At 62.2% G+C, this 65,812-nt stretch overlaps 6 protein-coding genes and 1 long non-coding RNA gene across 8 annotated transcripts; 3 read left to right on the forward strand and 4 right to left on the reverse strand.

The window, feature by feature from the left end:
- Positions 1 to 6,854: 6,854 nt before the first annotated feature.
- Positions 6,855 to 14,699, reverse strand: JRK (Jrk helix-turn-helix protein). The gene is made up of 2 exons (XM_030875944.2): positions 14,641 to 14,699; positions 6,855 to 11,711 (listed from the first exon to the last, which is right to left on the reverse strand). Exon 2 carries the CDS (start codon positions 11,349 to 11,351, stop codon positions 9,765 to 9,767), a length of 1,587 nt encoding a protein of 528 aa, XP_030731804.1. The 5' UTR covers positions 11,352 to 11,711; positions 14,641 to 14,699; the 3' UTR covers positions 6,855 to 9,764.
- Positions 14,700 to 19,483: 4,784 nt separating this feature from the next.
- PSCA (prostate stem cell antigen) lies at positions 19,484 to 26,067 on the forward strand. The gene is made up of 3 exons (XM_030875959.3): positions 19,484 to 21,061; positions 22,113 to 22,220; positions 22,497 to 26,067. The coding sequence occupies exons 1-3, from the start codon at positions 21,010 to 21,012 to the stop codon at positions 22,709 to 22,711; spliced, it is 375 nt and encodes a 124-aa protein (XP_030731819.1). The 5' UTR covers positions 19,484 to 21,009; the 3' UTR covers positions 22,712 to 26,067.
- A 2,481-nt stretch (positions 26,068 to 28,548) lies between these two features.
- On the forward strand, positions 28,549 to 32,609 carry THEM6 (thioesterase superfamily member 6). Its single transcript, XM_030875949.2, has 2 exons — positions 28,549 to 29,187; positions 31,332 to 32,609. The coding sequence occupies exons 1-2, from the start codon at positions 28,675 to 28,677 to the stop codon at positions 31,443 to 31,445; spliced, it is 627 nt and encodes a 208-aa protein (XP_030731809.1). The 5' UTR covers positions 28,549 to 28,674; the 3' UTR covers positions 31,446 to 32,609.
- A 3,267-nt stretch (positions 32,610 to 35,876) lies between these two features.
- On the reverse strand, positions 35,877 to 46,216 carry SLURP1 (secreted LY6/PLAUR domain containing 1). The gene is made up of 6 exons (XM_070043990.1): positions 46,165 to 46,216; positions 41,221 to 41,242; positions 40,805 to 40,890; positions 36,296 to 36,415; positions 36,202 to 36,212; positions 35,877 to 36,050 (listed from the first exon to the last, which is right to left on the reverse strand). Exons 1-6 carry the CDS (start codon positions 46,214 to 46,216, stop codon positions 35,877 to 35,879), a joined length of 465 nt encoding a protein of 154 aa, XP_069900091.1.
- Positions 46,217 to 47,425: 1,209 nt separating this feature from the next.
- Positions 47,426 to 53,664, reverse strand: LYNX1 (Ly6/neurotoxin 1). Of its 2 annotated transcripts, none has more exons than XM_060287197.1 (4): positions 53,576 to 53,664; positions 52,014 to 52,215; positions 51,698 to 51,799; positions 47,426 to 51,494 (listed from the first exon to the last, which is right to left on the reverse strand). In XM_060287197.1, exons 2-4 carry the CDS (start codon positions 52,063 to 52,065, stop codon positions 51,304 to 51,306), a joined length of 345 nt encoding a protein of 114 aa, XP_060143180.1. In that variant the 5' UTR covers positions 52,066 to 52,215; positions 53,576 to 53,664; the 3' UTR covers positions 47,426 to 51,303. The 2 variants fall into 2 exon arrangements, with proteins under 2 accessions (XP_060143180.1, XP_030731816.1); XM_030875956.2 differs by lacking the exon at positions 53,576 to 53,664 and adding an exon at positions 53,241 to 53,363.
- Positions 53,665 to 58,735: 5,071 nt separating this feature from the next.
- LY6D (lymphocyte antigen 6 family member D) lies at positions 58,736 to 60,118 on the reverse strand. Its single transcript, XM_030875955.2, has 3 exons — positions 60,067 to 60,118; positions 59,187 to 59,285; positions 58,736 to 58,971 (listed from the first exon to the last, which is right to left on the reverse strand). The coding sequence occupies exons 1-3, from the start codon at positions 60,116 to 60,118 to the stop codon at positions 58,736 to 58,738; spliced, it is 387 nt and encodes a 128-aa protein (XP_030731815.1).
- Positions 60,119 to 63,147: 3,029 nt separating this feature from the next.
- On the forward strand, positions 63,148 to 64,881 carry LOC132593739 (uncharacterized). The gene is made up of 3 exons (XR_009559534.1): positions 63,148 to 63,263; positions 63,470 to 63,542; positions 64,765 to 64,881. It is a non-coding gene; the product is annotated as an uncharacterized lncRNA (long non-coding RNA).
- The last annotated feature ends 931 nt before the right edge of the window (positions 64,882 to 65,812 follow it).

Here is a 65,812-nt window from a genome sequence, read left to right on the forward strand (position 1 = left end):
GCCGGGGGGGCTCGCGAACAACAGAAACTGACTTCGCACCGTCCTGGAGGCTGGAAATCCAAGGTCAGGGTGCCAGGGTGGTAGGGTTCTGGTGAAAGCCCTCTTCTTGGTTGTGGACTGCAGACCTCACTGTGTCCTCAGGTGACGGAAGGGGCGAGGGGGCTCTCTGGGGTCTCTTTTTTAAGGGCATTAACCCAAAGCAAGGCTCCACCCTCATAACCTGACCACCTCTCAAAGCCCCACCTCCAAGTACCATCACCTTAGGGCTTAGGATTTCAGCAGTTAAACGAACATCCAGACCATAGCACCCCCATCGCCAGCATCCTCGTCCTCATCCACTATTACTGTCACCTCTACCACACCCCCCATCATAACCGTGACCTCCACCATCAACCGTCCCCAGCCCCACCGTCCTCTCCACCCCCCATCACTCCTGTCACCACCGTCAAAGCCACCACCTCCACTGCGCACAGTACATACAACCATCACCACTGTCACCGTGTCCCACCATCTCCTCTCCACCCTCCGTAACCACCGCACCCCACCGTCATTCCCAGCACAGCCATCAACATCACTATCACCACCTTCACCATCCACACGACCACCCTGACCCGCCTGCCCTCTGGCTGGCGGTGCACTTCACTGATGAAGAGTGAGGGCCTTGAGGGAGGCAGATCTGGGCTCAAGTTCCAGTCGTGCTCTTGTGGCCACGCACTTGAACCCACCTTCCTAATTGGAGAAAAGGAGTTCACCATCCAACTCCAGACCGTTGCTTCCTATAAGGACAACTTTGCCCTCTGGGGGCAGTGGGCGGCTGTCTGTCCAGGTGGCCCCATCTCCAGCCCCCCAGAAGGGTCTCCAAGAGGTGTCTGAATCATGGGATGACAGCTGTGACCCAGTGGTCGGATGAGGCCCTGTCGTCAAGTGTCTGGAAGATTCCGCTTTGTTGGACAGATCAGATGCAACTGCAGCGTGGGCCGCGCATGGACCCGGGGCAGGGCGCGGGGAGCACTGTGCTTGTCCTCAACAGAGCGTGGCTTCCAGCCCCCGTTCTTGCAAACAAGCTGGGAGGACCTTTCTGTCACTAAAGAAGAAAGTCCCTTCCTGTGAGAACCAGAGCTGAGGTGGGTGGTGAACTTCGAAGCGTTTGCGGAAATACCCATTTTGTGTTCTGACGTCCGACCTTCAGTCCTCTCAGTGACAAACCACTGAACGAGGACCAGTGCTGCTTGGGGTGGAGGCGACAGCAGGGCTGCGGGAGGCAAGGAGACGGGCACTGAACCGGGCCAGCCGGCGCCGCAAGCTCTCACCCTTAGCTGCCACCCCATGGTCTCATCCAGGTCTCCAGCTGGGGTGTAGCAGCAGCTGCCCACCCCCGGCCCAGGCTGCTTTGCCAGCCTGGTGCCCAGCAGTATCTCTCTGGAGGCCCAGGACCACCAGGCCTGAGCCTCAATGCCGAGGTCACCGCGCCTGCTGGCTGGGCCCCCCTTCTAGGATGGCGGGGCAGCCCAGACGCCCGCGTCTAGTGGACGGCGGCAACTCAAGGCCTCGTGGAATCCGCTGCAGAGCCTCCCGAGGACACCTAGACTCCTTTTTCGCAATTAGGAAGAATCGGTCAGTGGAGTGGCTGGCTCACGGAGAGCCCAGTGACATCACTGTTCTGCGTTATTAATAAAATGAGGGAACAGATGCCCACTCGCTGGAAACCGCAGCTGAGCCCCCTTCTCAGAGGAGCATCCTGGGGCCCAAGCTGCTTCCTAAGCTAACAGATCCCTCCTTAGACCCCTCTTCCGGCTGCCCCCTACCCCCCACCCTCTCTCGCCCTCCTGTTCCGTTTCTCCGTCTGCTGCCAGTGGGGCCTCAGCCTCCCATAGCTGTTGGCCAGGCTGCGGGTACGCTGCTTGTGGCGGAGAGATGGAGAGCGAGCCTGGTGGATACAGGGTCGGGACCTGGACCCAGGGCCACCTCACCCTTGCTCCGTGGGGTCCTGATCTGGAAGTGGGGAGCAGGGCCACCTCCAGGCCTTGTTGGGGAACTGCAGGGATGCGGGAAGGCCGGGCACAGGCCCCCGCTCATGCCAGGTCCAGACATAAAAGCCGGTGTCCATCTTCTCCACTGCAGTGAGGCCCCGCCCACTCTCGTGGTGGCCAGTGTCTCGGTGTCTGGAGGCCTGAGCTCACACCGAAGCCTTGGGGAACAAGGGCGCAGGGCCTGCCCATCACCCGCTCCCCAGCCCCTCACTCTTCACACCTCTGTCCCCCAATCCCCACCTTCAGAGGTTCCCCACTGCAGTCGGGACACCACAGCCTGGCAGAGGGGCCCCCAACAGGAAGGTCCCACCCCCTCCAGGACACTGGCCTTTTGCTCTCACAGGCCTCTTCTGGCCTCCCACTGTCCCCCTGGGAAGCTCTCTCAGCCTGTGACTCCCAGCCCCTGGGCTCCACCGGTGTCTGTCTGCGGGCCTGTGGAGGTGGGACCTGTGTCTGAGTGAGCACAGGGCCAGGCTGGACAGAGAAGGAGGTTCCCCGCCCCTGCAGGATGCCCCCGGCGGGCTCTCTGGGGCCCTCCCCACTGCAAAGCCTACAGCCTGACTTCTGCAGCCAGAGGCCACTGGCCCCAGTTCGTGACTGGGAGGGGCCAGAGCCCAGGTCCCTGGAGAGGGAGGGGCAGAGGCAGGGCAGCTGGCTGCTGGGCCCCCAAGCCCCATGGTCTCTGCGAATGGGGCTGGCTGGAAGGGTCTCGGCTCTGGGCCCTGTGTGCGCCTGCCCACCCGATGACCAGGGCCTGGCGCAGCCCTGATGCTCCCGCAGGAGCCGCCTGGACCAGCTGGGGTCTGCGTTTGGGCGAGCCCAGCTCTGACGCTCACACCTCCCCCGCCGTGCAGTGAGTCAGCTTCACAGTCACTCTCCACCCCCGGGACACTGTCACCCAGGGCCTGGAACCGCACTGCACCTGGAGTTGGGGCGGAGGCGGAGGAGGGGGAGTGTTGTGACCACAGAGAGCACTGAGTCACATGTGGGGGAGGAGGGAGGAGGTCAGCAAAGGCTCTTGCCTTCCCCCAGGAGAGGAGTGAAACCTACACAGGGCTCCAGGCTCCCTGGTTTTGCCCTCCTTATGAGCTAAGGGAACATGGGGGCCAGGCTGAGGGCTCAGCGTGGGACCAGGGCCAGGGCCAGGGCTCAGTGTGGGACCAGGGTCAGGGCTCAGCGTGGGACCAGGGTCAGGGCTCAGAGTGGGACCAGGGCCAGGGCTGAGCGTGTGACCAGGACCAGGGCTCAGTTTGGGACCAGGGTCAGGGCTCAGCGTGGGACCAGGACCAGGGCCAGGGCTCAGCGTGGGACCAGGGCCAGGCTCAGCGTGGGACCGGGGCCAGGCTCAGCGTGCGACCGGGGCCAGGCTCAGCGTGGGACCGGGGCCAGGCTCAGCGTGGGACCAGGGTCAGGGTTCACCCAGGCCAAGCACAGCAGATCCCTGAGTCCTGGCTGATCAGGAACCTTCCAGCTCCTTCAAGCCTCTAGGCTGGGGCCACCTACACTCCCTCATGAGCCCAGCAGAGGGCACTGTGCAGACCCTGAAGACAGAACAAAGGGCTCAGCGTGTGACCAGGCCCCTGGTCTGGAAGGGTCTGTGAGGGTGCCACAACCCCCTGCAGTTTCCACATCCACACACTCCTTGGCCCCAGGCTGGAAGACCGTCCCTGGAGAGGCTGTGTCAGAGGGGTGACAACCACACCTCACAGCCTGGCTTCTGCCAGGGGCTGGGGGCAGCCAGTAAAACCCAGACCCCAGGAGCTACGCTGGGGCCCCCACCCCGCTGGGCCTCTGGCTCCTCTTCTCACTGGGGCTGCTCATGACAAGAAGCAGGACTCGCTTCCAGAGCCCAGTTCCTGGGCCCTGGCCAGCGTGATGGGCTTTTTTTTTTTTTTTTTTTTTTGCTGTACGCGGGCCTCTCACTGCTGTGGCCTCTCCCGTTGCAGAGCACGGGCTCCGGACGTGCAGGCTCAGTGGCCATGGCTCACGGGCCCAGCCGCTCCGCGGCATGTGGGATCCTCCCGGACCGGGGCACGAACCCGTGTCCCCTGCATCGGCAGGCGGACTCCCAACCACTGCGCCACCAGGGAAGCCCAATTATTTTTGCCTGATTGTTTCTTGCCTTTTTTTTTTTTTTGCGGTAGCGATGGGCTTTTTGTGCCTGCGCACGTGTCAGAGGGATGTGGCCATTCCCCCACTGAGCCTGGGGTATCCAGCCCACCCTTCCGGCACTGCCCAAGAATCCCCTCCTGCCCAAAGTCCACAGCGGTGGCCACACTGACCGGGCGTCACACAGCAGGAAGTCTGCGGTCTGGGGCAGGCCTCAGGACCCCTCCGTGAAATGGGGCCGTCACAGGGACAGGCCCCACGTCCACCCGCGAAGGCCTGTGCCCCCCGTAGGCCCGGTTGGGTAGGAGAGGCGGCAGGCAGCAGCGGTGGCTCGGGAGGGCTGAGGTCCCAGCGGCACGACCTCCAACCACGACGGAGGACCAGGCTGCTACTCCCGCCTCGGTCTTCCTTTCTGGGCAGTGGGTGAGACTGTCCCACGTGGCTCTGAGACCATCCATCTTCTTCGTTCTTTCCATCCTGTTCTTTGAATGGAATAATCTATCAATCTCGAGCGCTATCAAGATCGCTAATTCTTCTGTTAGTTCACATCTACTGTACAGCCCTTCCAGTGAATTTTTCATCTGTTGTACTTTTCAACTCTGGAATTTCCATGGTTTTTTTTTTTTTTTTTAAGAGGAATGGTTTTTTTTTGTTTTTTTTTTAATACTTGTATTAAGGTGTCGTCTGTCTATTCTTAATTAAGATAGCTGAGTTTCCTTTAAGATGGTCACAGAAGGACTTCCCTGGTGGCGCAGTGGTTGGGAGTCTGCCTGCTGATGCAGGGGACACAGGTTCGTGCCCTGGTCCAGGAAGATCCCATATGCCGCGGAGCGCCTGGGCCCGTGAGCCATGGCCGCTGAGCCTGCGCGTCCAGAGCCTGTGCTCCGCAACGGTAGAGGCCACAACAGTGAGAGGCCCGCGTACTGCAAAAAAATAAAAATAAGATGGTCACAGAAGCAGGGCGTGTTTGTTTTTTGACCACGCCCCGCGGCATGTGGGATCTTAGCTCCCCGACCAAGGATCGAACCCATGCCCCCTGCAGTGGAAGCGTGGAGTCCTAACCACTGGACCGTCAGGGAAGTCCCTCCAGGTTTTTTAAAGTAACTTTTTGTTTATAATCTTTTTATAGATACTCTCTACTTGATACCTTCCTTTCTTTTTTCCCCCTTTACTTCTTTAATCATGGTTTCCTTTTGTTCTCTGACCACATTTGTAAAGGCCAATTGGAAGTCTTTTCCTGTTAAATCCAACATCTCACTCCCTGAGGCAGTGTCCGTTGCCTGCTTTTTGGTAACAATATGGTATGTGGCCGTATTTTCCTGTTTCTTTGCATGTTCATAATGTTTGGTTGGAAACGGATACTTTTAGGACATATATCTACCAGCTCCGGGTACTGGTCACCCCAAACTGGGACTTGTGATCTGTTTGGCTGGCTGGGTCACCTCAGTGCCTCCCCTGCAGCCCCTGACGGAGCCCCCATGCTCCTTCTCAGGGGTGCGGCCTCCAGCAGGCCCCCACTCCGCCCACCTCCCACCCCATGGCAGTGGTTTTGCCAAAGCTGTGTGTGGCCCCTGCCCACAGCCAGCTGTTAAGTTCCACTCACAGCTGGCCGGCTGCTCTGTTGTTTTTAACAACGCCCTGGGTGTACGCTGCCTCTCAGACCAGTCCAGTCAAATCTGGCTCCTTTGAAGGAATCGATACTGAGCTCAGTGCTTGAGATTTTTCCCCTGACCCACAGACAGCCTACAGTTTAGCCTGCATCACCAGTACATCTATCAACCTCCTCCCACTGGCCTTTCTCCACGACGTCCGGTTTCTGAGAGCAGCCTCAGGCTTGCACTTCTCCACACTCTGCAGCAAACCAAGTCAGCTCCTTAGCAGAGGGGCCAGGAGCTCTGTCCCACGGTCCGCTCCTCCCCGGGAAGAACCTCTGCGCACAGTTCTGGGGCTGGGGGTGAGTGACAGCCCTGCTTCCGGAGCTGAGTGGTAGGTGGAAGGGGCAGCAATCCAGGCCTCCCGGGCCTGCCACGCAGGTGAAGCACCCTCACACACAACCTGGGCTCCCCTCAGCAACGTGCCCCGCGTCCTCACGGACACGGCGGCTGCAACCCGGGAAAGCAACTGCCGGACGGGGCGGCCGCCCCCGCAGCCCTTCTCGGGAGACCTGTGTTCCCTGGAAGCAGGACAGGGACTTTGTCTGACCACCCTCTGGCCTCAAGCTGAGCCCAATGCCCAGCACGCAGCAGGCGCTGAGCAACGCTACACGTGGATGAGACAGAAGCACGTTTATGAACCAAGAAAACCCACTGACGCTGGTGCCTGCGGATGCCTCCTTCCTGGGGCTGCCCAGGCAGGGCCTGTCTGCCCAAAATGCTGCTGCCCCTGTGCCACAGCCTCCCAGGAACAGAAGCAGTGTGTGTCCCTGCCGCCGACCTCCATCCCTCCAGAAACATCTGGCTACGGTGGCCCCGAGCTGCCTCCAAAGGGCTCTGCCTTCCGACCTGGGTAATCCTGGCCCAAAAAGGTCCAAGCAGAGGCTGCAACTGCCTGCCTTCCTTTCTTCATTCATCTGCCCTCCACCCACCCACCCTCCAATCCCCCCTACCCCACCACCTGGCTCACCAGAGGTGTGAGTGCTACCACGTGGACACGCCCAGGGCAGGGCCTCAGCTGCCTCCCCCCGCAACCCCCCCCCGCCCGCAGGAAACACTGGTGAGGCGCGGCAGTTCACCCCAGACCCCTACGCAGGCTCAGCCTTCCCCAACTGGAGGACCTCCAGGACCTCCCACACCGTGGGTCTAACCTGGGGCGCCTGCAGACCCCCCAGCACTGGGGAGCAGGCACTGCAGGCAGCGGATCCAAAGCAAAAGAGACTGTGAAGGACCACCGACCCACCCAGCCCCTGGCAGATGCCTGAATTCCATCTACAACCTGCGAGTCCAGCCTTTGCTCGGCCAGGCTCAGGCAAGGGGCAACCCCGGCGGAGGCTGCCTGTCCTGAGTCGGGGGCCCCAGGCCTCCCAGCAGACTCTGGTCTCCTCTCCCTGGATCCCGGCACTGCGGGCAGTGCCCAGGAACGGTCCCTTATCCACCACAGGCAGGGGTGGCACCTGCTGCCCGTCCAGCTCCGGGGACGCCCCGATTCCTCCCGCAGAGGGCTGAGGACACGGTGCGGCCGCAGGCAGCTTCCTCCCAGCTCGGGGTCTGCCAAGTCGTTTTGACCACCGAGAAGGGGGAAGGTCAAGGTGGGCAAACAGACCGGAAGGGGCCCGCCGAGTCCCGACAGGGACGACTCCTGGGCTTATCCCAGGGCACCGGTGCTGCCTGCCTGAGGTGGGAGGAGTGTGCACCACTCCCGCTGTGCCTGAGCTCGCTGCCCCTGCAGGGTGAGCAGGGGGCCTGGAAGAGGCTCTACCAGCAGGACGGAGACCCCACTGCCCCCGGGGGCTTCAGGAGAGGAGACAGAGGGGCCGATGCACGGCAGATGAGGAGGCCTTCCCACCCGGCTCCGATTTCGCACCCAGTCCAGTGGGGCCCCCTAAGACTGTTTAGGAAAGATTCTGAGACCAGAACATTCTGACCCCTTGAGGCTCTCAGAAACTGGATGGTGAGTGAAGAGCAAAGCCCCAGGGGTGGGCACTCAGGGGCGGGGCAGAGGCGGGGGCACCCATGGGTAGCTGGGCGCCGCCGGGCTCCGGTCCTCCCCGGGCACGTGCACCTCACGCTGCACCTCAGTCTGCACCCCGAGAAACCTCGCACCGCCCAGGATCTCCAGCACTGAGGCCATGAGGAGGGGGCGTGCCGGCTCGTTAGGGGAGAGGGAAGCAGGCAGGGCCGAGTCCTGCCCCTGAAGAACAACGCAGCACAGGGGGTGTGTCTGGTCCTGGAAGGAGAACAGACTCCCTCAGCCGGTCCGTGACGAGTGCTCATTGATCGGCCACAACACAGCCAGGACGGGGGCAGGTTGTGACGGCAGGACAGGAGTCTGGCCTGGGGTCTACAGTCTGGTGGGGACAGAGCACCCACGGGGGGCCGTCCCCCCCCCAGCACAGTCCCGCTACTCCAGAACCACTGGGCTGGGGTCGAGGGGCTGACAGTGGGGAGGGAGCTTCTCCGCGTGTCTGTCCATCTCCACGCTGCCGCCCCTGACATCTAACCCTGTCAACACCTCAAGCAGCTGCAATTCAACCGCACAGGGGACACACAGGAGTCCAAAAGTGGCACAGAAGTACATGGTGCACAGATGTCGCCCCAAACACGGGAAGGAAACCTATGTGACAACACAGCAGGAGGCAATCTGGCCCAAAGAATCAGCAACGACACTGTGAAAACGATCTGTGCTTGTTTCACAATCTTCATACCCGCATTTGAAGCAGGAAACGCACGGTCCACAGAGCAGCGCCGGGCCGGCCGTGACTGCCACCGCACTAGAGCAGCGCCGGGCCGGCCGTGACTGCCACCGCACTGCTGGGAAAGATGTAGAAACACCAGAGAGCCGACTGCGAAGCAAGCCCTCAGCTCTCCTCGGCTCTCACGGAGGGCTCTCGGCACGCAACAAACACAGGAATGAAAACTATGTGCCGATTCAGCTACCCAAGAAGGGGATGCAACTGAAGGCGAAGCAGTGAAAAGAGCACAGAAAAGCTCACCCATTTCACGTACATTCGAAGAGGGCGACCACGGCCGATAAGGGGCTCTGTCCTACGGCTGTGCTGATGAACGACATGGCAGAACGTGGGAATCAGCTGCAACACAGGAAACACAGCCGCGCCATCCCGCGACCGGCCTTTGTGAGACCACCAGCACAGCCAGCTTTCCACAGCTGAAAACAGGAGTTCAAATCCTGCTAGACAGCTCAGCTGCGAGCTTTACTGTTTTCGTTATATCGCCTAAGGCTAATTTCTGAACACCTGGTCAAAGTTTATTAATGCAGGGGCTGTAAAGGTGAAATTATGGGGGATGAGGCCTGTAGGTTGGACTCGGAGCCAAGATGCTCGACACACTGGCAGTGCCCTGTGGCCCCACGTTGGGGTGACGGGCCCAGCCGCCCGCTCCTGCTGGCTTTAACGGAGCACTTCTACCACATCAAGTAGGCGCGCAGCCTGCTGCATCTTGGGGTCTGGGCCTGAGAGGCGGGATGTGCTGGCAGCATGGAGAAACTCGTGCTGCTACGTGAGCTCACGACTGAAGGGGGACGTGTGGCCTGCAGAGCCACAGGCAGGGCCCACACCGACTCTTATTCTATTGAGTCCCGCCCTCAGTGAACTGCCCGACTCAGGGCCGGCCCCCAGACCAGCAGACTGAGTCCTGGAGAAGGGGAGCGGTGGGCCACAGGAAGTACCAGCCCAGTCAAGTGGCAGCGGGTACCGCCACTGGTCGGCTGAAGGCGGCTCTTCCCCACCTGGACAGAGAGACATCTCCACCCTCGGACACAGCAAGGCTCAGCCAGAAAACACGAGGCTGGCTTCCGGCCACCGGAGGCTCCGGTACGTTTTGGGTCTGGGTGGGCCCTTCAGGAAGACCCACTGGCACCCATGTGGCACGACAGGCCACACGGCAAAACCCGGACGGGGCGGGCCGTCCTGAGGGACGTGACCCCTGAGACCGCAGGTCGGGCCCCGCTGCCTCAGGCCTCACCCGCTGTGGACGAGCCGGGCAGAGGGGAGCGAGGCGGGGCGCCGCGAGGCCCAGCGTGCTCCCAGGGCGCCTCGAGCTTGACTGCGGCCCTGAGGGCCCTGCACCGCTGCGCCTGCTGCCGCCTGCCGAACACGGAGCGCAGCGCGCGCAGCTGGCCCACCTCCTGGGCCGAGAAGCAGGGCTGCCCCTCCGCAAAGCGCACCACGGCGTCGAAGGATGCAGCCGCCTGCTCCCAGGCCGCCTCGTCACCCACCCCCACCTCGGCCAGCTCGGGACTCCCCGTGGCCGCGCTCCCAAGGCGGGCCGGGGCGCCTCCCCCGAGCCCGGGGATGTGCACGAAGGTCTGGTCGGGAGGCTTCGTCCTGAGGCGCTCGGGCTCCTCCTCTGAAGACGAGCCTTCGACGAGCGTGACCTCGGGCCACAGCTTCCTCCAGGCCCGGCTAAAGACGGCACCCGGCACCGCGTTCCAGGCGCAGGCCACGTCGAGCACGGCATCGTGCACGCTGCATCGGGGGGTGAAGGCCTGCAGCGTGCCGCGAGGGGTGACGAAGTTCCTCATGAAATCCCTGCGAATGCCCTGGTCCATGGGCTGGATCAGGGAGGTGACGCTGGCGGGCAGGAAGATGGTGAAAATGTTCTCCGAAACTAAGTCGGCCTCCCGCGGGTGGGCGCGGGAGCCGTCCAGCAGGAGGATGGCCTTGCTGTCTTCGGGCAGAGCCACGGCTCGGAAGTGCTCCTTCACCGCGGGCACAAAGATGTGATGGAACCAGTCAGTAAAAATCTCCTTGTCCACCCACGCGTTACCTTGGGCCTTGTACGCGACAGGCAGGTGCTGGATGCCCTGGACCGCCTTGGGGCCGCCGCATTTCCCGACCACCAAGGGTTTGATCCTGTGGGAGCCTGTGGCGTTGGCGCACATGAGGACGCTCAGCCTGTCCTTGTTCTGCTTGGGGCCGGGCACCGCCCCGCCCTCCGGGCTGGGACTGGGCGAGCTGCGCCAGAAGAGGCCGGTCTCATCGGCGTTGTACACCTGCTCGGGGGACAGGCCGTGCTCGGCGGTTAAGCTCCGGAAGAAGCCACAGAACTGCTCTGCAGCCTGGTGGTCGGCCGCCTGTTTCTCGCTGGACGCGTCCAGCTTCTTGATGCCGTGTCTGGCCTTAAAACGCCAGAGCCAGCCGCCAGAAAACACGCAGGGCTCGGTCAGCTGCATCTGCTCGTAGAAGTCCTTGGCCTTTTCAATGAGCATGGGGCCCGAGACGGGCACGCCCTCGGCGCGCTTCACCAGGAACCACTCGTACAGCACGCGGTCCAGGTGCTCCAGCTTGGGCGTGTGCAGCGTGCGCCGGTGCGCCAGGGCCTTGTCCGAGTCGGAGTTGGCGAAGAAGCGGAGCAGCTGGGCCTTGTGGGCCCTGATGTCGTACAGGGTGGACATGCCCACGTTGTACTCCTGCATCAGCGCCTTCCTGCTCTCCCCCTTCTCCAGGCGCCGGCAGATGTCCATCTTCTCCTTCAGGGTCAGCACCACCCTCTTGCGCTTCTCCCCCGGGGTCCTCCCGGCAGCCGGCTTGGAGGCCATGAGGAGGGGGCTCGTCCCGGCCGGCAGGGGTCGCACCTGAGCCAGTACTGGAGGCCTTTCCAAGCCTCCCTCCCCTCCCACCTCCCTCGCCCACTGGCGTCCTGCTGATGCGGGCCGCCACGAGCCAAGGCCCCTTCTCGGCTCGGGCAGCTTCCCGGCCCTCTCTGCAGGGGGGACGAGTGTCAGCCGCCCGAGGCTTCCACGGTTGGAACCTCCAGCCTTCTCTGCAGGGACGGTGGCAGCTTCTCCCCTCAAACACGGACCGGAAGGTAAAGGGGCCCCGGGAGCTGGTTTCCGGCAAATCGAGATTTCACCGTCTGAGCCGTGGGTGCCTCTCTCACGCACATCGTGCTTTAGCAGCTGGAAAGCAAAAGGGGGAAGAAAGAAAAACGTTACGGAGCCCGTGCCTCGACCACCGTAGGCACATCCGCTACTTTTGACGTGCTGGGGAGCGGCAGGGGGCGGTGTCGTGGAGGCGATGAACACGCGAGCTGGCCGGCAGGTGGCACAGGGAAGAGGCCTGCCCGGCGGAGGGGGGCTGCCTGGCGCGCTGGGCACACTGGCACTTCTCAGCTTCCACAGTGACCTCTGAGTCGCTCGCTACGGCTCCAAATTGAAAGTGGCTCTCTTGGAAGCAACCTGGCCTCCCGGGAAAACGCCAAGGGCGATGCCACTGGACGAAGCAAGGAAGCCATAGGCGCTGGGCGACCTCAGAGCCACGTCCCACCTCCAGAACCAACCTTCCCGCTGTAGCTGCTCTCGGCCCACCTGACCTATCCACCTTCACAAAGCCCTTGATCCTTTGAGGGCGGCCAAGGCAGGGGATGGAGGTGCTGCAGGGGGCAGGGATTCCTCTAGACTTCCGGGGCTGAGGAACCTGCAAACCTCTTCTGAAACAAGGTCCCCTCAAACCCTCTCTTTGACAGCAGGCCCCAAACTGCTTCTAGAAAACCAGGCCTTGGTAGGCCTCGGGCTCCTCCCAGAGGGGCTGCCAGTCTCTCAGCTACTGGTCCCCACAGCGACATGCTCAGACGCCAAGGATGCCTCTGGACGCACAGTCACACGTGAGCGTGCAAACAACACTCACACGCACCCTCCCTCCCTTACACACACACAGGACACTGGAAAGGGCCAGGTCAGAGCAGGCTTCCTGAATACTCGTTGATCAAGAACACTCTATGAATAAATTACTAATTCATGCTGGAAACAAAAATACGAGAACTGTCTTTTGGCCCCGCTGGGAGCAGGGTGGTCTTCCTGCATCAGTTATGTAACCTTGTAAGGAGTAAACTTCGTGTTTAAGTTGACATACACGTCTTTGGTTAAAGCTAGTAAGAGAACATAAAGAAAAGTGCCTTATATAAACCCCACAGCTCTGGTCTAACTTGTCTTTCATCATCACCTACCTTTCATCCCCATAAAGATCTGGGTCATTACGGTCCCTTCCAGCTGGTCATGTCCATCCCTTTATGACGACTTCCCCAAACGCCCCCCACCCCTCCCTGCTCCGTGGAGCAGACATGTAGGACTTAGCAGATGGTCCTGGCTGACCTAGGCAGCCTGTGAGAATCACAGCCCTGTCACGTGTCACCTGGTAAAATGCCAACTTCTTCCAGCCCCTGAGGAGTGAAGAGCTGTTATCCCCACACTGACCAGCCCTGGCTGGTCTGCTCGGGCCGTGTGGCGTGTCTGTCACGAGTCCTGTCTTCTCCCTCCCGGCCAGCTGTGTCCCCTGGCTTCCCTCTCACCCGGTCACCGAGGCAGCACCACAGGCAGCTGACAGCATCCGTCGCCAGGTCCCAGCGTGGAAAGGCAGCAACTCCCACCTCACCTCCCTCCCAAACCCTCACACTCGGCTCTGTCCAACTTCACGCCACGGGTGAGGCCACAGGACTACTCACGTGTGCAACATAAAATGGTAGCCCCTTGAGACCACAGCTCAACAGAAATGAAGTTTATTCAGATGTAGCAAGAGTCCCAAAGACAAATCCTAGGCATGTCAGCAGCCAGCCCAAGGTACGTCCTTTAACCCTTCTGAGTCAGTCTCCTGGTCTGCAAAGTGCGGGTGCCGAGCCTGCTGGGACCTATTTTCATTCTATTGGGTTGGCTATAAAGTTTGTTCAGGCTTTTCCATAAGATGCTAGGGAAAATCCCGAACGACCTTTTCAGCTAACGCAATATTTACTGGGGGACAGTGTGATTGTGCACTGCTTGGCCCTGTGGAGAGCAGAGGGAACTAAAGGCCATAATCCATCCTTAAGGAAACATTTAATATAAAACCACCATAAAAACCAGGAGGAAATAGGGGACCCCCGGTCACTTGCGAGGGACTGACTCCAAGCACAAAAGGCAGGAGGAAGGACCAGACGTGGCACCGGGAGGAGGCTCAGCGCCAGACACGGGCTCACTGTGGACGCTTCCTCACGTCTGAGCCTGATACAAGGGAGATGGAAACACTGGTCCCGCTGGAGAGACAAAAACTTCCTTTAAAAGTGAAATTCAGATATTGCTTCTGAAACAATTTCTTAAACCAAAAGGAAACAACACGGCCAAAAAATTAAAACGGTTTGAAGCCTTGCCACTGATACCCTCTTGGGCCACAGGGGCAGAGTTGGGGCAGGAGAGAGAAGAGTGGGGCACCACCTGCATTCTACCCCTTCCTGTAGGCGGGGAGACGCTCTTCCTTAGAGGAGAGCTTGAGGAATTTAGCAGGAGGATGTGAGAAACCACGTTTCCTCGGCAGTAGCCAGTAGTGTGCAAGGGCGTGTGTGGGGAGCGGGGCGACTATCAGAAAAATACTCCGGACACAAGTGTTCCGGCCCGAGGAAGGGCTGGATTAAGTCTTGAGGGGCAAGAGGGTATGGGGAGGGGTCCTGGGTCAGGGGCGGACATGGGGGTGCGCACCCTGCAGAGACAGGAGGCGGGCAGTTAGTTACCCACGCAGACCCCTCCTTCGTGGGCGCAGGTGCGGGGCCGTGGGCAGCCCGAAGCAGGGGGACGGCTCGGGTTAGGGGAGAGGCTTGTTTTGACAGAGTTTCTAACGCCGGAGGCCACGTTTGGGGCAGAAAGGCAAAAACCAAAAAGAAAAGAAAACAGCCAGGTCTCAGGCCGGCTCCTTCCTGGCGAAGGGACCTCGAGGGCTGGTCCTTCCTCGGGGGGAAGCCCCGGCCAGGCTCGGAGGGAGGCTGCGGAGAGACCAGCTCGATTTCGGGGGCCCGGGGGAGGCTCCGCACCAGCAGCTCGGCCCCGGGCCCCGCCCGGCACCCCCGCAAGCCTGAACGCCACTCACCTGCGAAGCCTGATCGCCACTCACGTGCGGACCCCGAGCCGCCACCGCCGGCCGGAAGCGCCCCGCCCCCCGCCGGTCCGCGCCGCTCCGCCTTCCCCCAGCCACTTCCGGGACGCTCTAGGCGGCCCGGGGGACTCGGCGTTTCTGTGTCTCCGCGGGTAGCGGCGGGCGCGCGGTGACCGTAGGCTCGGATTCGGAGATGGGTGCATCTCTGGGCCGAAAAGGCGGGGCCTCTTGTCCTGGGCAGGGGTGGCAGCAGGGCAGGGTGGGCCCGGCGCCCCCAGCCGGGAGGCCTCGAGTCGGGACGTTTCTGATGAAGGAGGGCAGTGCTTGAGCCCCTCCCTTTGCGAAGTCCACTGGCCAACGCTGTTTTCCTCCTCTCTGGCCTCATCCACCCCTAATTTAGATGATTTGGATGATGAGATTTGAAATTTCTGAGCTGGGGAGACTTGGATGACATTCAGACTTGAGTTGATGCTGTAATGAGTTGAGATTTGGGGGACCTTCGGATGGGGTGAATGTATTTTGCATGGGGGGGCAGAGGACGTCCAAGCTCGAATCCCCAGAACCGGTGACTGGGTCACCTCACATGGCATCAGGGACTTTGCAGATGCAATTGCGTTACGATTTTTGAGATGGGAGATTATCCCGATTATGAGGATGGGCCCGGTGTCATCACAGGGTCCTCATAAGAGGGAGGAAGGAGGCACAGAGCCGGAGAAGGATGTGAGGATGCAGGCAGAGGGAGAAAAAGAGATGTGACAGCAGCCGCAGGATGGAGTGTGCGCCTAGAAGATGGAGGAAGGGGCCACCAGCCAAGGAATGCAGGGCCTGCAGGAGACGGAAAAGAGCCTGCAGAAGGAAAAGAGCCTGCAGAAGGAACCAGCTCTGTGGACACCTTGATTTTTAGCTCCGTAAGGCTCGCGTCAGACTTCTGACCTCCAGAACTGTAAGATGATAAATGTGTGGGGGTTTTGGGGGTTTTTTTGCGATACGGGGGCCTCTCACTGTTGTGGCCTCTCCCGATGCGGAGCACAGGCTCCGGACGCGCAGGCTCAGCGGCCATGGCTCACGCGCCCAGCCGCTCCGCGGCATGTGGGATCTTCCCGGACCGGGGCACGAACCCGTGTCCCCTGCATCGGCAGGCGGACTCTCAACCACTGCGCCACCAGGGAAGCCCTGTGTGTTGTTTTAAGCCCAGTTTATGGTCATGTGTAGCAGCAGCAACAGGGAGCTAGGATAGATTTGAATAGTTCTCTCCCTCTTCGTTCACTTCTTCCCTTGGCTCCCAGGACGCGACCACCCCTGGCCCTCCTTCCTCACCCTCCCCTGCTGATTCCCAACGGGCCAGCTTCACCCCTCGGCTCTCTCCTCTCTGTCCACGCCCCCTCCTGGGATCTCCTCCAGTCTCCTGCTGTGCCTACCAGCAAAGGCAGGCAGCTCCCAAATTTATGCCTCCTGCCAGGACCCCTCCCGCAAACTCTAGCCGCCTGTGCCCTACCCAGCGTCCCGACGTACGTAGCCTTCTAACCCTCGAGCCGGCATTTCTACACCTGCGCTCGCACCCCTCCCCTGGCCGGGCTCCAGCTTCACACCACCCACCGCGGTGAGTGGCAGCTCCACGTCTCCATCGCTCCGGCCAAAAACGCGGAGTCGTCCCTGACTCTCTGTCCCCCCACCCCCACGCTCTGCCCTCCACATGCAGGCAGCGTCTGGCCTCTGCTCGCTCCCCCCAGGCCGCCCTGAACCCGCTGTTGCCTCCCCTGGCCCTGGCTTCTGCCCTTGCCCCCGGCGGACTGGAGGGCCCTTAGCCAGCGGGGTCTCCGGGGATGGTGAGGTTGACCCCAGGAAGGCCGGCTTCATCCCCGCATGGCACTCTGCTGCCACCTTGTGGGAACCGGATCTCTTGCTCCCGTCAGAACCTGCTGGGGCCGATGCTCCCACGATCACACTGGGAGCCTCGGGCCTCGTCTCCAGGACTGAGTCCACTCAGGCAGAGAGGAAGGGGTCGGGAAGAGACAAGGAGAAGGAAGACCATCCCCTGGTGTCACATGAAGCCTGGCATGGAGGGCCCCCTCCCCCAAGTATCTCCCCAATGCACAGGGTCAGGCCCCCCACCAAGCCAGACTGTCCACAGCCCAAAGGCCTTGGAGAGGGTCTGGTTGGGCAGACGCCCCCTCACCGCCCCCTCCAGTGGCATCCCACGTGCCCCAGAAAGGTCCTCCTGGGCCACCAGGCCTGGCGAGGTCCTGCTCTCACTGTCTTCCAAGCCCACGGGGCTCCTGAGTGCTGCGGCCCCTCTGCCCATGGCCCTTGGCCTGCGCCATGCTGGGCACCCAGCCCAGGTTCCAGACCCTCGGGTGGAGAGATGTCCGGTCCCCCCAGAGCCAGGGCGAGGGTTTCTCACAGCAGAGGGGACTTTACTTGGGGGCTGGGGGTGTGGCCGGAGCTCCTGGCTCCCTGACTTCACTCGGGGAGGTAGGAGTGGACAGGAGAAGGGGGGCCGGCTAGGGGCTCAGTCCTGAGAGGCACCGAGGCCCTGAGGACTCGGGAACACACGGGAGGGGCACCTCTGCGACCAGGGCTCTCTGGGGACAGAGACCCCTGAGCCCAGGACAGAGGGTGTGGGGCTGGCGCACCGATCAGGTGGACGGGGTCTCAGTGCCCTGCACGCACACTCAGCTGTGGGACACGCACTTACACACGCCCTCCACGTGCACTGCTCACCCAGGAACACACCCTCACACATGCATTCCACACGGTCGCTCCTACATGCAGTTTTCACACACAGAGACACCCTCACAGAGTCGGAGCTTGCAGCACACGGCTTTAATTTTGAGAACCTATAATGGGGAGCCCGGCACTGTGGACGCTCTCCCCAATCTGTCAGGGATCTGGCAGTGCACCAGTTACCCTCCTGGTGATACATGCACTTTTCTAAAGGAAAATGTCTACAAATGTGGAAGAGAATTCAGTTGCAGTTTTGCAGTATACCCCATCTTTATTTTTTTTATAAATTCTGCATAAAATAATGAATTCATCCAAAACTGATGTCCATGAAAGTGTGGAACCACGTGGCAGCCCCAGGAGGTGGCAGCAGCCCGTTGGTAAGGAACCCCTGTGAGGTGGGTCTAACCTACACAGCCTGCCTCCCCGCAGTGCCCAGCCTCACCAGTCCTAGCAGCCCCAGCTTCACACTGACAAGATCAGGGAAATCTCTGAGCTATGTAAACAGGCAGGGTTTCCAGGGAACCCAACCGGTTTGGGCGGGCAGGTGGAGGGCCACGAGAGAACAGGAAAATCTGGAGTCCTAGGAGGTGGCCGCAGAGCAGAGGAAAGGAAGGGGGCTAAGGGGAAGTCACATCGAAGCCACACCTCGACCCCATTCCTGTGTGGAGGGACCACAGGCAGTCACGCCCCCACAGGCCTTCCCGGAAAGCTGGATCCCACCGAAGGATCCAGGCTCCACTGAGGCTCACTGCACGCCCAGTGCATGAGTGACGGGATGGCGCTCAGCATTGGCCCAGGGTCGGCGCTCAGACTTTGACCCCAGTGAGAGCTCAGTTTGGGGCCCAGGTCAGAGCTCAAACTGTTATTAGGAGTGGAGTTTAATAACTGTCCACAGGGCATCACAGCCGTGGTCTTCTATATTTGAGTCATGTCCATTAGGTCATCTATCTCGGTCAGCTTGGGCTGCCATAACAAAATACCAGTCTGGGTGACATAAACAAGAGAATTTTTTCTCTTCCAGTTCTGGAGCGCAGCAGTCTGAGATCAGCGTTCCTGGGCGGGCAGGTTCTGGTGGGGACTCTATTCCTGGTTTGCAGGTGGTTCCCTCGTACTGTATCCTCGCGTGGTAGAGAGAGCTGGCGCCACATCTTCTCAGGTCACCGAATCCCATCGTGAGGGCCCCAACCTCATGACCTCATCCAACCCTGAGGCCCCCTCTCTGAAAACCATGAGGCTGGGGGTTAGGGCTCTAACATATGAATTAGGGGAGGACACAGTTCAGCCTATAGCACTGCGCCCTTGGCCCTCAAAATTCACGTCCTTCTCACATGCACGGTGCATTCCCGTCATCCCAATAAGCCCAGGAGTCTTAACTCATTACAGGGTCCGCACTAACCCCTAAAGCCCAAAGTCTCCTCCAGACCCTCTCTACATCAGACGTGGCTGAGTCCAGGTGGGATTCATCCTGGCAAATTCCTCTCTGGCTGTGAATCTGTGCAACCAGACAAATTACGTGCCTCCAAAATACAGCAGAGATTCCCACCACAAAGGGAAACATCGTAAGGGAGAGTGGTGGGTCCCAACCCCAGCAAAGCGGCGTCACCGCCGGGGCTCCCGGCGGGTCCTGCCTGTGTCAGCCGAGGACTCTGTCGTGCTGTGCTGCGCACGGCAGGGTGTGGAGAAGCATTCTCGGCCTGCACCCCTGGACGCCAGGAGCGCCCCCATTCGGGCGACTGAAAATGTCTTCAGGCCCTGCCAAACGTCCCCTGGGCCACGGAAACGCCCCCATCTGAGAACCACTGCCTTACAGCAACCACTTCATATCAAATCACATCAGCGAACACACGGGCAAGTGTCAATATTTGAAGAATGAGTGCTTCAGGCTGGTGCTAGGTGCTGGGTGCCTTGAACACAAAACAGATAAGAAAGGTCCCAGCCCAGGGCACCGCAGCTCCCCGTGAACTGGGGTGGGGGAGGGGCGCAGACGGGCAGCCCCACAAGGGAGCAGTGAAGGCACAAACATTTTACATCCCACGTGACGCAGCTGAGCTGAGGGGGCGGGGGGCGGGGGGGGCATGTTCGGAGAGAAAGTACCAGGCACGTAGCGTGGGCAAGGAAGGTGCGCCGGTGCAGGGGACACGCTCACCTCCGTGTGACCTTGAGCAAGTTCCTCCCTCTCTGGGCCCCAGGCTCCAAGGGACAGAGCCCAGCCTGGGGGGAGCTGGGGGGCTGGGGTCGGGGTAGACCCCAGGAGTGCTGTGAATCCCGGGAGGGCCGGGTCTCAGGGCACCCCTGGCCCACACTGCCCTGTCACCCTGCTCCCGGGCTGCCCCCCACTGCGAGGCATCCGCTGCCCCTCAGCCTTCCCTGCGGCCCACGGAGCCCCTTCCCCTAAGGATGTTGCGCCTGGCAACATCCTTTCCACCCCTGACGTGCCCTGGGCCCTTTTCTGGGGGGTAAACCAAGGAGGGGAGTGAGATGTGCTCCACGAGGCCATCCACAGGGCCAGGAAGACCTGAGGAAATGAGAGGCCCTCTCCCCCTGTAGGAGGAGCTCGTCGCCCCCAGACACACCCTGGGGCCAGCAGGCAGTGGGTGCAGCCTGTGCCTGCCACCACCTGGTCGACACTCCAAGGGGTCCCAGGGAGACTGGGCACAAAGGGAGGGTCAGGCTGAGAGGGCAGCAGCAGCCAGGAGCCACCGGCCCTCCCTGGTGCAGAGGAATGAGGGGAAGGGCCAGTCCCAGAGGCTGGCTGGAGCTGCTGTGATGGGAGAAGGCTGGTGACATGGATGCAGCTGCCGCCATGGTGGCCCAGGCGTCAGGTGCGGCAGAACAGGTGGCCTGACTGCTGAGCATCTCACCCTCAGGTCTTGGCCAGTGGAAGCCTTTATAGGATCCTTATGGGACCCAGGACACAAACAGGGTGGAGAGGGGGCCTGGGTCTGGATGGAAAATATCTGGCCCAGTGCTGAGCTCTCGTCACCTCCTCGTCCCGCAGAGGCCACTGGCGCGGCATTTCCAGGACTCCCTTGCAGCTAAAGTGCCACGGTGTGGTGGGGTTTTGAGTGAGGTCATGAGGGTGAGGCCCGCAGCTCCGGCCCGTATGCTGTGCTCCACACCCGTGCGCCCTGGCAGCCTCCCCAGAAGGTCCCCACCAGGCCCCCTCTCTGCACCCCACATCTCCTTCCTGCTGATTGTGCCGTCTGATCAAGGCCTGTCACCCCAGTGGGACTCAGCCACAGGGGTCAGCATGGCTCCCACACAGAGCACAGTGGGGCCGAGAGAGGGGCCCTCAACCTGGGCTCAAAGCCAGGAGTGAGTGAAGCTGGGGAATACGCTCTCCTTTCTCTGGCCTTGCCGCCCCTCTGAGGTGGTGGAGAAGTGGTCTGGGGCCTCGTCCTGGGGCGGCTGAGAAATGGCCCCTGCCCCGGGCAGGCTCTGCCTTCCCGAAGCAGAAAGAAGGCCAAAGGGAGCGGGAGGGTGCAGCCGTTTGGGGGCTGGAGATTGGGACCTGCCCCGCCCTGGGGCCCTGCAGCCAGGAAGCTACTGGTGTTGACTCTGGGCGGCCACACCCCCACCCCAGCCAGCAGAACCATATAAAGCCGCCCAAGGTCTGCTCCCTGCTGCCCACCCGCCACCATGAAGGCTGTCCTCCTTGCCCTGCTAGCCGCTGTCTTGGCCCTGCAGCCAGGTGAGACCGCAGGGGGCCACGGGGCAGGGTGGGGGGAGCAGGGCTGGGGCGGGGGGCAGGGGGGATGATCGAGGAAGGCCAGAGGGGCAGAGAGGAAGGAGGGGGCAGGCTGGGCGGAAGGACACGAGGCAGGGGCGCGCAGAAGGGGCTTTGACCCCACCCAGCTCCCCCTGGGGCAGCTCTTAGTGCAGCCAGGATACCGGGTCATCTCCTAGCTGTCCCCCGAGGCGGGAGCAGGCCGGGCAGCGCGGGGGTCTCTCCTCCAGCGCCGTGGAGCTGGCCTGGTTGCTGGAGGGATGCGCAGAGAGCCTGTGGAGTGGGTGGGGGGCACAGGGGCAAAGGGCCTCAAGTGAAGAAGGGCCACAGAGGGACGGAGGGAAGAGATCCTTCTGTCCAGGCCCAGCCCCGGCTTCTGATGTGGGCAGCAGGGGTAGGCTCTGGGCCTGCACTGCTCCAGTCTGGACTCGGGCCTGGTAGGGACTCTCGCGGCCCAGGGCCCCGGGTGATCAGTAAAGCCCTCAGAGCCTCAGCTCCCTCTTCTGGGAAGCAGGGATCGTGGTGGTGCCCGAGGACACGGGTCGGCCGGCGTGTGTGGTGCCCGAGCACAGGCTGGCCGCGGGGAACCTGTTGGCACTGGGGTGACGTGGATCCCAGCTTCATCGTTTTACCCAGAGGAGACCTAATCATCATGACAGCTGGGGCCACTGCCCCCAGGGACAGAGCAGGGCCGGGCCAGGGGCGCACCTGCGGGCTCACAGCTCCGGGTCGGGGGGAGGGGGAGGCTGAGAGGGAGTGTGAAGGGTCCTGTCCATCCCGCCCTCACCCGCCTGGTGTGCGTCCCTCTCAGGAGCATGGGCATCATAACAGGGCCTTAGAGGCAAGGGGGTGGGCGTGGGGCCCTCCCTGTGAGGGGCCCCCAGTTTGTGGTGCTTGTGCACCAGTGCTCTCTACTCTGTGTGACCTATGAGAAAAAGAGGTTCCCCCCATACCCCCAAAGCGTGGGAGGGCAGGCGGGGCAGCCTCTGAGCTCCACCCCACCCCCACCTTGCAGGCACCGCCCTGCAGTGTTACTCCTGCCAGGCCGAGGTGAGCAACCAGCACTGCCAGCACGTGCAGAACTGCAGCCACTCTGAGACCCAGTGCTGGACTGAGCGCATCCGTAAGTGGCCCTGCTGTCCCGGCAGGCCTCCCTGTGCCCCTGCCCTGCCCCCTGCACCATCCCCTAGAAGCCCTGCACCTTCCCTCCACTGGCAGGGATTCAAAGGGCCTGGGATTAGGTCTCTACGCTGGACTGTTCATCCTTCTGTCCACCTGTCCACCTGCCCACTTGTTCTCCTGTCCACACATAAATATAGATGCCCAGCTTCCCATCTATATTTGGTGGGTGAGTATCCAGGGCCCGGCCCTCGCCCAGTCGTCCCCATGCCTCGCCCAGGTGCTGTTGATCTCCTGACCCTCATCAGCAAGGGCTGCAGCTCGCACTGTGTGGAGGACTCAGAGAACTACTACGTGGGCGAGAAAAACGTCACATGCTGCTCTACTGACCTGTGCAATGCCAGCGGGGCCCACGCCCTGCAGCCGGCCATTGTCACCCTGACGCTGCTCACCGCTCTTGGTGTGCTGCTGTTCTGGGGCCCCGGGCAGCTGTAGGATCCAGGAGGACCTGTTGTGTCCCATGCTGGGCAGTGGTGCCCAGGGGCCCGGGGGGCACTCCTCACACACACCCGGTCCAGTCACGGCCCCTTCTGAACCCTAACTCAGGTCAGGCAATGCCCCTCTGCCCTTTCCAGCCCTCCCTGGCTCCCTCCAGGACTCCTGCCCAGCTGCCACCGCCCGGCAGGCTGCGCTCTGTGATGTGGAACAGCGTGCAGATGGCCCATCAGACCCCCTCCCAATATTCCGACCCACCCCTTAACCTTCACTCAGGCACCTCTTCCTCCAGGAAGCCTTCCCTGCTTGCCCCCTCCACGAGCTGAGCCAGGTCCTGTCCGTGGTGTCCCCCACACCCAGCATGAAGCAGGCTCTCAGGAGGGCCCCAAAAAGGCTGAGAGGAAATGTTCCGAGTAGAATTAGGGTCAGAGGTGTGAGGTCCTGGGAGCCCCAAGAGATGAAGCTTGGAGGGGGGAACAGCTCCCCATGTTCATAGGGGTCCTGGGGCAGCAGCCCCAACACACAGTAGGCCCTTAATAAAGGCCCATGGGCTTGGTTGCAGAGAACCTGTCCTTGCATGCCTGCAAGCTGAGGTCAAGGTTGGGGTCCAGGGCTGTGAAGGGTTGCCACCTGGGGCCACGTCTGTGGCTGTGGCTGTGCCCTTGGCTCCGGCCAGGGCAGGAGCAAATGTCTGACTCCTGGAAGGGAGGACATTGCTGCAAGGCCGTGTCCCTGGGACCTCCCGGCTCTTCCTGTGTGGCCTCGCACATGTTGCTCAACCTCTCTGAGCCTCAGATGCTCACTGGGACCCACCTCTGCTGTGAGGACTGACCCAGAGACTTCAAGGCATGGAGACATTTCTGGGTGGGAGGGGCTGCTGCTGCTGCATGAGGCCGCCAGAACCCCTGCGCTGTCCTCCCCCTTCAGCTTGAGGACAGCCCCTCTGTCTGTTTCTTCAATTTCTTATTTTGTTTGTTGTAAGGGCTTCACACCCAGAGCAAAAAATTCAAACTGTACAAGAGGGTCTCCAGTGCTGAGCCAGTTCCCCAACCCTGACCGCGGGCCCCTCCCCTCTCTAGGATGCTCCCATCACACGCTTGGGGCTCCTTCCGGGGTAACTAACTGTGAGGCCTGGGGAAACCCCAGGGGACACGGCCCCTGCCTGGCCTTTTTCATACCTGGGAAAGTCCTTTTGAAAACCCAGCTGGCCCCTGCCCTCGGGCGCCAGGGCTCAGGGAGGGCCGGGCCCTGGGTGAGACCTGCCTGCACAGGCCGGTGCTTCCAGCCCACACCAGGTGCTGGGTGGTGGATTAGGCAGGATTAGAACCCGGGTACTGGAGAGACCCTCCAGGTTGGCACAGCAGCAGGTGGGGTGGGGTCCCACTCACCAGAGTCCAGACCAGGGCACAGGGAGCCCCAGGCAGCCCAGTGTTGCGGGTGGTGACGTCGGGAGGGCAGAGGAGACCAGAGGTCCCCGCACTCAGAGCCCACGACAACCCACACCTTAGCGCCTCCCTGTGGAGGGGTGCTCCGCCCTGGGGCCAAGGCTCATGGAGGTGAGGTGCCCTGGGCCCCAGTGGTTTGAATTCTTTGGGTCAACATGAGAGGAGAGAGATGGCGGGTGGGTCCCCATGCCCTGTAACCCAGGGCCTCCTCTCGCCTCCTGAGCCGTCCCTGAGGTCACGCAGCCTTGAGCCTCCAGAAGAGGGACAGGCCCCGGGAGGCGCAGGAGCGCTCCCGACCCAGCACCGCGGGGCAGGTCTCCCCCTCCCGCAGGATGGAGGGCTGACGGGGGCTCTGCCTCTCCAAGGGTGAGGACAGCATGGGGGCCACCTGCAGGGGCAGCCCAGGGTCCCTGAGCCGGCCAAACGCAGCGTCTGGACTGGGACCCCCACCCGCTCCACCCCACACCATTTCATCGTCAGAAACTGTGGGAAAGCAAGAAAGAGGAAGTGCAGAACCCTCTCCCCACGCCCTAGGATGGGCCCCATTTTCCGTCCCCGTTTTCACCCTCATGGTGACGCTTCTTGTGCAAGAATAAGGAGCATCCTGCGAGTTACACACCTGGTCACACTCTCTTCAGGAAACCGCTTTTTTTTTTAAACCTCTATCTCTCCTTGGTAAGGACGAGACACCCCGTGGTGGCTGAGGGGATCCTCCGGACAGACCGACGTGTTTTTGTTTTTAAGATGCCACTTGCCGAGCACCTTCCGTGGGAGAGATACTGTCCTGGTCTGTCTGCATCTAGAGTAATAGGTGACGACAAAAGCAGACACGGCATAGCGCTCACCACGGGCCGCGCACTCCTCTGCCGCCTCCCTTGCAGTCATTCATTCATTCCTCCCCCCTTGGGGGCAGGGCTGTGCAGAGGAGGAACCCAAGGCAGAGAGAGGTGAAGCAACTTGCCCAAGATCACACAGTTAGTTAGAACTGTTGAGGCTGCATTCCAGCCCCGGTAGAAAGAGGCCCAGAGAGGTGAAGGAGCTGACCCAGGGTCACACAGAGGGCTCCTGCCCACCCCAAATCGGGCCCCTGAGTGGGCATCTCCCGCCCTGGCCCCAGCTCCCAGCCACACCCAGTCCTGGGCTTTCCTCCCCTGAGGACTCTGGCTCGGCCGGACATCTCTCCGCCGGGGCTGAGGTTGATGACTGGTCTGGCTCCCTGGGGATGTCCCCACCCTCCCCACTGGACTCCAGCTGCAGCAGGGAGTCAAGCTAGATGGGAAGGAGAGTGGGTCTCCAGCAGGTGCTGTGCAGTCCTGGAGTACCCCAGGGGGCCCTTCCTGAGTCAGAAGAGATGCAGAGTTCTTGCCCAAGCGCCCACAGCTGCAGGGCGCAGAGCTGGGACCCCATCCATCCACCCCACAAAAGCTGTGGGGTGTTGGGGCAGCCCGCAGGTGAGCAGTTCGCCTGTGCCCAATGCTTGGACCACCACCGTGGCCCGCTGCCTGAACGTCAGCACATGCCCTGGGGGCCCAGGTCTGCCTCACCAGGGACGCTGGCTCCGGGACTCGCCCTGGGCAGACAGCACCCAGAAAAGAACCCCAGCACAGAAGTAATCGAGTCGGTCTCCCCCAAGGGTGCGATAGAGCTACCCTCTGTTAGGGAGACCGCCCCCTTTTTACGGAACTGAGTTTCAGGTCCACGATGGGCCGGTCCCCCAGTTCGCACTGCGGACAAACAGGTCTGCGCCCTCGCGACCCTGGTTCTGTCCCGCCCGCAGGCTACCCCTTCGTGGCACTGTGGTGGTGACCAAGGCGTGCGCGGACCCATGCGAGCCCTCGAACGCGGACGGGCTGGGCCAAAAGGGCCCACAGAACTGCTGCCGCCAGGATCCGTGCCCCGCGCGGGGCGCTGCTGGGGTCCGGGCCGGGGCGGGCCGGGCCGGGCGGGGCCCGAGAGCGACTCTGGGGGCGGGGATGGGCGGAGCTTGGCCGGGGCCGGGGCGGGGCCGAGGTTGCGTCCCGGTCCAGGGGCTTCCCGCCGCGTTCCGGCCACTCGCACCGCTGCTCCTGTTTTGCCGGGCGGCATCCTGAGCCCCTGCTCCTCTTGGGTCTGGAGCCTCGAATCCAAGCAGGCAGCCGCTAGAACTTAGGCTGCGGGACTACCTCTGGCGGTGACGCCCGGTGCTACCCAGACACGAGAGTCCTTGAGGAACCAAGGGGACCCAGAAGTACCCCTCCTCTGCTCCTCCACCCTGCTGGATACTCCAAGCCAGGGCCGAGGGAAGGGATCGAGGTTCCGCGCCCAGGACTCCTTCCAGCCTCCCAATAAACGGCCAGTGACCCATCACAAGATGCCTGCGTCCATTGTGTGGGACTGAAGCGGCCCGATGGTGGGGGGAGGGGGGGCAGAGAAGGCGCTGGTCCTTACAGCATTCACGTTTTGAGCGCCCTCGGTGCACCGGGCATCCCGCTGGCCCTGGGCTTTGGCAATCAACGAGACAGACCAGGCCCTGGCCTCCTGGCCTCAAGGTCCAGCAGGGAGAGAGCACCCCCTGCCTACGGATCATATCTGTGAGTAAAAGTGGAGTGAGACCAGGGCTCTGGGGATCTAGCCCAGTCCGGGTTTCAGGAAAGGGAGAGATGGGGCAAGGAGGGTCCCCTGGCAGGGACAACAGCATGTGCAGTGTGTGTGTGTGTGTGTGGTGTGTGGTGTTGGGTAGCCTCCTAGATAGCAGAAGCTCAGAAGGAAGCCAGGTGGGCAGGGTGGTGGGGGGAGCACAGGCTGTGAGGAAGTTGGGGGCAGGGGTCTCATAAGCTCCCGGCTGGATTCCCATTCACCAAACTTCACTGACATCTCCAGAACCAGGTCTCTAGCTTCGGGGCCCTCCCTGGGGGGACGGGACAAGGTGGGTGACAAGGAGGCTGTGTTCTCAGAGGAGCAGCAAAGGGGGGCTCCAAGAACATGTCATTCTTCTATTCGCCCTGAGAAGTTAGCTCGTCCCCGGACAGACAGCTCAGAGCCAAGCCAGGGCAGGGAGAGCATCACAGGGACACGCGCGAGCAGTGTGCGGGAAGGGCCTTCTTACCGCCAGGGCTTCCTAGGGCAGCTGGGCCTGCCCTGATAGGAAACGAGCTCCCCGTCCCTGGGAGTATCCAAGCAGAGCCAAGGCCCAGGAGAACCCAGACCCCACTCTGCCCAGCTGCTGGTCCCAGAAGCAAAGCCAGAGAAGCAACAAACTCAGCCTCTGCCCTGACAGTGAACGTGGCATGGGAGCCCGCCCAGCCCCAGCGTGGACTGTGGAACAGGGCTACCCCTGGATCTCCTTCTTCAGGGGCTTTCAAGAACCCCGCAACCCGAGCCCAGGCTGGGTGTGGACTGGATGAAAGTCCAGTTGCCTCAGTCCAGCTGCTGCCAGATGTGTTCTCAGAGCCTTGGGACCTCAGCGATCACTCCTTAAACCCACCCATCCCGGGACTCCAGTACTGACCTAAGGAGGCAGCCTCCAGGGTCACTGGCAAACACCTTCGTTGGAGAGGCCTGGAGGCCGGCCGGCCGGGCCTTCTCTGGGCCTTCCATCCTGGCCTCGCAGAAAAGAGGAAGAGGACACCTACTGTGCGTGGCAGTCTGCCAGGCCAGGCGTCCCAAGTGCCTAAGGCAAGGCCTTTGAATCGATTGCTGAGTCATTTACTGACTCTTCCCTCTCCATCCGGGACGTTATTTGCTCCAACTTCAAAAAGTGCAAAGGGTGGGAATGCTTGGAAATGAGGCTGCGGTTATCAGGACCTTTGGGGAGGAAGGGGTGAATGTGGGGGGAGGGGTAATGAAGTTACAGGCTGAGACTGAAAAGGTGTATTGGGGCCAGACTGAGATACTCCCTGAACCCGCCGCATATGGGGCTGTCGCCCTGCGAAAGTGGGGAGCCAGTCCCTGGTGGTTCTGGAGTAGAGAAGGGTCGGTTTCCAGCAGCCTCCAAGCAGCGCCGCTAGGGACCGGCCTATGTTCATGTGTCCTGCCAAATTCCACAGCCTAGGCCGGGGAAGTGCTGGAGACTCTGACCCTCGGAGATCAGAGGCGGAATCTCCAGGGTCACTCCAAGTCTTAAAGAGCCAGGGAAAGGCGCGAGGGGCTCGCGCTCGCAGAGGGCGGGCAACGCTGCGGGAGACCTGGAACGCTCCTGCGCCTGCAGCGCGGGGAGTCACCGCCAGATGCCGCTGTGGTGCTCGGAGCGCCGCCCTGTGCCCCGCCCGCTCCGGGGAAAGCAAAAGCGGCGCGGGCTGCGGGGGTGGGACGGACCACTGAGAGCGGGGAGGGGGGGCCCGGGGCGGGGGGCGGGGCTCCGCGCAGGCCTCCGGCGCGTCTCCCCCCTCAGCCAGCCTCGCGAGATGGTTCGCTCCGGCCGCGCTGCGCTCAACGGTTCCCAGGCTGGCCGGCAGAGCTGGGGCATCAGGGCTGCATTGCCGCGCGCACTGTCGGCACCAGCGCCGCGGGCCCCGCGGCACCGCTGCGCCCGCCGCCGCGATGCTGGGGCTGCTCATGGCGGTGCTGGCCCTGGCGCTCGCCTACTTCGCGCTGCTGGACGGCTGGTACCTGGTCCGCGTGCCGTGCGCCGTACTGCGCGCGCGCCTGCTGCAGCCCCGCGTCCGTGACCTCCTGGCTGAGCAGAGCTACTCGGGCCGCGTGCTGCCCTCGGACTTGGACCTGCTGCTGCACATGAACAACGCGCGCTACCTGCGCGAGGCCGACGTGGCGCGCGCCGCGCACCTGGCCCGCTGCGGCGTGCTCGGGGCTCTGCGCGCGCTCGGGGCGCGCGCCGTGCTGGCCGCTTCGTGCGCGCGCTACCGCCGCTCGCTGCGTCTGCTCGAGCCGTTTGAGGTGCGCACCCGCCTGCTGGGCTGGGACGACCGCGCCTTCTACCTAGAGGCGCGCTTCATCAGCCTGCGCGACGGCTTCGTGTGCGCGCTGCTGCGCTCCCGCCAGCACGTGCTGGGCACCTCGCCGGAGCGCGTTGTGCAGCACCTGTGCAAGCGCAGGGTAAGCGTCCCCCGCCCCGAGCTCACTCCTCCTGCTGGACCCTGAGGACTCCTGGTCCCTGCCCCCCGCCCCTGGGGAAGGCCTGCCGCCTACCCCTTTTGGGGTGCCCCTGTCCGGCCGAGTACCGCTCCAGCCCTTTTCTTTGGACCCAGGGCCTTCTTCACTGATGCCATTCTTCTTGGGACCTCTCAGGGTCGCCTCATCAACTCTCTGTAGTCGGACTCAGCATGCTCCCCTCCTGCCATCCCTTATTAACCCCTCAAGGCTCCCTGCCCCACGCTACGGCTTTTCCAGAACAGGGAAGGCCAGACCAGGCGTCTCCCAAAGAGTCTAAGTGTGGCTTGGAGTGCGGAGCCGGCCTCACTGGTCCTTGGTTCCGAATGTAGCATGGAAGCCGGGTGGGGGTGGGGTGGGGAGATGGGGGCTGGGGCGTTAGTGAGAGGAGGTTGCTGGGAGTTCTCAAGGACCTGAGAGCCCTTTCACCCAGCTTAGACCTGAGGGGCTGGGTCACCATCACCTGGGTTAGGGGTGAGCCCTGAGCCCTGTAGAGCTGCAAGCCCTTCTGCCTTTTCCAGTTGGAGAAAAGGCTGCAGCACCTGCCTGGGGCTCAAGGCCCCTCCCCAGGGCCTGCTCCTCCCAGCACAGCCTGCTGCTGCATCATGGCACCTGGGCCCTGCGGATGCCGCTGCGGTGCTGGTTGCCAGGGCAGGCTCCTGCTGCAGGCACGTTCCTAAAAACATGCTTGGAGCCTCCATGCCAGAGCCAGGGCCCGCTGGGCCCCTAGGTGCCCTCAGGCAGGGTGCTGCCCTCTCTGGCCTTGGACAGGAGCAGAGGAGGGACATAGCCGCACGTTAGTCACGAGAGGCTAGCCTTTCCTTTATATCGCAGGTGGGGAAACTGAGGCTCAGAGGGGCAATGCGAACTGCTTGAGGCTGCACGGTGGGCCACAGGCCCAGTCCCCTGGTTTTCTGTCTCTTTGAGTCAGGGACGCCCCCAAAGGGCCTGGATGCCTCCCACCCCGCACCCACAGAGGTGCTCTGCATGTCCCTTCATGCGTCAGGAGGCTGGGAGGGGATGGCCATCGAGGCTTTAAATCGACGGGCTGAGAACTGCGAGCAGAAGGTGGAGGAGAGGGAGCCAGGGCCACTGTCCTGCAGGGGAGGGTGGTCAGGCGGGGGCTGATGGGTGAGACCTACATGAGAGGCAGGGGGCACCCACACCATGGCATGGCGAGGACACTCGGCCACAGATGGTCAGGAGTCACCCGGCCTGAGCCTGTGGGTCGGGAGGGTCCCGGGTGCAGTCCTGGGTTTAGTGTAGGACAGGCTGGGCCCAGTGCCCAGAGATCTGCATGCTGAAAGGCTGGTTGGGGCAGCACGGCCTTGCAGGGAGAGCTGGGCTACAGCCAAGTCTGGACCTGGTGATTCCAGCTGGGCCGGGAGGAGGATGCTTCCGGGAGCCAAGCCTGGCTCTGCCCAGACTTACCCTGTGACCCGACTCTGAGCACCTCTGCCCAGCCTCCCTGACGCCCTGAGGTGGGCGGGCTTTCCCCCTCATTCCTGAGAGGCCCGCAAGTCCTCGGACCCCTCCAGCCTGGCCCAGCCCCTTGCCCTGTCACAAAATGGTGGCCGAGTTTGCAGGGAGGCGGCTGGTGTGGCTGAGCAGGAGGGCGCAGGAGCGTGGTGCTGAGCTGCGAGGTGGCGTCCGGCTCCTGTTGGCGCGCTGAGAGGGGGCCTCAGGCATGGCCCTGTCCTGGGCTCTCCCGGCAGAGCCGCTCTGACGCCACTCCTGCCCCTCCATCCCCTGCCCTGCCTCTGGCCGCTCTGGGTCTCCCGTCGCCCCCCCCCAACCAGCTGGCTTCAGAGGTTTTTGCCCCAGATCTGGGAATGTGCAGAGGGCTCAGTTGCCACCCAGTGGGGGAGACAGGCCTGATGAGGGGCGTGGTGCCCCGAGAGCTGGGTTGGGGAGGAACCCGCACTGCGGACGCCTGGGAGGGGCTGGGGCTGGGGGACGGTGTGAGCCGAGGTCCAGACGTGTGAAGACAGCAGCCTGGCTGTCCCCGCCCCCCCGCCCCCCCCCCGGCCCTGCTGGTCCCCATGGCAGCGGGCGGCCCGTGGGAGTCTCACCCTTGTCTTCTCCTGCAGGTGGAGCCCCCTGAGCTGCCAGCCGACCTGCAACACTGGATCGCCTACAACGAGGCCAGCAGCCAGCTGCTCCGGGCCGAGAGCGGGCTCGGCAGTGTTGTCAAGGACCAGTGAGCGCCACAGCCTACCCGCCCTGCCCACCAGCCTTGACCTCGGGGCAGCTGCCCACCCTTCCCCGCCTGCCAGGAGGCAGAGAGCGCAGAACGGGCTGGCCGGCTGGGCTCTCTCTGAGCTGGAGTGGCCTTGCGACCGGCCCAGCCCCCTTCGCACGCCCAGGGCCCTCCCCCGCCCCCATTATTGATGCCCCTCTCCACCCCATCCCACGCGGAGCACGGGGTGCGGGTGACACAGGCACCCAGACCAGCTCCGATGCGCTCAGGATGATGACGATGGGCAAACTGGGAGGCCCAGGGCCCTTGGCGTGCAGGCAGCGGGGTTTGGGGGTGGCCCACCCAGCAGGTGCAGCCCCGTGTCCGTGTGTCTAGTTGGGGGAGAGCGCCTGGAGCAGGGGACTGGCTGGAGTTGCCCTGAGCACCGGAGCTTGGAGTCCGAGCTGCCGTGGGGATGAGGCCCAAGCAGTCCTGGAGGCAGGGCTGGGGCGGGCACGGCAAGGAGCTGGGAAGGATCAGAGCGGCATTTCAAGGCAGATCCCTCTGGCTGCGAGTGAGGGAAGGGGAGGCCCAGGGCAGAGTCTGGCAGACCAGGGGTCAGGCAGGCTGACCCAAGGGCACTCAGGAGGGAGGCCTGGCCACCGGGCTCCTGGGATGGGGGCGGGTCCTGCAGCAGAGGCTTGTGGCCCTGGAGAGTGTGCTGGGGCCAGTGCAGGTCCGATGGCACAGGGGCTCCAGTGCAGGTGGTGAACTGTCGTAGCTGGGGGTGTCCTAGCTGGGGCCTGCTGCTGAGGAGGGATTGGGGTGTGGGATTCTGCCTGGGTGCCCTCACCCATCTTCACCCTTCACCCCGGCTGGCTGGGGACAGAGGTCAGGGCTCTGGGTGTGGGATTGCTGCTTTCCCGTGTGTGGGGCTGCCCAGGGCAGGGTGCCTGCTCCCCTGTGCCCCTGCAGCTGCCCCCTCCGGCCCACGGGGCAGGCCAGAGCAGCTGGGGCCCAGGACTGCCCCCTTGCCACCCAGTCCACGACCCGCTGCCAGCTGGAGCCAGGAGCACAGCCACACCCCTCATGTGTCCCCACAGTGTCACCTGCCTTAGCCACCGTGGGAACACTGCAGTATTTCTGTTTTATTTAAAGAAAGCCCAGGAGTAAAGGGTCTTAAACGTGAGCTTGCTGGGGAGTCCTCATTTCCGAAGCCCTGGTCCCTCAGGGGTGTTTTCTGGCGTGGGGGTCTGTCGGGCTTGTTGGGTGAGCTTGGGGACCACGCTGGCAGGCTGGGATGCTGTCCACATTCCACAGAACATGGGGTCGAGGCCAGAAAGGAGCTGCCCCAAGCCCCTCCGGCCCTGGTCCTCTCCTCATCTGCAGTTTTCCACAGGGACTTGGGAGGTCATGCCCCAGAGTCTGGGTCTGGGCCCCCAGGCTCCTGGGGTCACTGGGCAGGGTGTGGGGGCCAGGGGGCTCGGAGGTCAGTGGGCCTTGATGCGTGGGGGCCAGGGGGAGCATAGGGGCTGTTCTGCAGGCCTGCTCCAAGAGGGCAGGGAGTGGGACCCCTGGGATGTAAGGCAGGTGAGTGATGGAGGTGTGGGTGGTGTCCATGCTCTGACCACCTGCCCAGGAGGGCCCAGCACTGGGACCTGGGAAAGAAGGGCAGTTGGAAGCAGCTGGGTTTGCAAGAGGCATTCAGCGATGGGACAGTGGGGCTGGAGAGGCGGGGAGCAGGTCAGCGGTTTGCTGCCAGGGTGGTCGGCTGGGACCTCGGCCCTGTCCACCTTTCCGGGCAGCCTGAGGGCCTTGGGGACTGATGGGCCGTGCCTCATGCCTGTCCGGAGCCAGTGGCCACGTGGGGGGCAGTTGGGCACCCGCACAGAATGTCTGTTTCTCTTTGTGTAAGAGGTGTTTGCACAGGTCCTGAGAGGTCGGGGGATCGTATTAGGTGTCTGAGCTGAGCATTGCCAGACAGGACAAGTTCTGGGGTGGGACCACAGATAGGAAATGGTGCACGCGGATGATCTGAGCCTGGGCAGGTCCAGCCAGTGGTCCCAAGTGGCTGGCTGGGGCCCTGGAGCAGGACGGGGGAGACAGGATGGGGGTGCCTGGGCGTGGTCTGACCCACTTGGCACTGTGTGTGTGTGTGTGTGTGTGTGTGTGTGTGTGTGTGTGTCAGAAAGAGAGAGAAGGGGTGTTCAGGATGGTCAAGGGCATCTGGGTTGCATGTGGCTGCCCCAGGGGCATGGGGACTTCTGTGTCCACTTCAGGGAGATGCACCCCAGCTGGGCAGGGGGAGGGGAGGCTCTCGGTCCACATTTGGAGGACAGGCCAACAGCAGAGGGGAGGAGGGTCCTTGTTGACTAGAGGGACTGGGGCCAGGGCCGGGGCTTTGGAAGTGTATCTGCAGCCTGGCTCTTGGGGCGAGTCCCACTCTGATCCCGTGGACTGGCCGCTTTTGTTGAGAAATTCAAGTGACTGTTTCAGCCCGCACGCGGGCCGGGCACTGGTTCTTCTCTGGGCCATGCTCCCCACCTCCCACAGGCCGATGGCTACAGGGAAGTCCGTGCCAGCACCCCGCAACCCTGTGTTGTCTGTGGGGTATCTGGCCCCCAGGACCCCCCCGCCTGCCACCTGCCTGCAGGACACTCGGGGCGGGGGCAGGAGGGGCACCGGAGCTCCTGGTGGGGCAGTGGTGGCGTTCCACACCCTCATCTCTCCTTTTCTCGATTTTAACGTAATGGAAGAGGGACCCTTGCTCCTTTCCCTTGCCAGTGGGCAGGGGTGGAGGGTTGAGCAGCCCTTGGTAACCCTTGGTGGGCATCTCCCCTCCCTTTGCAGTTCTCTGTGACCCACCAGCTTCCCATGACTGGAGGTGGGGCGTGGGCACGGTCTGGCACCAGCTCCTTGCCTCTAAGGCCCCACGTGCCCGCAGATAGTGTGAGCAGCTGCCGGGCACCCTCTGGCCACTCCTGAGGCCCCTCTACCGCGGCCTCCCCATCTCCCGTGGCGGGTGCGGGCCCACGGGCTGGGCAGAGACTTGGTGGGCCCCTTTGGGCTCAGACCACCTCACTGAGCTCCCGGTGGAGGTGTTGGCAGATGCATGACCTGGGTGCCCAGGGGAGGGGTCCGAGGGGCGTGTGCCGTCTGCTGGCCATGTCGGCGCAGGGCGGAGGCCCCACAGGTGCCTGCTGCCACCCACCTGCTCACCTGCTCTGCACCCCTAAAGAGCCCAGAGGTACCCTCCCTGTTGCTCCTCCGGTGAGGCTGAGGTGGGAGTGACTCAGCCTCCCACTCCTTGGGGTGAGGGTCCCTCCAAGTGCAGGGTCCATTAGGTGCTGTCTAGAAGTCTGGCCGCAATGCAGAGCGTGGAAAGTACCCAGCCCAGAGGCCCGATGGCACGGTGGGCAGAGACACCCTGGGCTCCCTCTGGCTCCCGCCTCTGCCTCCCTATAACGGGGCTGGAGCAAGTGACCACCAGGGACAGCTGGGAGCCACGTGAGGGAGGGGCAGGAGCCTGAGACAGGCCCTCCTGGGACCTAAGGACCCTGGGCTCCTGGGGGGTGGTCAGCCTCCGAAGACGCTCTGCTGCCCACCCTTGGGCAGACAGGCCAGGCCACTGGGAGTGCTGCGGGCGCAACACGGCCTGGACCCCCGAGCTGGCCCTGGGGGCCAGGGGTGAGCTGGCATGGCCTTCGTGTTCCGTGCACACAGCCTCCTCTAATCTCAGCTGTCCCCAGGGCCCAGGGTGTAGTAGGCCCGTTGTCTCAGGAGGTGACTGAGGCCCGTGGAGATGTATGGGTGGCCGCAGGCCCAGGTGCGCCCCACTCCTACGCACTCGGGAAGACCCAGCCTGGGTAGGCAGGCTGAGCTCCACAGGCCCGCTTCCCCAGCCTCCCCTTGCTGCTGCGGCAGCCCTGCGCTGGACAGGCATACTCGCCCGTGGAGAAAACTGGATTGCAACCCCAGTTTCCTCCCCATCCTGGGGGTGGGGGCGGGGGAGACGCCTACAGGGTCTCAGGGACTTCTGGGAGCGGGGTCAGATTTTCCTTGGGCTGAGGAATGGGTCCTGCCTGGTCTGACATGCAGGAAGGCTGGCCCAGGATGCATTTCTCCCCCTAAGCCTCTGTTTTCCCATCTGTGAAATGGGTCAAAATGGCCCTGGGGGAGAATGAGGCTCAGGGGCCAGAACACGCCTGGTTCCAAGCCCAGCTGCCTGAAGGCGGTCTGTGGGCTCTCAGTGTCCAGAAGAAAAGAGGTCGTCTCCAGCCTCACCTTATTTTCTACAAGTTTGGTGGAGGAGGAGGGCAGAGAGTACCCTGAAACTGTTCTCTCCCCTAGGATCCCACGAGTAGCCTGAGGCCCAGTGAGCTTGGGCCATGGGGGCGTGCCAGCAGCGCTGACCGCCAGCAGTGCCAGGCTCTTCAGGAAAGGAGGTGACCCAGGATTATGGCCCCCGAGGGGCCAGGGCCCCAGCACTGAGCCTGGCAACGCCCATAGAATTACAGAGGTCATGGGAGCAGCAGTAGCTGGGGTGGGCAGCCCCAATGCTGTCTGGGTCAGCGGCCTCGCAGGAGCTGGAGCAGGAACTGGTCACCCTGGGGCTGTGGTTGAAGCGGAACTCCGCCGGGGAGGGCAGGCATCAGAGCCTGCGCCCTGCCGCCCAGCGCCTTCTTCAGCCGCCCCAGCCTCCATGCACTTGACCTTGCCCTTCCTGCCTCTGCCCGTGCTCCCCTGAGACCCCTAAGCTAACGGCTGCCCTGGGAAGTTACCCTGTTGGGGTCTGCAGTGTGGCCCTGAGATGGGAGCTGGGAGCCCGAGGCTGGTGCAGCCCCACAGAGCCAGCCTGCGGGCCCCCGGCCTCACCTGACTCCACCATCAGCTGCGAGGTCCTGCACGCTGTGTCCTCCGGGTTGCAGTTAGTAATGGTCTCGCACAAAGGAAGGGCCGTGGGCTGCTCACAGGTGAAGCGCCTTAAGGCCTCGCCTGGGAGAGGGATAGGGACAGACCCTCATCATCCGGCCTTGAGACCCATTCTGGACACAGGAGGAGGGGCTGGAGGAGAGGCCAGGGATGGTGCAGGCCCCGGGCCATTCTGGACACAGGAGGAGGGGCTGGAGGAGAGGCCAGGGATGGTGCAGGCCCCAGGCCATTCTGGACACAGGAGGAGGGGCTGGAGAAGAGGCCAGGGATGGTGCAGGCCCTGGGCCATTCCCCACGGGTCCACCTGGAGCATCTTCTGTCCCTCCCTGGGCGAGTGGCTCGCCCTACTGAGCCCCTTCCGGCCCAGGCCACCAGCGCAGACCTGAGCACCGCAAGCGTCTACCCGAGCTTTGGTTTGCCTTCCTGGAGAGCGGGCTGTGACCCCTGTCCTGGGTGAAGCCAGGCTCAGGACCAGGAGGCTCGTTTAGGGTGAGGGAAGGTGAGCCCAGTGGGGGACCTAAGGAAGCCTTCCCCTCAAAGCCCCCCGATGGCCCCTCCCCACTGAGGAGGTGGGCCAAGCGAGAACCAGAGACCGGGCCCCTCGCCAGCCAGCCGCACTCGCCCAAGCTCACGGTCGAGGCTGAGGTGAGCAGCGGCGGCAGCAGGGCCCTGGGAAAGGCCATTCCTTGTGCTCAGGAGCCGGGAGGGCGGCAGCCTGTGCCGGCCTCCGGTTGGGGTTTATAGCCAGCCCTTGGGCCCCCATCTGGGTGGCACAGGGCAGAACTGGGAGGCAGCTGGCAGGAGGATGCGTGGCCACCAATGCACTCACAGGCCCTGAGGGGGCAGCACCCCGCAGCGCTGGAGCCTGCCCTGGCCCCTCCCTGCAGCCTGGCCCGTTCCTGCCACACGGGAACTGTAGGCCTGTTTGCCAGGCTCTGGCCTGGACTGATGTCCATCTCAAACCCAACCAGGCCAAGGTCCATCTCCTGCACTCCCAGATGTCCTCTACCTGGTGTATACCTGACCCAGGGACCCACCAGAGCAGAGGCCGGAGGTGGGGTGTCAGGCCAGGTGCAGAGGAGGTGAGTGCCTGGTGAGGGGGTGGGTATGGGGCAACCAGGCCCCCTTTGGGCTGACGAGGGTGGTGCCCGGACCAGCCGCCTCATCACTGCCAACCCCGTCCCCACGAATGGCCTTTAGACCAAGCCTGAGCCTCCTGGTTCTAGACCCCAGACAAGAGGGCTCTGCCCACACCCAGGCTCCTGGATCTTCTCCACTGCCCACCTCCACCGCACACTTTCCCATTTCTGCGCCTTTGCCTGTGCTCTGCTTCTCACTGAGCGGCCTCTCTGGTCTCCCATCGTAGCCTCCAATCTCCCCTGTGCTATAAGGCCCAGTCCAGGTGCTTCTCACCCAGAGTCCTTTCTGGTATCCCAGCCTCTCTGGTTTCTCTGTCCTCTGAGGGCTCCGTGAGTGGTTGTGTGGATGGATGGATGGGTGGGTGGGTGAGTGGATGAATAGACGGAAGGATGCATGGATGGATGGTTGAAAAGACAGATGGGTGGATAGATGACGTTTGAGAGAGTGGACGGGTGGAGGGAGGAATGAGTGGATGGGCGCTGCATGAGTGGGGGGCTGGCTGGTGGGAAAGGGGGTGGATGAAAGAACAAGTGGATGGGTAGGTGGTGGATGAAATGGTGTATGCTGTGTGGACGGTGGAGGGGGGCTGGCTGCAGGGTAGGAAGTTACCCCCAGTCTCAGGGCAGAATGGCATGCTGGGAGGAGCTCAGGGCTGGCAACTGGGAGGCCTGGGTCTGAGCTTTGCTGCCGTCTCCACGTGTGGCCTTGGGGTGACTCTCTCATCCCTCTGGACTGGATTCTGTCTGTATGATGAGACTAGGGACCCTGGGCAGTTGTGAGGGCAGAAGTGACCTGGCCACGTGGACTGAGAGATGGTCGCAAGGAAACAGAGCGGGGGCGTTGTTTGCAAAGGGAGAGACTGTGGTTAATGCAAGTCAGACCAGCAAGTCACGCATGGCAGGTGTGGCACAGACAGCAGCAGGGCGGCCCTCCCCTGGGGCTTGGTCTGCACTAAGGACTTGGTGAGAGGAGCCGGGGCGGGGCTGGTCTGAAGCCTCGTAGACTGAGTGGGTCCCCGCCCCACAATCTCCCGTGCAACCGGGTCTGCTCTTGAGCCACCCTGACCCCCTTCTTTTTTTTTTTTTTTTTTGCGGTACGTGGGCCTCTCACTGTTGTGGCCTCTCCCGCTGCAGAGCACAGGCTCCGGACGCGCAGGCTCAGCGGCCATGGCTCACGGGCCCAGCCGCTCCGCGGCATGTGGGATCTTCCCGGACCGGTGCACGAACCCGTGTCCCCTGCGTCAGCAGGCGGACTCTCAACTACTGTGCCACCAGGGAAGCCCCCTGACCCCCTTCTTTTATGGGTAAACCAGGCAGAGGGTCATCGACCCAGAGGGCAGCTGTGAAGCTGCCCGTGAAGGTCACAGCGGAGGTGGACGTGAAGCAGTGGTGGGGTGGGCGTGCCGAGAAGCAGGCTGGTCTGGGCTCCAGGTCGGGAGACCCTGTGTGCTGTCGGGGAGGCTGCCTGGAAAGGGCCTGTGCCCGGCTTTGAAGGAGCCGGAAGACCTCGGAGGTGGCGGCTGGCAGGGAGGGTGCTGCCGGGGCAGCAGCGGGGTAGTGGCCAGGAAGGGCAAGCAGCCTTCCCGTGTTTGCCTGTAGGGGTGGGTGTGTGTGTGTGTGTGTGTGTGTGTGTGTGTGCGTGCGTGCGTGCGTGCGTGCGTGTGTGTCTCACCACCCCCGTCTCAGTCCCTCCGTGACCCAGCCCCTCCTCACGTCCACCACCGTTGCACAGCACTCATGGTGATTTGCTCCAGATGCCCCGCGGGATGAGGCCGCTCCTCCCCCAGCAGCTCCCCAGCCAGGTGAAGATGGTCCCCATTGCAGGAAGGACAGGGAGGAATGAGGGAGGGAGGGAGGGAGGGAGCCCGGCTGCTTGGACCCAAAGCCTTTTCTGGAATTGACAAAGGTGGCGACTGCTCTCTGCCCACGGGCTGCCTGGCCTGGCGGCACCTCTGACCCTGGAACCCCGGCCCCACCCTACCCGGCCCCACTGCCCCATCTCCAGGGAGCAGAGCGTGGCCTTGCACATGGTTCTGTGGGCATTGCAGGTCGTGGTGGTGACTCAGCTGGACACGCTGGTGGGCTCAGGACAGGTGTAGCATTGCAAGGCCAACACTGGGGAAGGAGTGGAGAGGGTCGGGTCAGGCAGGCCCCGGATCTCCCAAGCCCTCTGACCAGAAGGCCCAGGTTTGAGGGGGACAGCTCCAGCCAGGGTTCAGTCGCCACCGACCAAAACTCAGGGAAGATTCAAGAGCTTGGAGCTGGGGTGCCCGAGTCCCGAGGCCGCTTATGCCCCTGGCGGGGCCACGGCCAGGCAGGGATGAAGCAGCTTCGGGAGCGCTGGGGAGGCGCAGGGAGACGGAGGCGCTGGGGCCCCTGCAGTAAAGGGCCTGGCAGGGGCAGGTGGGTCACCCCTGGCGTCCTCAGCAAAATGCAGGACCCGAAGGGCTGCAGAGGGGATCAGGGATCAAGCGAGCGGGTATGTGGCGTGCAGGCTGGGCCGGGCTGGGCCCGGTGTGCCCGCTGGTGGAAGCTTAACAGGGAGGGGAGAAGAGCCGCGGTGCAGTGAGAGCCAGGCCGGTCAGGGCGCAGGCTGGTGGGGGGCGGGGGCGCTTAGGGCACACAGGCTGCTGCTGTTTCCTCCAGCCCCCGTGCCCGACCCCTACCATGGCAGCCCGGGCCGCCCGTGTGCACAGTGAGGCCCCTCCACCCCCGCTGACTCTTGCTGTGTCTCTCGGGATGACCTCAGTTTTCCCCTCTGGGAAATGGGCAGAGCCATCTGGCTGGGGCCCACCCAACCCAGCTCCTTTTCTGGTTGGGTGTGGGCCCCCAAGGGCCCGGGATGTCTCTCAGACCCCGAGTCTCCCACTATGTCTGGTTTGCTTCCCTCTTCTCCACCTCCTGCTCCCCCAACCCCCAGGGCCTCCCTGGTGTCCGCAAGGCCCCTCCTGAGACCTGCCCCCGCACCGTGGCCCAGGAGCCGGGAGCATGATTCTGACCCTGCCTGCCCGCCCCAGCGGAAAGCCCTGCTCTGGAGCCCCGTGCTGACGAAGGGCTGTTCTCCAGTGGGCACCCAGGGCCTTGGCCACAAACCCCCCTGCCAGTCTCAGCCCTGGGAAGAGGCCCCTCCCCGCCACACCTGGCCCAGGTCGCAGGCGCCCCATCTGCCCCAGAGCCCCTCCGTGCCTGGCCCACCCCACTCCCACCTCTCCCTTCGCACACCACATCTCCTCTGCCTCCCTGCTTTCTTCCTCTCCCTCCGACCCCCCAACCCCCCAGGCACTGCTCCCTCTGGCGGCCCCGCACCCCTCACCAAGCTCACAGCCAGTGGCCGGCACCAGCGCCAGCAGCGCCAGCCGTGTCCCCTGAGTCTCGTCCCTGCAGTGCGCGGTTCCGGGCCTGCCCCGCAGGGATGGTGAACACCCGCTGCAGCCACCAGACTGCTCAGCCGGACTGGTTTTCCCGCGGGCGGCAGAGGTACGGAGACCCGCCCCCGCCCACTGGGGCCCACCCGCCTCCACCTGGACACCGGCTCCTCTGTGGTGCTCCTCTGTGGTCCTCCGCCGCCCCTGCCTGCCCCTTCCTCCTTCCTCCGCCTCCCGCAGTCTGGGCCCCTCCCCGCACCCTCATGGCCCCCCTCTCAGGACTGGGGACCCTCACCCGCCTCTGCAACTCCCTCGGTGGGGCTCTCTACCTTCTCCCCCACCCCAACCCGAGACATCCCTGTACCTGGGGAAGACCCCCAGGCTACCTGGAAGGGAGCAGCAGAGGGTGAGGGCTCTCCTGCACCCTGACTCCTGCCTCTGTCAGGCACCTGTCTGGCCTGGGGTCCCCACTCCTTTCTCCAGGGTGGATTCCTGGTCTAGTGGTTCCGCGTTCGAATCCTCCCAGGGCGCCCCAGGCCCCAGCACCCAGCTTCTTTGAGGTGGTCACGTGGGACGTAGTGATGGGGAGATGGCCGCCAGGACAGCCAGCCAAAACGTGCCCACAGGCTTAAGGGGACAAAGACAAGGCAAGTGCTGGGCCAACAGGAAGGCCCTGGAGGGTGGGAGGGGAAGGGGCAGGGTCACCTGGGGATGCTAATCCTGGCATCCCCTGGAGGGGCAGGCACACCTGGATCAGGGCCCAGGGGGCTGCCCCTCAGGCAGGGCTCCCCTGGCCCAACTGCAGGTCACGAAGTTGACAGGCAGGCCCTTGCCCGGGCTCAGATGGGGGAGATGTGGATTTGGGCCCTAGATTCAAGCGGCTCCAGGCACTGCTCCCCCTCCCCGCCCCAGGGCGGCCTGCGCCTCAGCCTCGCCAGGTGTGCCCCACCTGTGACCCTGTCACCCCCTCCTCCAGGCCCCCTGCTGCCGGAACACTTGCTGGGGGTAGGGGCGGGTTGTTGACAGGGCTGTGCGCAGATGCACTCGGGGCTCTGCTGCAGCCTCGTTAGACCCTCCATCTTCCACCAAAGGCTCCAGATCTCACGCCCCTCCAGACTCCGCTCCCACCCTTCCTGCACCAGGGATGCCCTCCCCACCCCTGCCTCTCGCTGGTGAAATTCTGTCCTGGGACCGCCCGCCTCACCCCGCCACCACCCCACGGCCTTTTCTAGCCTCCGGGCATCAGCTCCGTTTGGCGTCTGGTCTTTGACCCCGAGACTGGGAGGGCCTATGTCCCCCTGGGAACTGGGTCGGGGGACACCTAGCCTTCCTTAACACCCAGAGTGTGTCAGACACTCCGCCTGCTGGATCCTATTTTCCTCACTACAGCCAGCGATGGTACCCGATGCTAACGGCTGGATGTTGCATGCAGGATGGGAGGCTCTAGCAGGCGCTGACAGGCCGGTCATCCGGGAGGCCTGGGCAAACGCCAAGACAGCAGCCCAGCCTGTCTGATTCTACTCTTCTCCAGGCTGCCAGGCTTGACGCTGGGCGCAGCTAATCCTGGCGGCGCAGACACCACCTCGCACAGCCGAGCTTCCTCCTCGGGCTGAGCCCAGTTCCTCTGCTGTGGCTGGCCCAGCCCCCCGCCTTCCTGCCCTCAGACCCAGGGCCCCCACCTGTTCTTTCCTTCGTAATGTACCTGGCCCTTGGGCATTAGCTCCTCCTAGAGTTTCTGCGTGACCCCTGCTGGGGAGACACAGGCTGAACCTTTCTGCCAAGTTGCTACCTACGTAGGGTGAGGAGAAGTGTGCCCCAGCCAGCGTCTGGGCTGCTCTGCTTACGATGCCTCCCTGCTAAGAGGTCTACATCCTTCCTTCTGTTTCTCCAGGAGCCTCCGGATCAGAGATCAGCGTGCGGCCAGGCTCAGGGCTCAGAGTGTGACCAGCATCAGGGCTCAGCCTGTGACCAGGGTCAGGACTCAGCGTGGGACCAGGCTCAGGGCTCAGCGTGGGACCAGGCTCAGGGCTCAGCCTGTGACCAGGGTCCGGGCTCAGCGTGGGACCAGGGTCAGGGCTCAGAGTGGGACCAGGCTCAGGGCTCAGAGTGTGACCAGGGTCAGGGCTCAGCCTGTGACCAGGGTCCGGGCTCAGCATGGGACCAGGGTCAGGGCTCAGAGTGGGACCAGGCTCAGGGCTCAGAGTGTGACCAGGGTCAGGGCTCAGCCTGTGACCAGGGTCAGGGCTCAGCATGGGACCAGGGTCCGGGCTCAGAGTGGGACCAGGGTCAGGGCTCAGCGTGGGACCAGGGTCAGGGCTCAGAGTGGGACCAGGGTCAGGGCTCAGCGTGGGACCAGGGCCAGGGCTCAGAGTGTGACCAGCATCAGGGCTCAGCCTGTGACCAGGGTCAGGGCTCAGCGTGGGACCAGGGCCAGGGCTCAGAGTGTGACCAGCGTCAGGGCTCAGCCTGTGACCAGGGTCAGGGCTCAGCATGGGACCAGGGTCCGGGCTCAGAGTGGGACCAGGCTCAGGGCTCAGAGTGGGACCAGGCTCAGGGCTCAGGGTGTGACCAGCGTCAGGGCTCAGCCTGTGACCAGGCTCAGGGCTCAGAGTGTGACCAGGGCCAGGGCTCAGCCTGTGACCAGGGTCCGGGCTCAGCGTGGGACCAGGGCCAGGGCTCCGCTGCTCCGTCTGCCTGGCGTGGCCTCCTACCCAGCCTGCCTGTGGGGTTGTCTCCTCAGAGCAGGCTCTGTGGATCCCCAAGTAGGCCAAGGCGTTTCCCTCCCTGGGTTTCCACTTACCTGTGCCCCTCTTGTGTCCGGCAGAGCACTGAGCGCCCTTAAACCCATGTTTCTAAGATGTGAAGAACGTGCACAGACGGTGTGAAGGGCTCCTGGGGCTGCTGCCTGTTTCTTCTCTCTGCAGCACCCAGTGGGACGCCCTCATGGATTATTCTCTGTCCTAGAGGGCACTCAGGCTGCTCAGTCTGTGCTCAAAACACTGCTGTGAGCGTCCTCCACTGCAGAGTCTTCACGGCCTTTAGCCACGGGCAATGGGACACACACACGGGGGCCAGATCAGTCCCTCGAGCACTGTGCCCTCCCTCACGGGCAGGGCCCCCCTGGTCCAGTGGTTAGGGCTTCTTACCCCACGTCCCTCCCATCCCAGGTGTTTGGGTGACCTCTCGGGAGCCTGCACTCAACAACACTCCGGGGACATCTTACAGCTTCCCAGACGGCACCTCCAAGAGGCTGCGCGATTCCCGCGAGGGCGCACAGCGGGCCGTGTCCCTGCCGCCTTGGCGTCATTGTCCTGCCATTATTTTGCTCAAGGATTTAAAATGCTACTTCCTTCATTTTGCTCCTCTCTGATTGGAAGTGTGGTTGAATGTCTTTTTCTTTGAACGTGCTACTCACATCCTTGCCCCTTCCTGTGGATTTGTAGTTTTCTTTATATAGGAAAGGAATCCACCTCTTTTTCACATATAGCAAATGTTTCTCACCTTGTCTTCTTTTAGTTTTATGGCATTTTTCACGCATTTCTTTTTAGATTTTTACGTCATCATGAATCTTCCTCAATCTGAATTTTGAGTCTTGTTTTTCCTAAAGTGTTTTTTCTTTTTTTCTAACAGCTTTATTGGGTATATTTCACATACCATGCAGTTCACCCCTGAGAAATATTTTTGACATATTTAGAGATATGTGCAACCATCAGAGTCAGTTTTTGAATACTTCCATTGTCTCAAAAAGAAACCCCTACCCTTTGGCCGTCACCCCCAAACCCCCTGATGGGGGCCCCTGGGGGCGGAGGGTCAGCCCCCCGCCTGGGTGGACCTGGTCCCCTCTCTCAGGCCCTCTTCTGGGCTGAGGCCAGTGGGTTCTCTCCCTGCCCTGCTCCTGACTTGCTGGACGCCTGGGTCAGGCTATGCCCCTCTGAGCCTGGCTCTCCCCACCTGGGCCAGGAGGGTGTGGCCAGCCCGCTCCGCACCCCCTACTCATGGGTGACAATAGCGATACAGCGGCTGGAGCCTGCTGGGCAGCTGGACTTGTGGGAGCATCCTCCAAAGCCCTTGCACTGGTGACACTGCAAGGCTTGGACTGCAGCCACAGGTGTAGGGACAGACAGATGGAGGCACAGACACAGGGACAGAGCTGAGGGCAACTCCTGCACAATGGCACCCTCTTTCCACTCAGCAACGTCTCAGTGGACTCTCAGCACCCGGCAGGGCTCCCATGATCCCCTGGCCATAGGCTGAGCTGGGGGAGGGAGAGGAGGCTGCCCAGCCCCCGTGAGCCAGCCCTGGCGGTGACAAGGGCTTTCTCCGCATTGAGCCCAGATTGCCCAGTCTTCCTGTCCTCATCCATCCACCCTGATGACACAGGGGCAGTTCTCGGGGGTCATTGGTGAGGCCTGGGCCCCGAGCCTCACAGTCTTTTCCCACAGGGCAGAGACCCCCCCTTCCCCAGGGTCCCTGCGAGGGGAGACGGTGGGCAGATCCCAGAAACAGTTGGGAAGGGGAGTGCCGGGCCTGGGCCGGGGCTGTCCAGGTGCTTCCTCTGTCCATCTCATTTAGGGCCATGGGGCTGGTGAGGCGGGTGTTGACCCAGATGGGAAAACAGGTGAGGGCTGGGGGAGTGGGCTGGTTGGGATTGGATTGGGAGGGCCCAGCTGGTCTTGTTCAAGCACCTGGGTGGGTGGAGATGCCACCCCAACACAGGGGTCGGTGGGGAGATGACGAGGCCAGGTGTGGGCAGCCCCATTTGGGGGCATGTCCCCGAGGAGCCCTCGAGCAGGCCTCAGGGGCAGATGCAGCCAGCGACAGTCGATGTGGGCGGAGCCAGAGAAGACTTGCAGAGACGGGAGTGGGAACACTGCCTCCAGAATAAGGCCAGACCGGAAGGGGAGCGGCCTGGATCCCCTGGGGGAGAGGAAGGGGGAAGGCAGGAGAGGGCGGGCCCAGGAGCAGCCAGGGGGGCGGGGTCACTGCTGGACGGGGAAGGCCTGTGCGGGTGGGGGAAGGAGGGGTCAAGCCAGGGGCAGGGCGCTGAGGGGTCCGCAGCTCTTGCCGGTACGAGGACGAGGACGGGGTGAGGGCTCAGCTGATGGACCCGCAGGTCCGGGGAGGGGCTGGGCAGAGGGTAGGACCTGGTGGATGGGAGGGCCAGTGCCTCAGGAAAAGGGGTGCGGGGGCAGGAAGGGGGCTCCCCCAAGGTGGGAGTCACAGCTCAGTGGTGGCCTAGATCGGAGGGGCAGGCTTAGAGCAAGCGGGGAGAGCTGGAAGGAAGGGTGGTCGTGACCCCTGGACTCACCCAGCTCCAGGTTCAAGGCAGCTGCCAGCAGGAGCCCAAGGAGCAGCCTCATGTCCTCCTGGGGGAGGCCTGGCTTCCAGGGCGCCCGGGCTGCCGTCTTATACCAGCGGCTGTTCTGCCCCGCCCCAGAGGCCAGCGCAGCCGAGGAACTGGACTGGGGCCTGGTCCCCAGGCTCGATGGCTGTGTGGCCTCCGGAGAGCCTCGTTTAATTCCATAAACCTCTTTCCTGGTCCTCAAATGATACGATTGGGGATCACGTGAGGTGGCGTGACACACGATGAACCCTCAGCACACAGCCTCTGGCCTCCCGGGTGAACAGGAATGAGGGTCTGGCTCAGGCCTGGGGGCCAGGCCCTGGCCCTAAACATGCAAACAAAGCTTAGGGCCCCCCGAAACCAGAAGCTTCACCAGCGCGGCCCCCTGCGGTGAGTTAGCGGAGCAGCTGCCGTCCGAAGTGCCACAAAGCACGGTCCTCAGCTTTCCCGTCTGTCAAATGGGCCTCCCTCCAGAAGTGGTGGCTCTGCACTGCCTACCCCCTGGGAGTGACGTATCACAGGGCCCAGGACCTGTGGGTGTTTGCCCAGTGCTGGGGGCGGGGAGCAGAAAGGCCCTTGGTATTGAGAGACCCCATGATGGGTGAGAGCCCAGAAGGACCCTCCTGAGAGCAGGAGCCAGACTTTGTGGGGGCGATGCGCCAGCCAAGCCATTCTGCCAGAACAGGAGGTGCACCGTGGGGGCAGTGTGGGGGGCTGTCTGAAGGGGGCCAGCCCTGCTGGCCCAGAGGCCGTTGTCTGCCCTGGCAGCCCGCGTGGCTTTTGTCCATCCCTCTATCTGGTGGGCCCCTGTGGGTAGTCGGTCTCAGACCCCGCTCCCAGGCAGAAAGGAAGAGCTGGTGCCAGGAGCTAGAAAGCTGGGTGGTGGGTGAGTTCCTGGGGCCCTACCTCCCCTACCAGCCCCGTCAGCCTTCCCCAGGGGGCCTCTGGGTGAGGTGGTAGGTCTGCCTCGCTCCCAGGGAACCAGAACTGGGGCCGCTCCCGTGAACCTTGGGAGTCCTCCTGCCTCTCCTGCCTGGCTCCCTCCCCTCCCATGGGTCACCCCCTGCCCTGGGCCAGGGCTGGTTCCGAGGTCAAGACTGGCAAGACTGGGCGACCCAGGGTGGGCGGGAGTCTAGGACAGACAGAGCCAGCAGGACCAGCACACCAGCCCACAGGGTAGAGGTGAGCACAGGAGGGGTGGCTGGTGGGACAGAAAATCGACACACATATTCATCCGTTTATTCACTAGCTCGAGGAGGTGCAAAGGAGACCTCTCTGGGAGGCCGTGTGAGGGAGGGGGGCCATGGCCTGAAGTCGATGCCCATGCTGGGTAGGGTCAGGAAGTGGACGGAAAGGGCACCATCCATCCGTCTGTCCGTCCGTTCATCCATCTGTCCACCCGGTGCCTCCTGTGTGCCAGGCCCCAGACAGGGCAGTTACTGGCCCCACTGGGCAGCCTGGTGGGCGCTACTGTCCCCATTTTATCAGCAAGACAACAGAGGCTCAGAGGTGTGAACGACGAGGTCCAGATCAGCCCAAGGGATAGGATCCAACAAAACTTGGGGGAGGGGGAGAGATGAGAGAGAGCTCTCACTTTCTTTTCACCTTTCTCAGAGGTTCAGAATCATGAAAAAAATACACGTTCATCACCACAAATCAGATGTTACAAAGGGAGGTGAGAAGCAGCTGTCCAGCCTCCCCTCTGCACGTCCGTCTGCACCGGGCCGCAGCTGTGCTCCAGGCAGATGGACGGCACGGGAGTCCACGCAGGTGCCGCCACACAGTCAAGCAGCCGCTCCTGAGACGGGCAGGCTGCTTCCAGATCTGAAACGCTGCGAAGACCGCGGGGAAGAGCCTGGGCCTGCCCGCCTGCTGACCCACGATCCTGACACAGGTGGGGAAGGGGTCTGGGCCAGGCGAGCTCGGAGTGCCTGGCACCCCTGTGCCCTCCTCTGTGCTATTCCACCCCTGGCCCAGCACCCAGACACAGGGCTGGATGCCCTGACTCTGTCTTTCATGGCTTCTCAAACCTCCTGGTGCTGATTTTCTCCTTTCCCGACCCTAAGCTGTTACAATGATTTCACATGCTAATGTCCTCTTAAATTTATAAATCCACCTTCTCAGCTTCCCCTTCCTCTCCCAGCTGATAGGAGAAGCGACTGCACGGTGGGGCAGTGGGGGCGGGGGACGAGAAGTCCCACCTGGCTTGGGCAACTACTTCACCTCTCTGTGCTTCAGTTTCCTCATCTGTGAAAGGGGCATGATAACGGCTCCTACCTTGCAGGGTTGTCTTGCAGTGCTTAGAGCCACAACTGCAGGGAAACGGGCAGATGTTAGTCACTAGCCTCATGGACAGTCAGTTGGGACAAGATGACTTGTTTGATTTCCAAGGGCACTACTGGTGCAGTCCCCTGATTTTGCAGTGCCACGCGCTTCCCACTAGGGGGCCCGGCCAGGGCGTGAGCATAACACGTTAGGTGTGTCTGTGCTGAGTTTCCACCACAGCCGGGCCAGGCAGAACCCAGCCTGTGGAGGTGGGATGGGCAGCATGGTCCCCGGTGCTGGGGGCAGTGCCATGGCTATTGGGATGGGACCAGGTCAGGGTGGAGGAGGGTTGGACAGATGGAGGCAAGAGGCAGGTGTGAGAAGCTCCCCCAACACCAAGCACACCCAGCTGCTGGATCCCTGCTCTCAGTGACCCCAGAGCCCACAGGGGGCCAGGCAGGGCTCTACTCCATCCCCGCCAGGACAGGAGGGAGGGAGGGAGGGAGGACCCGGTCTAGCCGAGGAGCCACCGGACCCAGGACAGAGTGCTTGCACAAGCAGGGCAGTGACGGTGCTTCCCAGGCCTCTCCTGCTGAGTCAGGAGGGCAGTCTGCCCAGGGCTGCCCTCCCTCCCAGAAAGCATCTGGAGCTGCGGTGGCCCCGCAGCCAACTCTGCGGGGAGTGTGGTCACTTCCCTGAGAGGGACCACTCCTGGGAGTCTTTGGGTGGAGGAGCTGGGGGTGGGGTCTGGCTTCCCCCCAGCCTCCCCCAAGGAGGAGCTCACACCACACTGGGCATCAGGGGGAGGGGCCACCTGGACGGCTGTCTGGGTATTGGCCCTTCTGCTTCTGCTTATTGGCCCTCCAGGAAGCCTGACCCAGGCCTGCCTAAGGACCGGATCCCCTGAGGTCAGGCGGTCCCAGAGGGAAGATCTCAAGAGGGAATTTCCAGCACAGGTCCCCCTGACAGGGCCCATGCTTAGGGGCCAAGGGCTTCTGAGTTCCAGGGACAACCCCCCACGTGGGCACCTGCCACCATCCTGCACACTTGGGCCTTGCCAACCTGAAGGGGCTCCTTGGCCCCTTCCCAGACACTGGAGCTGGGGGCACTGGTCAGCTGAGGAGGCCTCAGGCGCCGTGTGACCCCGGGCACAACGTTGCACATCGACTGGCCTCACTGGAAGGAGGGCCCGGCTCCCCGGGCCACCCGGATCCAGAACAGCAGACGCTGGGCAGACCGGGCTTCCCCGAGCTGGCCGAGGGCGGGGCTCACCTAGGGTGGGTGCCTTTTTTTTTTTTTTTGCGGTACGCGGGCCTCTCATAGCTGTGGCCTCTCGCGTTGCAGAGCACAGGCTCCGGACGCGCAGGCTCAGCGGCCATGGCTCACGGGCTCAGCCGCTCCGCGGCATGTGGGATCTTCCCGGACCGGGACACGAACCCGCGTCCCCTGCATCGGCAGGCGGACTATCAACCACTGCGCCACCAGGGAAGCCCAGGGTGGGTGCCTTTTAAATGATGCCCTTTCTTGGGTCTCTGGGGGACCTAAGGCCCAGCTTGACTGGGGGCACCTGAGAACCACTCCCTGAGCTGAGGCTGGAGCGCTCCAGCCGGAGCGGAGCTCCCGCCCTCCCCGTGGGCAGAGTCAGAGGTCGAGGAGCCCGCGAAACCCTTTGGGACCAAGGCCGGCGCACCCAGCACTCGTTCAGTCGGGATCCTGCTGCCGCCCGGATAGCACTCAAGCCGCTGCGAGGGGCGAGGGGATCCCGGCTGCGCGGGGAGGGAGCGCGGCCCTTTGCATCCTTCTTTCCCAACCCGTCCTCCCCTCCTCCCCCGGACCTCCCCTCTCCCTCTCCCCTCCCCTCTTTTCCTGACCACAGTCCCCTCCTTCCCCGGACCCTGCCTTCCCTTCCCCTCCCCTCCGGCGGACCGAGCTCACCCCTGCCCGGCGCGGCCCCAAGCGTCCACCAGAGGGCGCCCCGCTCCGGTTCAAGGATGCACCGCCCCCGCCCCCGCCCCGGCGAATTCTCGGCGCCCCGGCGAAGTTCGCCGCCCCAAACCCCCGCCCCCCGTAAAAAGGCGCACTCCGCCAGGGCCTGCTTAGGGCTGAAGGCCAGGCTTCGGGTGGCTACCGCTCTGCTCCCTTCCCTCCTGGCCTAAAATAGTCCTGGGATCAGCTCTCAAGCTCGACCAAATATAGCCTGGCCTCTCCAGGCTCAGGCCTTGCGCAGGGGCCCAGCGCCGGGTCTGGAGGGGCCTCACGGGCCTCTTTAGGCTGAACCACTTCCTCCCCTGCCAAGGGCTGCCTAGACACGAGGGGACGGCCGACGGGGGGCGGGGGGCACAGGCCTTCCCCGATCGGCCTGCCATGCCACACCTGCCCTGGGCAGCCCTCCTAGGACCCTGGAGAGCCTTCTTCCTAGGACTGGTCCCCACCCCCTGGGTCCCTAATCTCCCCTCCCCCTCCAGCACACTTACAGGGCAGACGCAGAGGTCCCCTTCACGTCAGTGTTCACCGGCCAACTGAAGATCCCCCATAAACAGCACACCGTGCCCACACCCCCATCCTTGGACAGAGGAGGGGGCTGAGCTGCCCCGTCAAAGCCAGATGCCTTGGGAGGTGTGGTCCCACATCGGCCTTCTGAAAACAACAGGTCATGACCTGGAAGCAGACCCCCGGGTAGCTGGGGGAGGTCAAGAGTCCTCTTGCAGACATTCCTGGATGTGGCTGGGGGGGGGGGTGTCTGGGGAGGGCAAAGAGGGAGTGCGCAGGGGGAGAGGGTGGGACCGTGCTGCTCAGCACTTTGCCCTTGAGTGAGTCTGTGGAGGGCAGGACGGGGCTTTAGAGCAGACCCCAGAGGGTGGCCAGGAGTACAAGGGCCAGGGTTGCAGGGGCTGCAAGGCCAGCGCCGTTACAGAGGTCGTACTGGCAGCAGGAAGTGGTGGATGCGTGCTTGGAGTAGCCATCGTACACGGTCTCAAAGCAGCTGGGCACGCACGACTTGCTCACCTTCATCCTGGTCGGGGTGTAGTCTGCAGAGGGAGGGGGAGGTGGGCCAGGACCCTGAGGGGGCCAACCCCAGCATGCAGGGCCATTCGGCCAGGTTCCCCTAAGCCAGGAGCTCCCAAAAAGGATCCTGGGGCAGGTGGGAGCCTCCCTCCTCAGCTCCCTCACACTCCCCCACCCGCCACCGTGCTCCACAGGCGGGGCTGTGAGGGGCATCCCAGCAACTCACAAGTGCGCGTGGTCATGCAGTAGGTGACCATGGCCGGGCAGCGCATGGGGTTGAAGCAGTTCTCGCCATTGTAGGCGCACACGTGGCAGTCCAGAGCCTGGGCTGGGGGCCGGGGGCCGGGGCCGGAGGGAGATTGGGGTCAGAGAACAGCAAGAGGCCCCCTCCTCCAGCCCATCAGCCCCCTGGTCCCGTCAGCTTCCCCGGGTCAGAAGAGCTGGGAGGAGAGGCGGTCACTGGGATTTCCGCCCCCACCCCCTCCAGCCTGCCTGCCCCCAAAGGTGGGTCTGTCCATCCCTCTGTTCTCCATCCATCTTACCCACAGGTAGGCCCACCAAGGCCACCAGGAACAGGGCGAACAGGGGCACCATGGCCAGAGGTGAGAGGGCAGAGTGGGAGCAGGGAAGTGGAGAGCAGCTGGTCTTCGATTCAACTCAGGCCAGGGCTGGGGCAGGGCACAGAGAGGGTGGGACAACCCCCTGCCCTCTGGGAGCTCCTGGTCGACTGGAGGCGCTATAGCCCTGCACAGAGGGGGATGAGGACAGGTGGTCACAGCAGGGCCTGAGGGACCCACAGGTTTGTGCAGAGGAGTCCCCCAACTCAGCCTGGGAGTCAGGGAAGACTTCCTGGAGGAGGAGACACGAATGAGATGAGAAGGAAGCAAGGGTGGGGGGCCAAGGGGAGGCCAGAAGTCTGGAGGGGCCTTGAACGCCAGGCCAAACCGACAGTCTACCGGGGATGGTTGATGCAGGGGCCCAGGAGCTTGGTACCCAGCCGTCTCCCACCCAGGGCCCTGGGGCCCCAGGGGTGGGTCTATCCTCACTGCTACCCCTACCCTTTGCCCCTGGCGTGTCCCCGCGTGGGCCCCCCCACTTCCTGACACTTTCAGGGCCCAGCTAGGGGCCCCTCTCCCGGAAGACCTCCAGAGCCCTGCCTGGGGTTTTGAGTCAGTACTGCAGAGCTCAGGCCTTGCGCAGGGGCCCAGCGCCGGGTCTGGAGGGGCCTCTTTAGGCAGAGCCACTTCCTCCCCTGCCAAGGGCTGCCTAGACACGAGGGGACGGCCGACGGGGGGTGGGGTGGGGGTGGGCACAGGGCTTCCCCGATCGGCAGCGGACTCTGTCCAGCCTGTGGGGGAATGTGCTTTGAATGCACTCCAGGAGGGCACTTGGGCAAGACAAGAACTTCCCAGTCTGGATCTGCTGTTTGGAGCGGAGATGCCCACTCTCTCGGAAAGGGTCTGGGGGGGTGTCTGGAGCACGACTCCCCTCCCCGCGCGGACAGTCCAGCCCCGGGTCCCCGCCTCGGGGAACTAAATTAGACCCTCCCGTTCCCGAGAACAACAAATCCATCTTCCATGACCCATTTTCCGGGCGTGCACCTCGGGATGTCGAAGGTCTGAGCAAGGCCGGGCCTGCGGCTCCAGCTCCTCCCGCCCCCTCCCGGAGAGCCCCGCCCCCAAGACTGCGGTCCCAAGTTCGGGCGGCTGTCGGGGGGACCTCAACCATGACCTTCACCACCATGAGCCCCCGTTGCGCCTAGGACTCACCCCTCGCCGGCCCTGCGAGCCCGGGTCTGACAGTGCGTCAGTCCTTGAGCCCAGCACTGCCCACGCCGCGCCGCCGCCCCGCGGCAGAACCGCCCATCGCGCGTGACCTCACCGCAGGCCCCGCCCCGCCCCGCCCCGCCCGCGAGTTCGTCCTTCCCGCGGGGACCGGGACCCCCGCCCCCCACGGAGGGCCAACCGCGCCCAGACCTAGGCCCTCGCAGTGACACCCGCGCTACCCTCAGACGCACGTGCACCTCGCGATGGGGCACGGGGACGGAATCTTCTGCCCCTCCCTCCCTCTCCCTGCTTCCGCCCGCCGCCCTTCGCCCACTCACCCCCCGTGCTGCTCGTCAGCCCCGCACCCCAGCAGCAGCCCGTGCCCCTTCTTCCTTTAGCCCAGTTGTACAGGGATGTTAGCGGAGCTGCAGCGAGTGCCAGGGGTGGGGGGTGGGGGGGGTGGGGAGGCGCTGATTTCTGGATCCGGCTTCTGGGTCCCCACGTGGTCCCGCTTTACCTGCTGTGTGACCTCGGCAAGTTACCTAGCATCTCTGGGCCTCGGTCCCCACACCAGGTCCCTCCTAACAAAGCGTAAAATCAAGCCTTGAAAGAAGCCCATTGTTTCATGGACCCCCTTCCACGGTAATAATAATGTTTAAGGCAAAATTTAAGATTTTCATGGGCCCTAAATTTTTTTTTTTTTTCTAATGTGAGGAAAAAAAATGCAACATTTTCTTTGACCCTCAATTTTATTTTTCTTTAAAAGAGTTGAACCACTTTGGGGACCCTAGGCCCTGAGCCTCCAGAGCGAAGTGGGCACTCTCCCTGGACAGACTGGGATGGTTGGTCACCCTATTTGCCAAATAGTCCCTGAGATGCCTCAGGGTGCCAGGAGTTGGAGATAAAACGGGCAAACATTCCCCAATATTCTCGCGGTCATGAAGCTCACACTCCACTGGGGCATATGCTGTGGGCTCCAGCATCAGATCATGATGAATTAACAGCAACTGGATTTTCCTCCTGCCTTTAAACAACTGAAAAATGGGGCAAAATAAATGAAGCCACGGTTCTCCGAGGTCGCACAGCAGGCAGCAGGGGCCGTGACCCTGGAGGTGGGGGAGACAAAGGAGCTGCAGGCCACAGAGCAGGGAGGGGAAACCCAGACAGAGTCCGGGACTCTCTGACTGAGGAGAGGAGAGTTCAGGGAAGCCAAAGCAGCTGGATCTCACAGGGCAGAGAGGAGAGAACTGTCCCCTCTCCAACCCACAGGGCTGGGGAGGTCAGCAGAGGGTGCGTGTGTCTTCAGCTGAGGGCCCATCAGTGCACACATTTGAGGAACCAACCCCAAGATGTGGAAGGAGCAGGCACAAGGGTTCCCAGAGCTCACACAGGGCTGGAGGAGAAACCTTGTGTCAACCGAAAAAAATACAAACCCTCACAACCTAAAAGTCTTGAGTTAATATTTTATTTGGGGACCCTACTGAGGACTATAGCCCAGGAGACAGCCTCTCAGCTCTGAGGAACTGATCCAAAGAGGTAAGGGAGGAGCTGGGACATATAGGAGTTCTTGCTGGGAAAAAACAAACAAACAAACAAATGTACTCGAACATCAAAAGATCACTGCTAGTCACAAAAAGTAGACATCGCAAGTTAATGATTTTAGTGCTTTTCTCTGTTCGGGAAGATGCAAGAGTCTGGGCTCATTGAAATTATTCCTTTGATGTGCATCTTAGCTATTTAGGGCAAGTATCCAGTTTTCCTCTATCCTGAATTCCCCTCAGGAAAACTATAAACTCATGGAACCCAGAAATTCAATGAACCTCAAGCACAAGAAATTGAAGAAAACTATACCAAAACACATCGTGATCAATTGCTTAAAACCAGTGATAGGGGCTTCCTTGGTGGCGCAGTGGTTAAGAATCTGCCTGCCAGTGCAGGGGACACAGGTTCGAGCCCTGGTCCGGGAAGATTCCACATGCCGTGGAGCAACTGGGCCTGTGCTCCACAGCCGCTAAGCCTGCGCTCTAGAGCCCGCAAGCCACAACTACTGAGCCCATGCTCCTAGAGCTTGTGCTCCGCAATTAGAGAAGCTACTGCAATGAGAAGCCCATGCACCGCAACGAAGAGTAGCCCCCGCTCACTGTAACCAGAGAAAGCCTGCACACAGCGACAAAGACCCAACGCAGCCAAAAATAAATAAAATAAAATTTTTTAAAAAAACAGTGATAAAGAGAAACCACTAAAAGCAGACATTGTGTGATGCACAAGAAAAGAAGGACGCCAGCAGATTTCTTGTCAGAAACAGTACAAGCCAACACAGTGAAGCAATATTTGAAATACCAAAACACAAAAACAAAACAAACAACTTGGAATTATATGCCCCCCCAAAACATCTCTGAAAAGTGAAGGGGAAATAAAGATATTTTCAGACATGCAAAGGCAAAAAGAATTCTTTTCTAGAATTAAAAAAAAAAAAAGTAAAGAAAGAGCAAGAAAAGAAAAATCAAAGAGCTCTACTTAATAAAGTAACAAAAGAGATAAAATGGAATCACAGAGAGTAATCTGGTCATTGACAAGAATGCAGAAAAAGAGGGGAAAGGAAAAAGAACAAGTGGGACAGAGAGAAGACAGAAGGCGGGGTGAGAGACTTAAACCCATGACACCTCTAATCACACTGAAAGGTCCAAACACCCCAACTAGGAAGCAGAGGTGGTCAGATTAAATAAAACGAGAAAGAGCCATGTCTCTGCTGCGCTCAAGAAGTCCACTGTACATGTAAGATCACATGTAGGTTAAAAGGCAAAGGACGGAGGAAGAGACACCAGGCTCACAGTAATTAAAAGAAAGCAGGAGTGACCACACTCACGTCAGACAAAGTGGATTTTAGAGCAAAAGATATAGCCAGGAATAAAGAAGGACGTTACATAATGATAAAAGGATCGGTTCATTAAGGGGACATAGCAATCCTAAATGTTTATGCACCTAACAACTGAGTTTCAAAACACACAAAGCCAAAAAACCTGAGAGAACAAAAAGGAGAAAAAGAAAATTCATGACTCCAGCCAGAGATTTCAACACTCCTTTCTTAGAGAATTTTTTTTTTTTGGCTGCATTGGGTCTTCGTTGCTGCACGCGGGCTTTCTCTAGTTATGGTGAGCGGGGGCTACTCTTCATTGCAATGCGCGGGCTTCTCGTTGCGGTGGCTTCTCTTGTTGCGGAGCACGGGCTCTAGGCACGCAGGCTCAGTAGTTGCGGCGCATGGGCTTAGTTGCTCCGCAGCATGTGGGATCTTCCCGGACCAGGGCTCGAACCCGTGTCCCCTGCATTGGCAGGTGGATTTTTAACCACTGCGCCACCAGGGAAGCCCAACACTCCTTTCTTAAGAGCTCATAGAAGTCAACGGAAAATGAATAACGATAAAGGAGACTTGAACAACACTACCAGCCCATGTGACCTGCTTGATAAGTACAGAAGGAGAGCCCGTTCTTTTCAAGGACACACAGAATATTAATCAAGATAGACCTATTGTGGGCCGTAAAATAAATCTCAACAAATTTACAGGGATTGAAATCCTACAAATTATTTTCTTGGGCTACAATGGAATTAAATCAAGAACAGAAAAATAAGATCACCAAATATTTAGAAACTGGGCAACACAGTTGGGTGGGCTAAAGGAAAAATTTTAAAGGAAATTAGAAAGTATTTCTAACTGAATGAAAATGAAAACACAATATATCAAAGTTAGTGAATGCAGCTAAAGCAGTGTTTAGAAGGAAAATTTTGGCATTAACACTTGTATGAGAAAAAATAAAGTTCTCGACATAATGGCCTATGATCCCACCTTCAGAAACTAGAACAAGAGTAAATCAAACCGCACGTAAGCAAAATAAAGGAAATGATAAAAATAAGAGCAAAAAACCAAGGAAATAGAAGAAGAAAATCAATAAAGAAAATCAATCAACTGACAGTCATCTTGAAATTGGCTATCAGTGGTCTGATCAGCGTCATCTTGATTGTTTTAAGTACAGTTAATCTTCGTTTCCAGGGTTGGTTTGTTCCCATTTCTTTGAGGCCAGTTCTCAGAATTGTGGCAGCTTATGTCATGGCTACAGCCTGGTCATCATGTAGTTAACTTCTTCCACCTGGCGGGGATTTCTAACCTGGGCCCCAGGTGGCCTCGGTGTCCCTTCAGGGATGGCTGCTCTGCGGAGCCTTCCCTGACCCCGTGTGGCAGCCTCCTCCTCCTTCTGCCCCCGCAAGTTTGCTGACCGCACCCCTGGCTTCCAGGTGGGGGGTGAAGGGTCTTCTCCGGAGTTTGGCACCAGAAGGCACTCTCCTCCCTGGCTCCAGCTGGCCCAGCTCAGAGCACCCTCCCCTCTCCGGAGGCGGATGTCCCTGACCCCCCACCTCTTGATTCAAATCCCAGCCACACGGCCGGCCTGCTGTGGGATATCCCGAGGACTCGGGATGGTCCGCGCCCTGTGCGTCCCCGCCCGTCTGTCCGACCGCAGTGGCCCGTGTGTCTGATCCGGCCTTTCCACTTCTTGCCCCGGGTGCCGGGTGCCGGGTTCCGAGGGCACACAGTGAGCTCTGAGGGAGGGGAGAGGCATGCCCCCTTGGCAACTCCTCCCAAGGCCCGGCTCCCCGGTGGCCACCGCGGGGGGGGGCGCGCTGGTCCTCGGAATATTCCCGTCGCAGCAGGAGCTACGGTCGGATCTCAGCCCACGGGAGCGCGGAGCGGGAGAGACCTGCCGCGGGCAGAGGGTGTTGCTCAAGGTCACCTGGTAGGACAAGGTGGGACCCGGGCGAGCCTGGGCAGGCGGGGCTTGGCCGTGAGAGGTGGGGGAAGGGCTGGCAGGGTGGGCGGGGCGGCCCTGCAGGGAGGGGTTCCACCGCGTGGTCTCAGGCAGGCTGGTGGCTGCCTGGTGAAGAGCTACGGCCTCGCATCACTGCTCCACTGACAAACTTCTGCCAGCGCGCCTACTCAGGCCTCCCCCAGGAGGGCCCTCCTTGTCTGGGGCTGCAGAGGAGGTGTCTGGGGAGGGTCGTGTCCCCTCCGGGGGTGAAGGGTGATGGTGCCCCTCCAGGCATCATGCACGCTGCCGAGACTGGCCCTGGGTGACAAACCCTGGGACTTGGGGGCCGGTGTGTGTGGATGGCTCCTCCCCACCTCCTCTACTCCCGGAACTAGCACAGACATGACCACGCTGGTTTGCAACCATTTATTCCGGTGCAGGGCTTTGGGTAGAAAAATAAACGGAAACCAAACAGAACGAATATGAAGCCTGAAGGGAGCCGAATGCCTCCTGTCCCCCCTCCTCCCCTCGCTGCTCAGGGAGGGGCGTCCTCTTGTGCTGGGGGAGGGGCGGCTCCAAGCCAGCAGCTCTTCGTGCCGCACCACCGCCCTGCCCTAGACCTTCCAGGGGAGCCCCCAGCCAGGGTGTCTGAGCCCCCATCCTGGCCAGGGAGAGGAGGGGGTGGGGCCCCGGTCCCGAGGGTCACAGGCTGGCGGCCCAGGTGAGGGCGTGGAGGCCCAGGGCCAGCGCCAGGCCGAGGGGGGCGCTGGTGAGCAGGGCGCGGGCGGGCGCAGCGCTCTGCAGACTCTCGTTGCACAGGTCGCCCGTGCAGCACAGGGTGGCCGAGGCCCCTCTGCTGACTTGGCCCTGCAGGTTGTGCGTGGGCGTGCACGACTCCGCGCAGTCCTTCTCCACCAGGTTCCCAGATAGGGGCTCCACTGGGGACAGGCGGGCGAGGTCAGGCCAGGCACCGCCTCCGACCCCCAGGGCCTCCCAAGTACCAGTTCCCAGCTTCCATCGCCACCGTGACCGGTCAGTCACCGAGATCACTCCCACCATCCTCCCCAGGGATGATCCTCCAAGCCCTGGGGCACCGGGACAGAGCCCTGGAGAGTCCTGCAGGGGCCCCTTTCCCCTCCCCCAGATCGCTCACCCTTGGTCACCGTCTTGCAGAAGCTGGAGTTGACTGAGCAGCTCTGAGGTTTCTCACAGTTGGTGGAGCTTGTGCATACGTGACACTGGAGAGCCTGGGCTGGGGGCGAGGGTGTAGGGGTTTCAGCAGGCCCCAGGGAGACCTCCCAGGGAGACAGGGATGCCTGGGTTTACTGACAGAAAAGACTCCTGGACAGAGCCCTCTGTCACCCCTGCCCTAGGCCAGTCGCCTCTGAGGCCCCTGGGCCCCGCCAGGGTTTAGGTCTTGCACACAGCCTCAGGAGGCAGGAGGTGACAGTCCCTGTCTGCTGGGGCCCTGGCAGCCCACCTGGAGGAGCTGTCCAGTGCCGGGCATCCCTAGAGGACCAGTGAGGAGGTGGCCAGTATGGGGCGCACTGAAGACCCTTCCCCAGGGGCATCAGAGGCTCTGGGATTTGCTAATAGTGGCTCACAGGACCTGGCTGCAGTCCCCACCCTGGGGGCTGTCTCCTGGTGGGGAGCCCACGGTGAGGACCTGAGGCTGCGTTGGGGTCCCGGAGGCTGTCAGGTTGGCCATGCTGAGCCTGCGGGGGGGAGGGGGAAGGGTGACCCAGGAGGGCCCTGGGCCCTGGAGAGGGGGATCGGGGCTGAACCCTGAGTATCTGTCTTTCCCCAGATCTGAAGACAACTCCCAGCATCGCTCCCTCTCAGAACATCTGATTCTTGGGGTTGATTTTCTGATTCTGAAATATTGTTAAGTCTGTGATCCCACAAAATTAAGATGCGGGGTTCACTTTGTTCTAGGCTTCACAACGCCAAGCTTCTCCGTGCCTAGAGGTGAGCAACTCCAGGCTTCCAGGGTCCGGCTCCCCACTGCCCCCAGCCCCCAGCCAGCCCCTCACCTGGCCCAGAAGCCACAGCCAAGGCAACAAGGAACAGCAGGGCTGTCTTCATCTCGGGTGTTCCCGGGGCAGTGGGAGCCCCTCCTCTCCGGAGGCCTTATAGCTGGGACCGGTGCTGGTGGGAGGGAGGGGCGGGGACCTGCCCCTTCCGGCCTGGCCCACGCCCTCCAGCGAGGCACACCCCTGCCCTGCCAGCTGGAGGGATCTCTGCCCGCGCTCCACCACCACCCCCCACCACCCCCCACCGCCTGCCCTTCTCTGGGCTGTGGACAGAGGCCTCAGCTGGCTCTGCAGCCTGCCTCTTCTCTGTCCTCTGCCCAGCTCTGGTTACTTTGTCTTTGACCTTCCGCTTTGTCTCTGACTTCCACCCTCAGATAAGGTCACAGAGTCCCAAGCCTGTGTGGTTGCCCTGGGGGTGCCCAGTGCTGTGCTCGGGGCCGAGGGGCGTGGTGCAGGAGGAGGTTCAGGCCCTGCCTTCTTGGGCTCCCGGGGGCTCTGGGTTGCTAGGTTGACCCCCAGGGGTCCTGGGGAAAAGACCCTAGGGAAGTGAAGTGTTCACTAAGATGTCTGGACCTCGGGAGAAGGGGAAAGAGAAGCCCTCGGGGCAGGGACGTGGATGCCAGATGTGCCTGCGGAGAGGTGAGCACCAACTGGGTGAGGGATGTGAAGTCCAGCGGGGCCTGGGGCTTCGCAGGAGGGGCAGGGGCTGGATGCTGGGGAGGGGGTGGTGTGGAGGCAAAGACTCAACCCCCCGTCGTCTCCACCGCCCCTGCCTCCCATCTTTCCAGGCCCAGGCCCCCTCCTCGCCAAGTGCTCCCTCCACCACGTTCCAGCCCGGCCCTCCTCCAGCAGCTGCCTGTGTCCTGCCTTGTGACAATTGCTCTCCGTGTCTGCTTTGGTCCTGAAAGGCAGTGTGCTCTTCCAGGCCAGGCCTAGGGCCCTGCCCGGTGCGGGGTTCGGCTGGGGGCTGCCGGGCAGATCCCGCCGCACCTTCCCCCTCCAGCACTGCTCACAGGAAGGACTCGGGCCTCTGCGCGTAGGCTCCCCCTTCCCTTGTCCCTCTCCCCACAGGTTTCCCTGTCTGCTTGCTGGCCCTGGGACCCCACTACTTCTCCAATGTGCCCGGCAGACCCTGCTAGGAGGTGCGGGTGGGACCCGCAGAGGCAGGCTGTGATGACGCTGAGTGGGGCCGGGGCACCGATGGAGGTCGGCCCTGGGCCGCTGCCAGCAGCCGAACCTGCCGGTGGACATCCCCCTGAGGGTCTGGTGGGGCAGCGCCTGCTGTGGGGATCTGGGCCAGCCTAAGGCTCTTCGGAGCAGAGGCTCAGGACGGTCAGGTCTGGGCTACAGACCCCTGGCCTTTCCTCCTGGCAGGCCCCCGGGCAAGCTGGCTTCTGAGCTGGGCCTCACCTCCTCCCTGCCGAGTCAGGGGTGCATATCGTGATGCTGGGGGTCCAAAGAGGTGTGCCCACCCTGAAGCAGTCACTGGACCTGCAAGACCTGCATGATGGTGGAGGGGTGGTGCTGCGGTGCCTTCCAGGATCCTGGGGGGCACGGGGGGGGGCAGGCAGGAGCCCCCGAGGCAGCCCCGCATCAGCCGCCTGAGCCCGCAAAGGCTGCGGGTCCTACTGGCTGGTCCCTGGGGCTTGTTTAAGGCAGCTGGGGTCTGGATTGACAAGGCAGGTGACGTGGGGGTCCCTGGGCCCTGATCCAGAGAGAGAAAGTCACCCTGAGCTCCGAGGCCTCCCTCGGAGTGGAAGGAGGGTGCCCAGGAGGCCCTGGGAAGCAGGGCACAGGGCTCAGTGACAGGGTGGCAACTAGCGAGGGGTGGCAGATGGCAGGTGGGGAGTGGTGACTACTTGGGCCAAGGGTCATGGAAGCTGCTGGAAAAATAGGTCTGGGGGATTGGATTTCCTGTCGGGCCCGGTGGTGCTGCAGGATCCAGGGATGTCGGGCCGGCTGGGAGTGGAGGTCTGGGCGTGAGGGAGTTGGGCAGCGGGCTCCCTGCATGTGGGGCTGGAGGGGGCCCTGTACCCCCGATCCACCTCCGTGACGCACCTCAGGCTTTTACGTGGCTGTGTGCCCTGGTGGCAGGGCTAGACACTGGAGCAGAGGCGGCAGCTGGTCCTGTTCTGTGGGAAGGAGGCCTTTGCCCCAGCAGGGCTGCCCACGAGGACGCGAGCTGCCTCTCCTGGGGCTTCCTAGCAGAAACATCAACCCCAGATACACTTTACTTGTGGGAGAAAGTGGGTGATTCCATGACTGGGGCTCTCAGAGAACTGGGAGTTACCAGGACGGTGCAGTCGGGGAGGGCTTCCTGCAGGCAGTGCTCTGGCCACCACGGTCTTAGAGGCCGGGTTCAGGGGAGAGAGGAGCCCTGAAGCTCGTCCCCTACCAACCCCTTTCACCGGTGAGGAAATAAGGGCCAGAGAGGGCCGGGCTGGCACCAGGTCATCCGGGAGTGGGGCAGAGACTGGCTTGTTTCTGTCACCACTGACCCCTCCTTCCCTCCGCCCTCACATGCTGGAGAGAGCAGCTGCTTTCCAGAACCCAAGCCCTCCTATCAGCCTGGGTCCCTAGACCTGATTGTACCAGCAGGCGTGACGCCCAGGAGAGGCCTTGGAGGGAATACTACCCCCTACACCCACCCCCAGCCCTGCCTGCTCCCTGAACTCAGCTGGCCAGGAAGCCAGACGCCAGGACAAGCCCAGGCCTCTGCCTGCAGCTGAGGTTCTCCTGCCCGGGCCCTCTCCCTGCACCTTGCCTTCCTGCCTGCTCCCCCTCGTCTCAGCCTGGGCATGGGAGAGGGGCAGGGCCACTGGGGTTACACAGAGCAGGAGTGTGGGGCATGGGAGAGGGGCAGGGCCACTGGGGTTACACAGAGCAGGAGTGTGGCCCAGAGAGGGAAGCGCCTGGCCCAGCGTGGCACAGCAGGCACCCCAGGCCTTCCAAAAGGCCCCCAGGCCTGCCCTCCAAACCTCGGGCCGGGACAGGCTTCTTCAGCTCAGGTCACCATAAGGGCAGCCCCGGCCCCGGCTATACCCCCAAACCTCCCTCCACCTCGAGGCACCCCATTCACCCCCTCCTTCATTCCTTCAACAGAGTTTTAGAAGGACTCAGCACGTACCAGGCACAGAGGGTGCAACGGAGACTGAACGAGGAGAGACAGGATCCAGGCTTCAGGGCCCCCTGACTAGGTGGGGAGACGTCGAGGGGGTGGACACGTGATGCTCTGTGTGTACCCCGCATGAGCATGATTATCAGGGAGGCCGAGGGACCCAGGGGGGCTCTCCCCGGGGTGGAGTGGGGAAGGGCATCCCGGCAAGGCAGCCAGGGTCTGGCTCAGGGGCCGTGCATGGCCTTGGGGGTCATGCTCCCTTTCTGTCTCTTTCTCCTTCCCCAGCTGGAGTGAGGTGACTTCCCCTGAGTCAGGCAGCGGAGTGATGCAGGGTCTCCCTTGGGCCTGCTCTGTTCCTGTAAGTCACACACCTGCAGCATACGGGGCCTCCCTCAGCTGACATACAGAGGGCAGGGCCTTGCCCAGGGTCACCCAGTCAGTGAGTGGGAGCCAGAGCTGGGCCTGGCCCCCCAGCATGGGGCTCTGACCCTCACCGTGGCCTCTCCACTCATCCTTCCTGGTGCAGGAGAGTTGCCCTTACACCCAGGGCCGCGGGCCTAGATGTAGGTCTCTCTCACCAACTGCCCAGGGCCTGCCGTGGCCCCATCCATCCTAGATCATCCCCTGGGGCCCTGGCCACCAGCTGCCCTGCTCCAGAGACACCTTCTCCCCATCGCTGGGCGAGGCTTCTGGGTGCAGTTAATATCCTTGGGCTGGGCTGGGGGCTGGGGTCCAAGGCCGGCTCTGCCCCTCTGCGCTGGCCTCTCACACATGCGGGGCCCCTCTTTCCCGCTCTGCCAGACCGAGAATCCAGGGAGTAGCTACATGGGCAGCGCTTCCCTGCCTGGAGGCACAGCCTGCTGCCCATGGGCAGCCCTTTCCTGCCTGGAAGCACAGCCTGCTGCCAGGAGTGGCTGGGCAGGAGCCCTAGGGCCAAGAGAGGCCAATCCCCCTGAGAGAGGCCTCACGGGAGCCCTGCTCACAGCAGCTCCTAGGGCAGCACTGGGCACCTCTCCACGGAGCCCCACATGGGCCCTGACCGTCAGCTTCTCTGGCTGTGTCCCTGAGAGGACACTGGGACTTGGGGATCTGGGTGATGAGGGCGAAGCCCTCAGGTGTGAGCTGCGTCCTTCCATGAAGGCATGGGTATAGGTTCTGGGGTAGTGACCACGGGACCCTTCTCACTTTCCACCCTCACTTCTCTGTCCTCACTTGCTCCCAACACCTACCCACCCATCCGCTCATCTATCCATCTTGCACGCATGCAGCCATCCTTCCATCTATCCATGTGTCCATCCACCCATCCATTATCCATCCATCCACCCTCCCCATCTGTATATCCACTCATCTACCTATCCATCCATGTATCCACCCTTCCTTTTATCCATGCATTCATCCATCTTCCATCCGCCTATCAATCTATCCATCTGTCCATCCATCCATTCAACAATCCACCATCTACCCATCTACTCATTCCACTTGCATGTCCTCTAGGAAATAATTACAGTGATGTTTCTCTATCTCCTCTCTCCTCTCTCCTCTTCCCTTCCTCATTTATACACACACCTACCCCTGACAAGAGAAAACAGTAATTCTCAAAGACCACGGAGTGAAACCTGGTGGGACTCTGAGAGCCTTAGGTCTGCAGGTGGTTGGCAGGCAGCTCTGGAACTTGCAACACCTGACATGCAGACACTCCCTTTTTATTTAAGATTATGTTAACTGGGGAGGAGAAGGGCTTTGGGAGGACATCACTGATCCTAACCCTTAAGAGGGGAATAAATATCTAATATAAATCATGCGCTCCGTATCTGTCCGTCTTTGGCACTAGTACCTCTTACACAGGGCAGTGGAAATTCCTTTCCTTGGCAACCCTCCACCCCTGTCACTTTGTCCCCTGCCCCTTGGGAACAGGAAATGACCCCTTTTTGGGTGCTGCCACTCTTTAAGCCCCACTAAAATATGGCCAGGACAACCTAGAATTTAACAAAAAGGATTTTTGGAAACAGCTGATGAAAGTCTGGAATTGGGACTATGTGTCGGGGAAGTCTTCAGTCTGCAGTGAGACCCCGATTTCAGACGTGGACAGCCTCTCTGCAGACCCTGCATTTTGCAGACACGGTTCCCAGGCACAGGGCGATGGGAGCCAGCAGGGCGGCGTCGGCAGCAGCCACGTGGCCTGGGAGCTAGCGGCACTCTGTCCTCACGGGGCCGGGCGTCTGCTCCTCCAGGCTTCAGGCGGCTGTTGAGCTTGGGGTCTGGAACAGCCCAGCTGCAACGCTTTCTGCTCAGCTTGGTGGCCTCGGGGACCCGGCTCTGGCACCAGTCCTGGTCCAGGAGTTTGCATATTGTTGCAGCCCTCTCTGGGTGTGGGTACAGCCCTGGGGCAGGGAGGTGGGTCCCAGTCTGGGCCTGCCAGGAGCTCATGACTACAATCCCAGGGGCTCAGGGGATCAGAGGGTTTGTGCCGTCATAACTTTGGATGTTATGTAAGAAGGGAGCAGGGGCAGCCTCCCTGGCTGGAGGAAAGGTGACTCACAGAGGCCCAGGAGCCCCCAGGGATGTGCCCAGAACAGAGGAAGCAGCTCTGACTGCGAAGCCCAGGGCACACGGAGGGCCTGGTGCTCC

The sequence above is a fragment of the Globicephala melas genome, chromosome 17, assembly GCF_963455315.2.
Source record: "Globicephala melas chromosome 17, mGloMel1.2, whole genome shotgun sequence".
Classification (NCBI taxonomy): domain Eukaryota; kingdom Metazoa; phylum Chordata; class Mammalia; order Artiodactyla; family Delphinidae; genus Globicephala; species Globicephala melas.

Coding starts and splice junctions, on each gene's coding strand:
- SLURP1 (XM_070043990.1), bottom strand. CDS start 46,216: ATGAGGCTGCTCCTTGGGCTCCTGCTGGCAGCTGCCTTGAACCTGGAG. Junction 41,243..46,164: donor TGCCTTGAACCTGGAGCTGG/GTGAGTCCAGGG, acceptor GCTCCCTTCCAG/GTAGCCTGGGGGTCTTCCCC. Junction 36,416..40,804: donor GGCCACTGGCTGTGAGCTTG/GTGAGGGGTGCG, acceptor TCCCTCTCCCAG/GCGAGGCCTTAAGGCGCTTC.
- PSCA (XM_030875959.3), top strand. CDS start 21,010: ATGAAGGCTGTCCTCCTTGCCCTGCTAGCCGCTGTCTTGGCCCTGCAG. Junction 21,062..22,112: donor TGTCTTGGCCCTGCAGCCAG/GTGAGACCGCAG, acceptor CCCACCTTGCAG/GCACCGCCCTGCAGTGTTAC. Junction 22,221..22,496: donor GTGCTGGACTGAGCGCATCC/GTAAGTGGCCCT, acceptor TGCCTCGCCCAG/GTGCTGTTGATCTCCTGACC.
- JRK (XM_030875944.2), bottom strand. CDS start 11,351: ATGGCCTCCAAGCCGGCTGCCGGGAGGACCCCGGGGGAGAAGCGCAAG.
- THEM6 (XM_030875949.2), top strand. CDS start 28,675: ATGCTGGGGCTGCTCATGGCGGTGCTGGCCCTGGCGCTCGCCTACTTC. Junction 29,188..31,331: donor AGCACCTGTGCAAGCGCAGG/GTAAGCGTCCCC, acceptor CTTCTCCTGCAG/GTGGAGCCCCCTGAGCTGCC.
- LYNX1 (XM_060287197.1), bottom strand. CDS start 52,065: ATGGTGCCCCTGTTCGCCCTGTTCCTGGTGGCCTTGGTGGGCCTACCT. Junction 51,800..52,013: donor CTTGGTGGGCCTACCTGTGG/GTAAGATGGATG, acceptor CCCGGCCCCCAG/CCCAGGCTCTGGACTGCCAC. Junction 51,495..51,697: donor CTGCATGACCACGCGCACTT/GTGAGTTGCTGG, acceptor CTCCCTCTGCAG/ACTACACCCCGACCAGGATG.
- LY6D (XM_030875955.2), bottom strand. CDS start 60,118: ATGAAGACAGCCCTGCTGTTCCTTGTTGCCTTGGCTGTGGCTTCTGGG. Junction 59,286..60,066: donor GGCTGTGGCTTCTGGGCCAG/GTGAGGGGCTGG, acceptor CCTCGCCCCCAG/CCCAGGCTCTCCAGTGTCAC. Junction 58,972..59,186: donor CTGCAAGACGGTGACCAAGG/GTGAGCGATCTG, acceptor GCCTGTCCCCAG/TGGAGCCCCTATCTGGGAAC.